The sequence below is a fragment of the Eurosta solidaginis genome, chromosome 4, assembly GCF_040869045.1.
Source record: "Eurosta solidaginis isolate ZX-2024a chromosome 4, ASM4086904v1, whole genome shotgun sequence".
Lineage (NCBI taxonomy): Eukaryota > Metazoa > Arthropoda > Insecta > Diptera > Tephritidae > Eurosta > Eurosta solidaginis.
Genome location: NC_090322.1, coordinates 58,661,504 through 58,733,592, shown reverse-complemented (window position 1 = coordinate 58,733,592; position 72,089 = coordinate 58,661,504). Strand labels below are relative to the sequence as shown.

Sequence of the window (72,089 nt, the reverse complement as noted above, 5' to 3'; positions counted from 1 at the left end):
CCATAACGTCTGTCGACAGCGGCCATCAATGCTTCATAGTTGTTCCGCTCTCCTTCGGGAATCGTCTGTAGGATTTCGGCTGCTGGCCCCTTCAATGCTACGAATAGAGCTGCAACTTTATCTTCAGCATTCCAGTTGTTCACTGCTGCGGTCTTCTCAAATTGGAACAGAACCGTCAAAGGATGGTTTTTTTACCTTTGGATTACTCGCTGAAACTGCTAGGCGATTTAGTTGCAACTCCTGTATACGATCTTTCAAGGCATCCACCTCGGCCTCCATTTTATCTTGTCTTTCACTAAAAGCCTCCAGCTGCGATGAGACTTTTGTTTCCTGCGCCTCCAGCTTCGTTGCGATACGCTCTTCCTGTGCTTCGAGTTGTAATGTTATGCGTGCCTCTTGCTCTTTTAACTGTTCTGCAATTGTGACGCCATGTGTGTTTTCTGTTCATCCAATTGTGCTTCAATCTTCGATGTGATGCGTGCTTCCTGCGATTCCAGTTGGGATGACATTTGTGACGACATTTATGAAATGCGTGTCCCATGTCTGTCCTGATGCCATATATGTCTTCGTTCTGCCAGTTGAGATGTTATGTCTGTCTTTTGCGATACCAGTTGGGATGACACTGTCGATGTTTGAGCAGACATTGCAGCCAAAATCGTGTTCAAGTCTGTGCTGGTAACTGTCTGTGATGTTTCGTTTTTCTCTTCAATTTTTGTTATTGTCTAATCGACATCGAGATGAAAGACATACTCTTCCACGTTAATTCCTTTTGCTTCCATTGCCTCTCGTAGCCTTGCCTGAAGTTCGAGTTTAACGCCGCTTGTATTCACTCCACGACTCTCCAACTCCTTCTTCAGTTGCTACATCTTCAATTAACTTAACTTTGCCATGTCCTTGTTGTATTCGAAATCTTCGGAATTTATTCAACAATTCCTCTTCTGACACCAATTGTATCGAATTTACTGCAAATCCTCTTATTTGCAACCTTCTGCTAAGTTCGAATCACTAAACTGTTGAATAAATAACTCCACTCTTCAATAATGCAAAATGGCCTTTATTAAAGTACTTCACAATAACACTTATATTTCGCTTACTGATAACTTGCTTAACTCAAACTGATTGATAGCTTAAACGAAACTGATTCTCGCCTCAACTGTTGTCGCCTTTTTATACTTTCTGATTTCCTTGTTGGATATTTCTAGGTTTCTAGGCTTTTCTAATTCCAGAACTTACTAGTTGGTTATAAATTTTTCAGCTACAACCAAAGAGGATAAATATAATAAGAGCCGTCACTCGTAATTTTTTAGGCATTTACTCGATGTAAACTGTGAGGTAGTCGCTACTTTTGTTTTATGAGGAACATTTTTGAATTGCCGCCCATTTATCCATGCAGTGTTGTCACGTTATGCAAACGTGTTTTTTGGAAAGAGAATTAAATAACTAATTAAATACATTCGGAAAAATAAACACAAATGCCCCATGAAAATGTATAGAAGACATTTATAAACATCTCGCCCAAAAAAAAAGTAGCGACTACCTCACAGTTTACATCGAGTAAATGCCTAAAAAATAACGAGTGACGGTTCTTATTATATTTATCCTCTTTGCTACAACTACAGATGTATAATTTGTATAGCTTCTCTCATACCCCATGCGCTTGTATGTGTGAGCGACACTTCCACAATTATAATTGCATACCTTTAGGAGCAGGTCAGATAACATATCTGCATGTGTTTGTGCATCTCTCTCCGCTGCGTGTACGTACATAGGTGTAGACAAAATGATTAAATTATTGATGTGCATTCACGTCACTGCTTAGCATCGGCATAGAGATGACAGTACCCCTTAGTGTTGCTAACATTCGTAACAATACATTCACTTTGGTTATCATGTATATACTTAAATGGGGCAACTAGCCGTATGTTCCGCGAAAGCAGTCTCCGCATGGGAAAATTCAGTATCCGTAGTAAAATATTGAGTCACAGTACTTGATATTGACTTCTGAAACGAAATAAGCAAGAAAACAAATACCAGCAGGATAGCCTTGTGGTTAGGGCAACTGCAGTTTCACCGTGTGATTCGCGGTTCAAATCTCGGTGAAATCTTTGATAACATTACGAAATTGCCTGATGATAATTAAGTGGCGGTTTCCTAAATGGTACCATCGCAATATGCTAATAAATGTTTCTTTCTTTTCAGTGTCTCTTAAACAAACATAACAATTGAATATTGAATTAGTATAAGCCGGTGTTAAGCTCATGAATTCTTAGGTTAGGTTAGGTTAAGAGGGCGTGCGTGAGTGTTACCCACACTTACACTCGGAGACATTTTTGTCCATTGTGAGTGCCTTCAGTAATTACAGGGTGGCGGCAAATTCGTTTAGCCCCATTACCTCCTAGAGGTCCTCAACGAACCACTTGCTTTCCCTGATGAACCCAAGAAGAAGCGAGACGTCCACCTTCCCAACCTCTGCCAGGCTGTGGAAGAAGCGTGAGCCCAGAAATTCGAGCCTTCTTCTTTGAAGCGCTTGATATCGGCAGAGAAAGTGGTAGATCGACTCCTCTTCCTCCTCATCCGGACAGCTTCTGCAGAGGGAGCTTGTTGGTATTCGCCACCGTCGCACAGTGTTTCGTGTAGAACAAGCTAGCTGGACAAAAACAAAGTTCTTATTCCAAGAAAAGTGTAATGAAAATGAAAGAAAACAAACAAAATAACGGGATTTTTGCTTTTTTTGATATTTTTGCTCATATATATTGAGTAATTGAAGTAAGAAGGCAGGAGTGGCCGTAAAATGCATTGATTAATTTGCAAAATTCTTGCTGAATATTAAGCTTCATATTTCTTTTAAGTGAACACTTTTATAAAATTTTTTTGATGGATTCTAAGCTCTAAGGTAAGTAAATTTTTCTAATAGTAATTATTTCGCAATTAGAGTATTTTAAATGTATTTAACATTCCGTTATTAAGAAGAAAAGGTATTTTTTCTCTATATTTTTAACTTTAGGGACAAAAAAGTTACATACATCCGCGGACATCCGGGCTAAATTTTACATATGTTATAGCCGCAAGTATTCTCTAATAGTCGAAAGAAAAAACCATCGCGAATTCTTTGCACATCTATTTTTAATTTTTTTTTTTGTAGATTTAGTTATCTCTACATATAAAATAGGATGTATGTACGTACCAGCTCCGACGAGATATTTGAACCTTTAAAGCTGATCTACAAACGGCAAAACCAATTCCCAGGTACAGGGAACAAACACGTAGCCATAAAACACACAATAATAAACGCGCAAGGTCAACAAGGGCACACCAAAAGCAAAAAGGCGAAGATCACTGACTGACCAACCTGCCACAACCTACCGCACCAGTCACCAAGGCATAAAAACAGGTACATACAAAGCAATCCTAATGCAGGTATAACCACACAGGAACGCTACACAAAACAACCCCATTTGGTAGCATCTACGACAATACCTGAATGTAATATAAATACTGAAAAACTTGGATTGATAGTAGATAAACCAAAACCAGGTTTCGGCAATACTAATGACGGCAACACTGCTCGTAGGTTTTTAGAAAATTCTGAGACTGGTGCTGAGATTACGGGACTTGATGTTACGCTCATCAAAAGATTCGACACGCTCCTTCGCGCAGTAGCATCTGAGTACAATATAAATATCCAAAGATTTGAAAAATTTGCGGTCGAGACTAAAAAACTATACATAGATCTCTATCCATGGTTTAATATACCTGTTACAGTTCATAAAATCTTAGTGCATAGTACTGATATTATAAAATCAGCAATTTTACCTATTGGTCAACTTTCTGAGAAAGCACAGGAAGCCCGTAACAAAGATTTGAGACGATTCAGGGATGATAACATACAAAAGCAGTTGCGTGAAGCCACGAATAGAGATCTTATGAATATGTTGCTTATAACATCGGATCCTTTAGTTAACAGTTTGAGGGAGATACCTAAGAAAAAATTTAAAAGTCTGACTTCAGAAGTCCTAAACTTACTGTCCTCCGATAATGTTGAGGAGTCAATAAATACCCCAGTTGTTTCAAGCTTTCACAGTAGTGTTGCTGATGCTCATGACTATCCCACAAGTGACTCATCGAATGAAAGTGATGATAGCGAATAATAACATAATTATAAAAAATAACCTACTCTATAACTTTTTGTTGGATCAGGCTTTATTTAATTTAAATCTATTGTTTTTGTACTTTGTATGATACTTTACTTTCAAGTTTTTGTAATAAGTAATTTTCACATAATTAATTTAATTATTTACATTGTTATTATTATTATTGTAATTCACTTTTACATTCCTGACTGGTACTATAAAATAATTTTATAAAAATTGTAGTGCCAGGATAAATACTCAAATAAATACAAAATATGTATGTACATATGTACAGTCACTCACATAAATAAGTAGACACCCTTTTTGCACAATTCTTACAATTTTCGCTTTCGCAAATTTATTTTAACTAATTCCCATAAGAAAATTTGTCACGATCTATAACAAAAACTAAATTATATTTAAAAAATTCGACGAATTTTCATAAAAAGTTTTAATTTTTTCCGAATTTTTAGAATTTTTTATAGTATTGAGATTTGTAGTCCATTCAATTTAAGTACAATAAAGTAATATTCTTAAGTCCTTTAAATTTTTTTGGATCTATGTCACTTATTCACATGAGTTACCGTATATGAAATAAGCAAATCTATGCATATGAAGTAAAATTTTGGAAAAAAATAAAAAAAAGAACATATGGCTGAAAAAAATGACGTAGTTGTAATAAATGACTTCATATGAAACGGAAAATCTCATAAAATAATTTTGTCCAGCTAGCTTGTTCTACACGAAACACTGTGCGTCGGAGCATTGGTGCGATAGCACAATGACCTGTGATGACACCCGTAATTACGCTCACCGCAGATTTGTTGAGTTTGAGAAGGAAGCTGGTGCCTTTCCTATCCAAGCATGGCCATAAGGACCTTGAGACTTCGCAGTCAACCCTATTGGTCCATAGCAAGTCTGTTGCCCTGTTCTCATATTCGTCGATTCTTCCTAGGAGATAACTCAGCGGCGGTCGGACGGAGCTGTCCACCCCACTTATGTCTAAGTCGTAACCTTTCCTAGCCATCTCATCCGCGAGTTCATTCCCTTCAATGCCGCTGTGCCCAGGGACCCAGCAAAGGGAGAGATTGAGATGACTTATGGAAGGCACAGAGGCTCTACACCTCCGCACGATGTCCGACTTTATTAATTCTTAAATATTAAGTGTAAATTGAAGACACCATTAAACAAACAAACAGAAATATTTTCAAATTTGAAAGAATGTGCAATTTAATAAGGTTAGTTGAGGAGTCCCGTGCAAAAAGGGATCAAGCGTCCAAAGTCCAGCTTTATGCCCACACCAAATATTTTTTTTTATATCTCTGAAAAGTGATTTCGTGACAACGCAAAATTTAAATATCTATGCCGGTTTTTTGTTTTGTTCTTAAACAAATTAAAATTAACCAACACTTCCATATAGTGTGCCTCCCCATATAAGCTACATATGTATATTAATTCCTCCCGATTACGCTGAGATTTTATATTTGCCCTTTTTAACATGAGAAGTAGAACATACATAAATTTCATTAACATACCATGGTTGCTTCTTTGTTATATGCAAAAAGGTAACATCTATCCCCAAGTTATTTCACCATTTTTGTCGAAAATTGTGAAAAATGGATTTTGTCAACATATACTTATGTATGTACGTACATTGGAAAGATTATATATGTAATATATTATATATTAGGAAAATGTTTCAAATGCTACAACAAAAATGATTTTACATCAAATGTTCGAAAAACGAAAATCCCAAAACGTTATTTTCAAAGAAGATCGCTTTTTGGATGCAACTCCGCAATTTAAAAACGCGCATAAACTTTCCAATTTTTTTGTGATATTTTTCTATTCCTTAACAAATTGATTAACAAAGCTCAGCTCACTCAGATGTTACGTTACGATATGTTTTACGTGAATATCTGCATATGGGACCCCACGGTATCAAACACAGATCTAATTGCATGATCTCTGGCCCAGCTATTGGCTCTATGCTGCCTACCTCAACACTTCATTGCCGAATCATTGATACTAAATTAGCTTGTAATCGGATGTTTAAATCACAAGTTCTTAGCTTGGTCTGATATGGAGTCCATCTAAGCTCCAACCATTTTAAGGATAATGGCATCCGGTTGTAAGGCAACTCCACCTTGAATTCCACTACTGTCCTATACAAAGCACAAATATTTCGCTGTAACATGTTCTGGGGGTCAATTCACTAACTGTGAAAAACTGAAAAATTTACACTTACTGAAAACTCATTTGCACTGCCAGTTTTCACTGTAAATTATCATGCGATTCTGTAGGGCGAAGTGAACACTGTTTTGCTGAATGAGTGCTGAATGCGAGTTGACAGATGGAATGCAAAATAAACGTAAACATTGAAAACGAAAAATATTGTAGAAAAGTATAATATTTTAGATAAATATTGAAAAAATGCATAATTCATTTGTGGAAACAAATATAGCACTGTGGCGACGATTGCAGAGAAGAAGAAGGTAATAAAGAGAAGGAAATGCAATAGTGCATGCGGTTTTTGTTTTAATTTCTTTGGTGGTTTCAACAAAGAATATATTTGCGTTAAAATATGTTTATTTATAATAATAAATGTGCTGTGCTGTGGTTTACTACGTCTGGCGCAGCCGAAAGTATTTGAAGGAAACAATGCTAACCGATCCGAATACGTTTGCGCAATCCACGGCAAGTCCGAAAAAACTTTTGGTAGTAGTGCAGTTTGCGGTACCCACCCTAAAGTTGGGCCAAGATTTTCGAGTGAGGTATCAAAAGACGTGTCTTAATCTCGAGAACAATAATCCGAAGGCGGAAAAGAAAAATTTTATCTCTGTCCGGAGATATTTGCAGTTGAAGTTGGCGATTTTAATGTGGTTGTTGTTGTGTTTGTACCCACAAAAAAAATTGTGCATCACCGTGGCGGTAGCCCCGGTTATACCACACACCCGGACTTGGCATGGCGTAGCCCAGGGTTATTTTTTATAAGCGCGGCCGAAGGCCGCCAACGCAGAAAGGTGTTCTGCGCAAAAATACTATGGATCCCACCCCCGATTTCGGAGGGACCCGCGGGTCTTTTTTCGGTTTTTCGTTAATATCTTTTGAACAGGTAAAAAAGTTAACTTCCGCTTTCGGATTCTTGATCTAGACGTGAATGGGCGTCTTTTGATACTTCACTCGAAAATTTTGGCCCAAATTTCGGTGGGTACCGTAAACTGCACTATTACCAAACTTTTGTAGTCGCTTGCTGTTTGTGTCCAAGGAGATCCGCTGGCGCTCGCACCAAACTAAACTGAACCTCCAGCGCAACCGCCGCTTACCACTACTACAACTTCCGTTGCATTTGATAGAACAATGCTACAACAACAAAAAAGCGCACGCAATGTGCAAGCCAAAATAGCGAATGCGTTTATTAGACATTAAAAGGGGTTTTGTGTAACATGTTTGCGGGCGCACTTCCGAATTTGGCAAAGCTTTACACATTTGAGTAATTTATGTTCCTAGCATTCCAACTGAAGTTCTTTATTTCTCTTTACACAGGAATGCAATGATGGTTAATCGGAGAATGTTACGCGATACTCAAGATCCTTTCGAAGTGAGTGACCGGCAGTTTCAGGATCTTTATCGATTTCCAAAGACAGTTTTCACAGATTTGTTTGATAAACTGAAGCCTCATTTTGGACAATCACAACGAAACACAGCGATTCCGTCGCAATTAAAACTACTTGCAGCTTTACGGTTCTTCGCATCAGGAAGTTATCAAAGATGTATTGGGCAAGATTTCCTCGCATGTTCTTCTCAAAGTTCTGTAAGTCGCTGTGTAGATGAGGTAACGAAAATTTTGAATCATCTCCAAAAAGATTATGTGAACTTCCCTACTGGCTCTGAAGAAAGCGTAGTTAAGAGTCAGTTCTACGAAATCTGTGGTTTCCCCGGAATTTTGGGACTGATGGATGGTACTCATATCAAGATTGTTGCTCCAGAAGCCGCCATCGAAAGTGCTTATTATTGTCGCAAAGGTATTTTGTATCATGTATAATGGTCAATATTTAAAATTCCAACATTTTTAGGCGGACACTCTATAAACTTGTTATTAATCTGTGACGCAAAGTACATAATAAGATACGCGAATGCCAAGTTTCCGGGGACGTCTCATGATTCTTACGTATGGCGCTGTTCTCAAATGCAAAGCTACTTGAAAGAAAAGTATTTAAGGGGAGAGGGGAATTTTTGGCTATTGGGCGACAGCGGGTACCCTCTGCAGCCTTGGTTAATGACACCCTTCTCTGAGACCTCGAATGAGGCAGAAGAGCATTATAACATAGCACATAAAAAAACCCGATGTCTCATTGAACGTTGTATAGGAGTGTTTAAAGCGCATTTTCGTTGCCTCTCCTACCAAAGGTGCTTATACTATACGCCAGAAAAGGCTGGGAAAATAATTAACGCTTGTATTGTTTTGCATAATATTTTAATGACAGCGAATGAATACATATTTTAGGCGTTGATATAATTGAAATCTGTCAGTGGATCTTGTTTTTATCACTTCTAATTACCCTGTACAAGTATTTTAGAGTATTTGTCTGCGGTTTTTTTTCTGGATGAGAGACCTAGACTCATACAGGTAACATCAAAATTATCATGCATTCTATGGTCGTTTTAAATTTGGAACAATTTGCCTATTTTGCTAAAGACTGCCTTTTGAACAGCACGAATAAAATAAATGATATTTTAGAGATCGGCAAAAGTTTACAATGTTAATGAAATTTTTTTGAGGACAATTTCCATAAGATTGCTCAAATAATCTTCTAAAACATCTTAACATAGTATCCACCTCTTAAATGGCTATTCTAAAAAAAACTCAACAAAATAAGGCAAATTGAAAATGACCACACCAAATTTGGCCAAAGAATACAAAACGATTTTAGTAAACAGTAACAAATACAAAAATAACAGTGGGCCTATTTAATCAGATTTCGTTAGTTAAAAAATCTTTTTATTTGTTTTCGATAATTTATGACAAAGCTATGAATTTTGAAATTTAAACCATGCAAACCAATCTCAAACACGCTCTCGAAAACTCAAACGATAATTTCGAACTTTTATTAAAATTTTTCTGAATTTGTTTGAGTATGTGTGTTTGTAACCCAAGCAATCCTAGGCTAATTCGGAAAAATCTCAATAAAACTTCGAAATTGACGTAAAATTTTCTGGAAATTTCGAATTTTCTCGTAAAAGTTTTGACAAAAATTATCGAAAATAAAATAGGTAGTTTAATTGAAGACATTTTATAACAAATTTCGACTGCTATTTTCGTGTTGACTGCTGTAAGTGTTTGAGTCTTTCACGCTGAAGTTGAATTATCGAACCATATATGGATATATACACATATATATATTTATATCTTTAATACAACCCTACCTTAATACGTTATTTTATGTGTATACAAAGATATTGTAGAAAGTTCATATCTTATCAGTTTTCTTAAGCAGAGAATATTTCAGAAACTCTAGCCGTGTTTTTTAACACGCGTATATCCGTTTACGCTTAAACTGTCCTACTAAATTTCAATACGCATTATACTCAGATGTAACTGAAATATGTGTCTTTGTTTCACCCTGTACACTAATTCTATGTATTATATGTGTGTCCACAATTCATCGCAACTTATTCAGCTATATGTTATACCCTATGGCCATCAGAGCGTTGCGTCTCCGCTTTTCGGTACACCCTGTTGCTGTAGCTAGTTGTTTTACCACAGCCGCTAGATTGGTCTCCTAAGCATTATCTAAGCGAAGATAGGCGTTTTTTAACACGCGCAAACGAAACGTATACGCGCGTGTTAAAAAACACGGCTTCTATTAAAAAGGTCGTATCTGAGCGAAATAGTCAATAAAATACTGTTAAAGGCTGTAACTGAACAAACATTTTTTACAGACACGATTTGAAATTAATTTATTTTCTTTTATACTGTAAGAGAGAGAGAGAGAGAGAGATTTGACTTTTTTAACGAGTTTGTTGAGATACGACCTTTTTAACAGAATGCCTGAGATGCGCCCTTCACAGTGCTCAAATAGGCAAAATGCTTGTTCAGAGTTCATAAATTTATTACTATTATTAAATTATATTGAATAGTAATTATTACCTTTTTAAATCTTTATGAATTCATGGGGAAATAAGTATGTACTTGTATCTTTTTGTCGCTTTAAATAATAAGAATTTGTTTATTTTTGTAGAACGATATAATACTGGATTATTTATTTATTCATATGTAACAACGTTAGTATTTAATGCAAACAAATTATTTTCGAGACCAAAGCTGTAAACAATAAGTTGTTGAAAGACTGAATTAAACAATTACAGTAATATTTGAATAATACCGTCACACAAAAAAGAAGTGGTCCGTTCATCGAACTAGAAAAATTTTTGAATTATTATTTGTTTAAATACCTTTTTATCGCAAAGTGCACGAAACTCGCGAGTTTTGAAGGTAATTCATTCTCCGGCTTACTTCACAATTATTTTAAGCAAGCTTTTGTCTACTTTTGGATTCTTGATTCGAATTCGTGCTCAATTTATAATAATAAGCAGAAGAATCATCTTCAAAATTTGCAAGTTTCATCCACTTGGCGATAAAAAGGTATGTAAACAAACAATAATTCAAAAATTTTTCTAGTTCGATGAACATACCACTTCTTTTTTGTGTGCCAGTGTTATTAAACTATAACAAAAATAAATATATGACTTACTCATTTGGCTGTGGCTGAGAAGCCCTTAACATTAAAAATATCTAAAAGTCTAACTACCTAATTAATATTTAAGAATCTAAAGGTACGTCCACAATTAAATGCCAAACTTTTCAAACTGCTCACTGCACAGGCAGCATTGTAAACTTTACCAAGTAGCGCAACTAACAGCTGATCGCTCAAAATTTGCACACACACACAAACATCACTAATGGCCATATTACGGAAATCTTAGGGAAATTGAAGTTAAATTTTTAAACAGACATAAAATGTTATAATTTTGGATTATATAGCATCTAGGACACCTTAATTGCAGTAATTGAAAGAAAATGTTTGCTTATACTCAAGTATTTAATTATTTTTTCTAAATTTATCTTTAATATTGATGCAATGATTGATCCAATGCAACACTAGTCTTCCTACTGTTCTTCATTCCACTCCATTCGAGTGCCTATTTTCACGGCCTGCGAGTGCCTTCCACTCTATTCGCAACATAACCTCGAATTAAGCTGCCAAACTATATAGTAAAAAATGACACTCTTACAATTATCAACTGCAATCAACAAAAGATAGGCATCTGCTTATACTTCTTTATAGGACCCTGTTTTTATTCACCATATTTTAACTCCATTCACAATTTTGGGATTTGATCAACCTTTTCTTTGACTTTCCGCAGAAGAGTCTTTGAAATATTTATGCTTAGGTTAGAATAAGTATTGAGGCAGTTTACCCTTGTGGGCTGACCAAGAGTAAACTATATGATAACTTCCCATCGAAAAATACCGTATTACACCGAAGAGAATGCTTTATTATTTGATTCGAAGGCTGAAGCGACCGCATTACTCCGAAGAGAATACTTTATTGCCAGCTCTAGCGAAGAAGCGACTGCATAGCTTCGTTAAGTATGCTTTATTGTCAACTTCCCCAAAAGTAAATTCAGCACATTAAGGAAAAACCAAAGGAATCCCAAATGCGATATGAAACAAAAGCCTGCCCCGCGATTCATCCGAATCCTCAAGGCACGAGTCAAAACCTGAATACAAGCATCATGCGAAACATTTTATCAGGTCAAAACTGGGCTGTCTTGCTCCCAGCGATACAGTTTTTATAACGACAGTGATAGGGTCGCACAGGCGGTGCACGTTTCGAATAAACATCAATCATGGATTGGTTTAGTATGATCGGTATACCTACCGGGGGTAAATCCTGGGCCCCTACATCCTAGGGGGAGGTTAGACAGGTTGAAGAAATTTACTTTTAACTTGATTGCTTCTGTGCAGCTAGTGCATGGAAAATTTGTCGGCGAAAAACTGCTCACGAAACAGACAGCTGATTTACTCCTAAGGTTTTTAGCGAGCTCACAAAAGCAACTGTTACGGTGAGGAATGTCTCGCCGCTTTTCGGTAAAAGGTCAATGCCTACAGGGATAACCTGCGTACGGGCGTGGCAACGCGCGGTGTATTGGAGCGTTATCGTGATGAGGAGGAGAAAGAGAGGCGCCCATTCAGACGGAAAAAACGTTTTAAAACATGGGACTCTAAGATCATAAATGCAACCATATCAACTAATGTAATAGAATAAGCAAAAAATACAACCATGGGAACTAATTAACAAAATAAACAAAAATACATAATTACAAAGGAAACAAATGGAAGAAAAAGGAGATGGTGAACTTCCGGTTCAGCATTCAATATTGTGCACTGAAAAATAAAGTACTGAAATAATTAGCCCGAACATTTCTCGTATTTTAATAACCATCCAAGATATAAGTTACATCTCAGGTGTGTTAACGAACCTCGCGCACTATTATAAACAACTATTTTGTAAAATGGATGCTCGAGAAAACATTCACCCTTATCGCGAAGTTCACGCGGAAAAGTGTTCGCCTTCACTTCTTTTGTTCGGGTGAACTCTTTCCGCCTATCGGCAATTTCGGGCGAACAACAGTTCACTTCGAAACAGCTGATGCTCTATTGTGAATTGGCAGTGAAAAAATAATTTACTTACAATTGTGTAAATTTTGTAACCAAGCATATATTTCCTTAAAATACAACAAAAATAGAAATAAAAAATTTATAAAGGAATGTTTAGTATTGAAATTAGGTTGGTATTGATTGAGCGTTGGGAGAATATAAATGTGAAACCGTATTCGGAGGCAATTAAGGGGCAGTTCTAACCCTTTGGAGCTGAATGATTCACTGTAAGCTAAAAATTACTTTTTTCAGCACTTTTGGATAACAAGTTAATTTTTTTCAATTAGCTTTCTCAAATATTACAGCCTAAACAAGCCGGCATTTTAATATTTGCTAGATATTCTTACCAACTCCTTTCCACCATTGAAAAAAAAAATTTGGAGTTCCACCAATTCTAAAGTTGAGTACATGTCTTCGTTTTTTCGAATAAGGAAAATGCATTGGAAAGGACTATGAAGTGAGTCTTAGCCAATCTTGTTTCAGTGAGGTGCTCAATATTTTGGAACCGTTGCTTTGTCCACTATGGATAACTTGGCCGACTGATACCTTGTCATAAAAAAATAGAATTTACATACTTAGCAATACAGGAATTTCACTTTTTTCCACTCAGCTTCCGATTGTGCATTATTTATTGATTTATTTCCAATAATAAAAGTACATATAATTATAAGAGTATCAAATTTCAAAACAAAAACTTATTTACATTTTGTTTTCCTCTCGTTAACCTGTAAAATATAAGTGAACAAATTTGGGTTTCCCCGCTGTTCATTTCGCCCGACCAAAGAGTTGCCGATAAGGCGAAATCTTTTTCGAACACGAAAAATTGTTTCGCCACCCTCTGCGACAGGGTGAACGAAAACTGTGAATATTTTCGGGTGAAAATAAAGCTCGCGATAAGGGTGATTATCAAAGTCTTAACTGAAAATAAGGTGGATTTCCCTCCTACTGCCAGCATTATACAATTACGCAGATTACTGCAAAATATAGTCAGCGTGGGAGATAATAGCTCCGCAAATACTATAAATACCACTCCCATAGTGTACCTATACAAAGTGTGTCAACTAAGCGATAAACGTCAAAACTACAAACAGCCTCGCTCACCTGATGCAAATCTCAGGTCTAGAGTTGCATTTTTGGTACGTAAGAGTACTTCAAGCTGCGTTGCATTTGATAGTTTAATAAAACCTAGTAGTATTTACAGATGAAATAGTTGCATATATTTCCGCGGAAATAAGAATACTAGAAGATTTGTAGCCTGCAACAATGCGGAAACATATGGAAAGCAAAATTTATTTAAATTGGAGTTAAAATATAAAGCGCCACACGTGTAACATGGAAAAATTTCACTTTTGAGGATGTTTACACAAATGCATAAGGGCAAAATTATATAAACGCTTTGGTCGCTTCAAAGCAAAGATAACGTACGGCGTTTCATTGTTTTTCGTATGGCGTTGTCAAAGCGTAGGCACGCAACCAAAGCATTTATGTAAATTTTTCGATATTTCGCCCGTCTGTGTAAATCCGCCTTAATTTGTGTAGCTGTGAAAGCCTCCTGCAAATAAAATGGTGCTGTAAGTGCAAACAAATCAAACTCCTATATGACACTACTTTATTTTCTATGTATTTCTCTTGTATTTTCTCTTATATTTTTTGTCGACGGAGCCAACAAGGTTTCAGTACTGGTGTAAGTGTGTGAACTATATTTAAAAAAACTAACGAAATTCAAGAAAAATACAACGTAGTTCATTAAAAACAAACAAGCCAGTTTGTATTTCGTTAGGGTTTTTGACATTAGGCCGTTTTTTCTTTCACCCCTATTGTGCATTTCGATTACGCTCCGCTTTAATCGAAGTTGGGTATTCTGCATTACGACGGACCCTGCAAAAATTGTTGGATTACGTGTTCCATTTTCTTCATGTTGGAGTACTCTAACAATACTCCTTTGCTATGCGTTTGCGGACCACCATCAGCCGATCATTGCTCGTTTTTTAACGACCGTGATCACGACACGATGACGATCGAACAGAGTTGCCAAAAGTAAAATATTGCATACAAATTACTGATAATAATAATTTACTATGACAACTCTGATAAAATGCAACCGCGCACTGGTTTTATATATACATACTATAGTATAGAGAAATATTAGTTTCTTTATTCACGCAAATGCTAAATAACATAAGAATATTCGTAGTAAAAAATATGAAAGTTGTATTGCCCCTCTTCATTTACTTTCATTTTAAATTAAATTCACTCCGATAATTCTTTGCGACACAATTCCTCTTTAGTACTTTGGCATATGATCCTCTGTGGGTGCTCCATGGAGTACTACAGTGAAAGTACTTTGGAAAGTACTCTCACGTATGTACTCTATGGAATACTCACAAACAAAGCGAGAGTGGGATCACCTACTCCTCTCCTAGGATATCGCAATGTTAATTGGAGCACATTTTTTGTATGAATACAGATTAGTTTTGGAACACTCTTATACTCCCAAAGGAGTATTCCCTACATTATTTATGGAGTACTCGCGTTTTTTGAAGGGGAATCGTAACGAGAAGGGGAAGAGCAAATTATTTTTCGAAATCAACTGTTTGTACGGAATGTGTGAACATTGGAACAAAATAAATTAAAGAAAATTTGTAAAAAAACACTGAAAAACGTTTATATTTTATTATCCACGCTATTTTGTACAAAAATAAAACAATAGAATATATTGCCGCCGTGTTATATTTTTTTGAGTGAAGTACTTTCATAATTGTAAGTGTGTGTTTTGTCGTTGTTATGGCCAATTCCCTGCCGTGGCCACCAAGTTTTGTTAAAACGGATTCCTGCACGAATATAGTTGACATTTTCTGAATTTTATAGATGCTAATTTCATTGCACTGGCCTAAAATACTTTATGAAGATTTATTTATGCTTTCCGCAAGGATTGTTTACGTTTTCGCTTCATCTTCCTCTACTCCGGCAGCTTACTTTGGCATATAACTGGACCCAACGAACAGACATAAATTATAGCTGTCTATTATAATGGAATCAATAGCCGCGGCATTATTTGTGGAGTTGGAAAGCAACGCATACGAAAATGGCCAGGCGAGAATGTAAAGGCAAATATTACAAGATTTGTGTAATCCATTTGAGATGAGTGATGAATTGTAAGAAATTGAACTTAAAAGTGGTAAAGTTTAATGACTTATTTTCTTATTTAGGTTCAAAAAAACTTTCGACTTAATAAGAATGCCTTCAAGTATGTGTTAGATACTTTTGCGGGGAAAATTCGTCCAAGGACGTCGGCATCGACATCTGCCCTTAATATTGTAGTAGCTGCTTTTAGATTTTTTGCAGAAGGCAGTTACCAGCATTGAATAGGGGCGGATTATAATGTAGGAATGGGAGAGTCAACAGTGTAAAAGTCACTGTCTACGTTTCTGGATGTAATGCAACCAAAATTATGCCCTCAGTGGATAACATTTGAATAAAGTTATGAGGAGAAAATACAAGCGAAGCAAGAATTTTATGCGAAGGCTGACTTCCCCGGAGTCATCATATCCCGCTTTGTTGCCATTAAATTAGCCAATGTCTCATACTGCACTTGTGTTGGAAACATATAAAAAACAATCACCATCAAGCCTTTTACGTTTCTCAACAAGTCTTACTTACATTTTTGTTAAAATTCTGTTAAAAATTAATAAAAAATAAAAAGAAAATATTTTTCCGCCAACAAATTTGCAACTTAGAAAAACGGAACTACGATCGAAATGCAGAATATACAAAATCGAACGATTCGAAGTTGGATCGAAAGAGATTGGAATTCCAATCCAAGTCGAAATGCAGAATAGGGGTGTTTATTTTTTCTGACAACTGAAAATTTTGTTTTTAGTTTCAAAATTTTGTGCATAAAAACACAACTAAATTCAACGTGTAAATTGTGTGTGCCAATGAGTTTTTAAAATAAGTGTACCTTTTTTCAGTTTTTCATAGTTAAGGAATTGACCTCCAGATTATTGTGTTACACAAATATAGTGAACTTGGGTACAGAAATTCAAATTAAAAAGTTTTTTGTTTTTTATTATTATTATATTAAGGGAGTAAACCTCCGTAATAAATTAAACTTTTAATGAAAATCAATAACTCTGAACTGCACACTTTCCGCCATGATATAAAATTAAAATGCTGTGAAACAGGAGCAACACTTTTGTGACTACATAAACCCTGTTTCAATCTTTTACGTCTCTGCACAGAACCCTAATTGACTGTTTTCAACCGAAACAACAATGGCAACCCAGATTTTCCCGTTATGCTCACTTAAAGCTGGAGACATTGGTGCTTTATCGGTAACCTTATAACAGCTGATTCGACCAACCTTATGAGAATCAATGCAATCGATTATTGGTGCCACTAAGGTCGTAACCGTATCGTAGCCAACCAATTGGGTTTTGGTTTACCGTCGTAACGATAAACAGCTGATTACGTTAGGGATACGGATACAGCGATACGACATACGTCACCAATGACTCCGGCTTAAGCGAGTGCCTGTCAGAAAGAAGTCAACACACTTGTACTTGTACACTATGACCACTCCGAACACAAATATATCGGACAACATTTCGGACGAAATGATTAAGAAAAACGCTGCCTTTTCTATTGATTCCTCTGCCGCCACTGCCGTTACCGCCGTTCATACTGCCGTCTATTCTGCCGCCACTGGCGTTCCAACTGTCTCTACTACCGATGTTTTGGTTGAACTAAATTCAACACCTGCCGTTCACGATGTTTTTGCTGCCGCTCAAGCATCTAATTTTAATGTTGCTAACATCGCTGCCGCTCCATCAAACTCTGCCCCAATTGACGTAAGAGCCACGACCATAACTGTGTATGACGAACTGGTGGCACTACGAAAACGTATGGATATGTTAAAATTAATGAAGGAAATCGACGAGCTTAGAGCTCGGGGGGTACAAGAGCAACGTAGACTGGATTTTGCCGATATAGACCATGCTGTTCCCAAGTTCAGTGGCGACGATATATCAGTGACAGTGGGACACTTTCTTCAAGACTTCGAAGAAGTAATGGAGTTGTCAGCAGTAGACGAACGATTTAAATTGCTAGCTCTTCGTCACTGCCTGGTGGGAACAGCCAAAGTTTTACTTACCACCACCAAAGCGTTAAGCTATGCCGAGTTAAAAAATGCCCTTACGATGGAATTTGATGTGCCGATACCGAGGAACGAAGTTTATAAGACATTGGCAAGACGCAAGTGGGACAAAAAGAGCGAGTCATTACATTGCTACGTTCTATTGATGCAGGCAATAGGAAAACGGGCAAACATATGCGAAACAGAAATCATCGATTTCATAATCGATGGCATATGCAAAGTAGTGCCAAATGCACATCTACTGTTACCGGCCAAAACACTTGATGAGTTGAAGGCATTAGTGAGCCGTTTTCAAAGAAAATATTTCACAGTAGAACCAGGAGTGGGAACAAAACATACGACTGCAGCAAACACGACAAAAATACCCGAAACCACCACAAAAATGCTACAATTGTTCCAAGGTTGGGCATATTAAGCCTCAATGCGCGTACCCGCTACGACCGACTGGCTCTTACTTCCGCTGTTGGCGTATCCGCCATGATCATCGCTCGTGCCCAAATCCAGAAAAAATTTTAAAATCACGTAACGAAGTTGCAGCCATAGGTGAAGACGTCAATACTTACTCATCCGATGATGCCGTAAATTCTTTTAATTTTGTAAGTATTAAATTCGAATTAGGTGAGAAGTCAATATCTGAAACAGTTTTTTCTTTGTTTGTTACCGGCAGTCCGGTTAGCTTTACAAGAGAGGCATACGTTCCAAAACAATTGGTGGAGAACCGTATGGCAAGATGCTCCTCAAAATTTAAAGCCATTGAGAAAAAGAGTTGAAAATAATACAAAAAATATTTTGTTATATTAATTTTAATAAAAAAGTGAATAAAATTGAATTGAATATCATACCAGACCATGATATGTTTGTACCAATTATTTGGGGACGTGACTTCCTACGTATATTTAATATCAAGTTGACGAATGTTAAGAAGAAATGAACCGAATTTTTAGATGTAAGACCCAAAATTAAATTAAAAATGTCAAAAATTCCCCAAGCTTTAGCTGATTCCAAAGCAATCTCTATTATAATTCAACAAAGTGCCGCTAAAAATAAATATTTTTCTGAAAGTGTTACGGCCGATAACTGCCGACAAAATTTTGACTCCATTTCCGCTTGTGTGCCTGACATATTTCATATCGACGTTTCCTATAACAAAAATTAAATTGATATAAAGAATATACTTACAAATGAGCAAAGTACTGAGCTGAAGCAAATTATAAATAATACTTATTTCAATCCTAATATTCTGAAAAAACCACTTAACTACGAAATGAAAATACGATTGAAAACTGATGTTCCTTTCCATTGCGCTCCTCGTCGGCTATCTTATCTTGGACGTACCGAAGTACGAAATATTTTAAATGAACTTCTGAAAGAAAACATTAGGGGGACTCATGTAACCGTATAAATGCCTTATAAAGTGTGTAAACGTATAAATTTATCTAGTGCGTAAACGAGCTGTCAAATTTTGTATGAAAAATCATTTACACAATTTGTATAAATTTACGCGCACATTTCATTGTGTAAACGCGGTAAACTCAAAGGAATGTGTGGCAGCACGGCCGCACGCAACCCTGTCGATCATTTGTTACTTGTATTTATTGTGAATCATCTGTTTGTATGTATGCATTGGAATGTAAACCGCGATTGTCTCTTGTCAATATCATTCGCTGAAAGTAAGCCGGACATTTATATTCTAATCCCTGTTCTAGAAATAAACTCTCTCTCTCAAACATTTCAACGTTAAAATTAGTTTGATGTTAAATTTCGAGTCATCGTCCGAGCTGCAGCGATCACATCTTTATTTCGCGATGCAATTTCTATAAAGTTTGCATTGGCAAATAATTTCATCACTGGAAGGGAGCACCGTTACCGGCGTTTTTGTATGCTGTCTAAACAATAAGTACATTTTTTCTTTCGTCATACTAAATGTATATGTATGTTGCTGCAAAGCAGCTTGGTGAAATTTATTATATATATTGTTCCATTTAATTAACATGCCATTGGGGACTTTGCCGCGAACACCGGTACGGAGGAAAAGTCCACGTTTCCAAGAGGATCAGCCAACAGAAAGTGAAGCAAATACACCAGAAAATTCAATAAACGTAGCAATGAGTAGCGACGAAGGCAACAACATCGCTCAAGAAGTACAGCAAAGTAATTTACAAGCAGAAGTGGTAAGCGGTGAAGGAAACAGCCAGCGGCTGCAAGAAGAGGGTGGCGCTACCAACGTCAACAACGTAGAGGCACAAAATAACGTCATATCTGTGCTTCAGAAACAAATCGCAGCATTGGAGAGTGAGTTGAAAAGGGTGCATAACAAGGTTAGGGAGAATGAGGCGCAGAACTGCCAACTAAAATTAGCGGTCCAACATCATACGATGTCAACTCCCGTTACAAATGGAAATATCTACGAATCTTCCAACCAAGTAATGCATCCCGTTAACTTTCCCATGTCCTACGCCACCGTACAAAGCTCTGTTGCACCCTCAGCCGACGCCGCTGCGCCAAACGCTGCTTCCTTCGTCAGCGCTACCCACAACGCAATGCAATCGGGCCATTCTGCCGCGCCTGATCCCACTGCTTCATCTAATGCCTTCTGTATCGCAATGCCAACTTCCTCCGTGCTGGGTGCTATTGTTTCAGCCACAATTGCCAGTGATGTTTACAATGCCATACCAGGTACTACAACCGCCAGTGCCACATTCGCCAATCTTGCCAGTGATTCATACAGTGCCATGTCACGCGCTTCTGTTTCCAGTGCGACTAAACCCGCTTTCGCTAATAATGATGGTGATTCATATTGTGCACTGGCAGGCGCTTCTATTGCCAGCGCCAACTATGCCGGCGTTCCATATAAAGACATGTCAAGCGCACCCGCTGCCAGCGCCAAGCCAGCCAACTGTGCTGCCCTATTTGCCAGCGCCGGCTATTCTGCCAGCGTCAACGTCGACGCAACTACTTTTGCCAACCGCGCCGTAGCATCGTTTTCCACCGCGCCATTCGCTGCCGCCGCAAAAAATATTGCAACGACATATCATAACGCAGCTCCAACTACAACCACCGGAGTCTTTAGCGCTAATTCCGTTGAAGCAATTTACGGGACAATGCCTCACGCCACACGTTCGTTCGCCGCTACAGATATTGGTAGCTCAAATGCCCCTTGCTACAATGCGGTCCCCGCCTTTCAGTCAGCATCAGGATACAGCGCGTCTCTAGATTCAACTCCTGCTATATCGTCTTCATACGGCAACGTAAACAACACATTGCCACCGCCACCCGTCAGCCGTCCCATCAGCATGCCGTCTACCTTAACGTTTCCAAGGAAACTCCAAGATCTCCCAGAGTTCAGTGGACTAGCTGAGGATTGGCCACTCTTCATCAATGCGTTTATAGAATCTACGTCTGCATACGGGTATTCGAAGTTGGAAAAGAACCAACGCCTTCAAAAAAGTTTAAAGGGTGAAGCTAGAGAGACTATGAAATCGCTGCTTATTCACCCCGACAACGTCGACGCCGTTATCGAGCAACTACGTTTTAGGTTCGGCCGACCAGAGCAGCTCATTCAAAGCCAGCTAGCTGCGGTAAAGGAAATTAGCCCTATATCGGAAAACGGAGTTGTCAAGATAATATCACTTGCTACTAAAGTAAAAAATTTGTCTGCCTTTTTACAGACCGCCGGCGGTCATCAACATTTAGCAAATCCAACCTTGATTTCCGAGCTAATCAACAAGTTACCAATGTCAAAGCGCCTTGAATGGGCGCGCTACTCATCCGCGATACAACCGTATCCTACTGTCGTTCACTTAAGCGAATGGCTTAGTGAAATAGCGAGTTTAATTTGCAAAGTCCAAGAGCACGCGCCACGTGAGCCAAAACGTCGGGTGGTACTACACGCCGTAGAAGAGCAACCAACTCATAAGTCCAAATGTGTCATGTGTCAAAATTATCACAAACTTCAGGAATGTGAACGTTTTTTGAACGCGAGTGTAGCAGACAGGTGGAAGTTTGTAAAAAGCCAACGATTGTGCTTCGCATGCCTAGCTAGAGGCCACTCCTCGCGACAGTGTCGCCGACGCAAAACTTGCTTATCCAATGGCTGCAAGAAAACGCATCATAAGCTGCTTCACGATGCTACCCCTGTGCACCGTCCTGCGGAGAAGTCCGCATCAGACATACAAGATCGTCGTACCCCAAACTCAGCATCAGTACTGAGTTGCGTTACTAACGTCAAGTCTAGTAAACTTCTTTTCCGTATTTTGCCCGTGACGTTGTACAATGATGGGAATACTGTTGACACTTACGCTTTATTTGATGAAGGTTCTTCCGTTACCATGATCGACAGTTCACTAGTCGAGGAGTTGGGTCTCAAGGGTGAAGCGCGAAGCTTAAATGTGCAGTGGTTTGGTGGGCACAAGGCACACCAGCCTGCTTCAGTGGTCAGCATGTAACGACAGCCGTTTAACAACCTACGCCCCTGTGCGCCTACACACACGCGCACCACTGTCTCTGCAAATAACAATGCCAATTGTCTGCAGAGCAACTGCGTATTATGTGTGTATGTGTGTGAATATAGAACAAATCGTTGTAGCTAACATGCTGGAAGCCTTCCAGGAACTTTGAGTGACTTTGGGATAAAGTGGGTTGACAGTAAACCGAAAACGGTAGTGGCAACAGGAAAAAGTTGTCTATAAAAGGGCCAACATCCCGTTCTTCTCGATCACAAAGCCTTGAATACGGTGCCCACAACGCGAGTGCAGTGAAAGTGAAGAAAAAAAAAATTTAATTAAAAGTATATAAAGTGATAAAGTTTCAAAGTGCGAAACCGTAAGCTACCGGTTCGGTGAAAAGTGCCGCATCCAAGAGAGAAATAGTATTCCTGCCAACACCAGATCCAGCACCACCAGCAACGGTAAGTACCACCACCATTCCCGTGTATCTAAATCCCCTACAGTAGTACAGTAGTCCCATGCCTATAACCCTCCATTAACGCCCGCATAATTTATCTCATTCCCCTCTTGTCATCCATAGTTTACATTGAAGGAATCCCCAAAGGAAACCAATCACCACCGTCGGTGCTAGGCACCAAAATCCACCAACGGTAAGTAAACACATCTACCTTAGTGACTACCCCAAAAGTGATATTGAATTTAGTGCCATTTTCTCAAGTGAACTTCATAGTTTGTCTGCTCCGTAAAGAAAATGATCTTGAAATAAAATTGATTTATGTTTGGGCAGATAAACATTAAAGTTCGCCGGAGAAATGGCCTATAAATGCTATACATGACATTGTTATGCCCAGCTTCATATTTTTATTGTTTGGTTTTCCTTTTCTTAGCATCACCACAAGGAGACTCGCTTAAAGCAACGGTGCGAGGCACCCGAACCACCAACTACAAACCACACCGAGTCACAAACACCAATAGCTACAACAACCCACACCGAACACGTAAGCCACCAGTACAACATAAAACACTCTCACTCGTCCAAACCACAAAAAAAAAAAGGAAAAAGTAAGAAAAATCGCATCCGCACCAAAAGATTGCATACATCCATATTCACAACCACACGCATTTGCAACCAACCACCGAAACATAGATAAGCTACTACACCGCAGATCCACATTCAAAACCACAACCTCAGAAATACACGCATAACCTTAACCACGAAACATCCAACCAGCAACCACACCTGCCGATCACAAACACACCGGCGACCACCACACAACCACACCAACAATAACCACGCAACACTCAAAAACACCACGACCACATTTGTACATACTTTCTGATACAACACATTCAAACACGGAAATAGTAAAACCAACATCAAGCAATTCCAACTATCCATCAAAATACACGGTAAGCACAAACACAACCAAAGCTATTAGCAGGTGAAAGGCTATTATCCCAAAACACAACTTAAACACACGCAAAGAGAGGGCTGCACATCACATCACACCACACCGAACAAGAGCACGCAACATATCACATCACATCAGATCACATCACTTCACGTTGTATCACATCATATCACAAACTACAATTAGCGGTGAGTTATATATAGCTGGTCGCTGGTGTGGATTGCTACATCAGCAGGGCTGTGGTGAGAAGACATCTCAAAGGTAGAGAGTACACTCAGCACATTATTCGAATTCGCCGCAAATACGACAACACCAAACTACCACGGAGGGGACCGACAATATTGATTTAGGTTTTTTGTTGTTTAAAAATTATGTTTTAGATTGTAAGATTTATGCCCTGAATTTCCCTTAACTCCTAAGCCTGAAATATTGGTGAATTGTAAGTTAGTTTTTTTTGGTATCTTCTCATTCTTATATGCATACACATCTTTCATACATATTTAACTTACCGAAAAACACACACACATATGTATCAACCACTTCACACACATTTCTTTTTTTTTCGCACATACCTACATATAATTTCATTTGCTTATATATATTTCAATATTTTTGGTGCTTACTAAGTATTTGCCTAAATTTGTTTTTTTTTTTTTTGATTTTTTTTCTCACACCCTAATCCGTGGGTACACAGGAATCTTTTCGATTTTTATTACATATTTCTAATTTCTTTCTATTAAATTTTGTTTTCATTATATTTTTCTTTTCACTTCGTTTTCCAGACAAAAAAATATAGAAATCCTTTTCATTTTTTTTTTTTGGCTTGGATTTTTCTTTGTGTGAAAGGAGGACCCTACTCCACGCACTTGGAGAAACTACATGACACACGTGTCACCTCCTTTTTTTTTCTCCACATTTGTAACTTTTTTTATCACTTAATTTTTAACCACTTGGTTTTTTTTTATACTTACTACAATACTTTCACTAAAAGCGTGTTTCGCACTCAGCTCGCGATTCTTTTCACTTTTTTTCATTATTTTATTTTTTTTAAACGTTTTTCTTTTTGTAATTAACACGCTCGCAAAAAAATGTGCATGCGTGTTTTTACTATTACAAACCGGAACTGAAAGTTCCATGAGGTAATAGAATATAATAGTGCAAAAGTACATGGAATAGGGTTTTTTTTGCTCTTTGTTTCTGTTTTCTTTCAGCTCCCGCTGCTACAGCCTTGGTACCTGGACTGCAGATGAGCGTGAGGAGATGAGTACGTGAATGGTTATATATAATGAATGGTAATCTCTATCTAGTTTGTTGTAATCTCTCTTATTTTTTTGTTTCTTTGCCTTCCATATAATCGTATGCACATATTTTATTGATCACCGTAACTATTGCTTAATGCAAGCAAGAGTTAAAGATTGTAGTAAGAGGGTGTTCCTATCTGGGTTATTTTATTTTCTTGTTATCTATTTGACATTTTTTTTACTTTGAATATTATATGCAGTAATTGCAGTATCCTTTTTGTTATTTTGATTGAGTTTAGACCAGGATAAGAAATAATAGAATTTAGAATTGCCAATACAAATCACTAGATATAAGTAAACATAGAATTTGTGAAAATAAACTTGTATAAAGAGGAAATGAGTTATTTCGAATTTATTGGCTGAAACAGTGTTAGGAAAAATGCAGGCCCTCTAAGTTTTCTTTTGTGTTAGTGTGGGTGTTGCCCTTGTGGCACACTAGGAATGAGTTAGGTTTTGCAACCCACTGACGGACGGTGATTTAGACTAGACCATTACAGACGGACGAACGTCAGGACAAGGGAATTCCTCATGAACAAGAGGGGTGGGATGACTCCACCTGACTCGGACGGTCTTCTCCTGCTTGCTCTCTTCTCCTTTTCCTTCTCCTTATCTTCTACAGGTCCCTATGTTTTTCTCCCTAGGCATGACAATTATAATTTTGTTTTTGTGACTGTGGGTTGAGGAAGGTGGCAAGAACCGCGCCTCAACGCCGACGAGCCTCAGCCGGGCTACCACCATGCCTAACCGCCACCCCTCTCGCCCCGGACCAAGCAGTTACATTACAAGCATGTTGGTTAGCGGGTGTGGTATGAATAAAAAGCACACGCTTCGCCATGTCTACAGTGTACGTGATCTGAATTTGCCATGTCAGACTCTGAGCGATACTGATATTTGTCAAAGCATTAGTCATAACCGATTTCTACCACTAGTACCATATAACGGTGCTACACCAAAACTACTCATAGGGCTAGATCACTACCACTTAGGACTTCCGAGTGAGACCATAAGAATCAATGCCAACGGGCCGTATGCCGCCCACACTGAGCTGGGGTGGACAGTATTTGGACCCTCAACAGCCCCTTCACCAGAATCGAACACAAGTCTCTTCGTAGGGCATACGTCTGAGCAAAGGCTTGACGTCATGATTGCTGACTATTTCAGCACCGAAGGGTTTGGAGTAAGGTCATCACCACCCATTGAGGGCAAGGCAGACGTGCGAGCACGTTCATTGCTTGCCTCAACCACGTGCCATGTAGACGGGCACTACGAAACCGGCCTGCTTTGGAAAACAGACGACGTCCATCTCCCTGAAAGCTACTCAGCTGCGTACAAACGTTTGGTCGGTATTGAAAGGCGCATGCAAAAAGATCCAGTTTTCGCCAATGCGTACAAGGACATCATGGACTCTTACGTCACCAAGGGCTACGCGCGTAGACTCACGCCAGATGAAGCAGCACAAAGCTCCCAAAAAACTTGGTACTTGCCACACTTTGGGGTGACCAATCTTAACAAGCCTGGAAAACTTCGCCTAGTGTTTGATGCTGCAGCTGAGTCCCATGGTGTTTCTCTCAACTCCCAGTTGCTTAAGGGTCCACAAGAATACCAGCCTCTGCCGTCCGTGCTATTCCACTTTCGGGAAGGAGCAGTAGCAGTATGTGGCGATATAAAGGAAATGTTCTATCAGGTACGCATACGTAAGGAGGACCGATGTTCACAACGTTTCCTATGGCGTGACGGCAACACATCAAAACAACCAGAGGTATTCGAGATGGTAGTAATGACGTTCGGAGCGGCTTGCTCTCCGTGTGCCGCCCAGTATGTGAAATCCCTGAACGCCCTAGAACACCAAGAGAAGTCTCCTCGAGCCGTGAAGTCGATCCTTGAACGACATTATGTGGATGATTTCGTTGATAGTTTTAACGATGCTAAGGAAGCAATCGACGTAGCGAAGAAAGTGCGTGACATCCATAAGATTGCAGGCTTCGAGTTACGCCGCTTTACATCGAATTCGCAAGAAGTTTTGGAGGCACTCAACGGGACGGAATTTGCCATACCCATTCTTAGCAAGGAAGGGATAGCCGTTGAGAAAATTCTTAGTATGGTCTGGCAGCCGTCTACCGACTGTTTCACCTTTAGACTTCGATTCCACAAAATAGACGACGCCATCAACACTGGCGAACGGAAACCCACCAAACGAGAACTGCTCAGCATTGTAATGTCGATATTCGACCCCCTCGGATTTCTCAACAACCTTACGATTACAGCGAAATTATTAATGCGTGAAATTTGGCGAAGGAAGATTAAATGGGATGAACAATTAGCCGACGATCTCAATGATGCTTGGCGTTCATGGCAACAACGACTTCCACCAACCACATGTTTGCAAATTCCAAGATACTACTTTCGGTGCGAAAAGCCAAACGATATTCAGCTGCACATTTTTGTTGATTCTAGCGAACAGGCGTTCGCAGCAGTGGCATATTGGAGGATCGAAAACTCGGCTGGTGAAATAAGCGTATCCTTCGTCTGTTCAAAATCACGCTGCGCTCCACTGAAGCCACTCACTGTGCCGCGCCTCGAGCTGCAAGCCGCAGTTCTCGGCACAAGATTGATGCAAACAATCCGTGAGGAGCATGAGGTTGTCATATCCGATTGTGTCCTATGGTCCGATTCAACAACCGTACTCAAGTGGATACGCAGCGAACATAGACGATATAAACCATTTGTCGCCCACAGAGTGGCGGAAATCATAGCCGCTACAACATTATGTAGTTGGAGATGGATACCAACAGGTCATAACGTTGCCGACGAAGCCACCCGAGCTAGACGCACTTGCACTGAGTCCGAATCGTGTTGGTTAAGTGGCCCACAGTTTTTGCGAATGAGAAAAGAGTATTGGCCAACAGGCCCCGAAATCCAAGAAACTGACGCTTCCGGCGATGAAGAACTCCGACCGAAACATGCCTTGGCCGTTGTGAGTAATATTTTTGTCGATTACAACCGTTTTACATCTTTTTGCAGACTGATCCCAACAATTGGATGGGTGACTCGTTTCGTGGGGCGATGCCGCAACGGTAAGCAACCTGATGAGGTCTATGGATTAACGCCATGGGAATTGGAAGCGGCAAAGACAGTTATTTATCGCCAGGTTCAAGCTGAAGCGTTCGCCGCAGAACTCCGTTTGCTCGAAAAAGGCACTCCCATCTCTCGGTCAAGTGTGATCTACAAACTCTCGCCTTACATAGATGAGCATCGTATCCTTCGCGTGAAAGGTCGCATCGACGCCGCAGAATGGCTACCAGTTCCCACTCGACGTCCTATTATATTACCCTCAAATCATCCGTTAACAAAGCTTCTAGTGAACCACCATCACGTTGCCATGAAACATCAAAACGCAGAAGCAACAATCTGCGAAATCCGTCAAAAATATTGGATACCCCGATTGCGTAAGTTACTTCGAACCGTTATTAGTAGCTGTCAAGTCTGTCGATTGTCCAGAGCGGCGCCAGTTGTACCCACTATGGGCCCATTGCCCGTTGATCGTTTAACGCCGTACGTAAGACCGTTCTCCTACACCGGCCTCGATTATTTTGGCCCTATCATTGTCACGATCGGGCGACGTCAAGAGAAACGCTGGGTGGCACTGTTCACCTGCCTCACCATTAGGGCGATACACTTGGAACTCGCTCATGACTTCAATCGTCGCGGAGTTCCCGTGAGAATAAGGTCAGACAATGGAAAAAATTTTGTGGGCGCCAATCAAGAAGCTAAACGGTTTAGTGAAGTATTCGACTGCGAGCGCTTGCAGGCAGAAATGTCAAGTAAAGGAGTGGAGTGGTGGTTCAACTGTCCGATCAATCCATCCGAGGGCGGTGCGTGGGAACGGATGGTGCAGTGCGTAAAACGAGTGCTGCGTCAAACACTGAAAGAGAGATGTCCGAAGGAACACACACTGCTTTGCTTCTTGATCGAAGCGGAAAACGTCGTCAACTCTCGTCCTCTCACTCATCTGCCAATATCACCTGACCAGGAGGAACCACTCACGCCAAACCATTTCTTGCTCGGCACGGCCAACACTGCGCACACACCAGCGAGTCATGTACACCCCGAAAGGCTATGTGCTCTGCGAAAGCAGTGGAGGATTGCTCGCCAACTACGAGATCACTTCTGGAAGAGGTGGATTGCAGAGTATTTGCCAACATTAACCCGTCGTGCGAAATGGTGTGAGGCTACAAGATCCTTGAAGATTGGCGATATTGTGTTTATTTGCGACAGTTCCATACCACGTAATCAAAGGTGTCGAGGCGTTATAGAACAAGTCTACCCAGGAGTTGATGGCGTCGTCAGGCAAGCGGACGTGCGTACTTCGAAAGGAACGTGGCGGCGAGCTGCATCCAAATTGGCTTTGTTGGACGTAGAATCTGGTGAATCTTGTTGATTCACGGGGGCGGGGGTGTGGCAGCACGGCCGCACGCAACCCTGTCGATCATTTGTTACTTGTATTTATTGTGAATCATCTGTTTGTATGTATGCATTGGAATGTAAACCGCGATTGTCTCTTGTCAATATCATTCGCTGAAAGTAAGCCGGACGAGACGCAACCGCGGTAAGTTTAATTTGTACAATTCCATTATCTGTTCGATTGTCATCACATTTATATTCTAATCCCTGTTCTAGAAATAAACTCTCTCTCTCAAACATTTCAACGTTAAAATTAGTTTGATATTAAATTTCGAGTCATCGTCCGAGCTGCAGCGATCACAGAATGCAACCTTGCAGACATTACAGCAGGCATTTTCATCAGAAATCTTCAACATCAGCAAGTAAAGGCGTTTTAGTTTTGTTTTTTCACTTAATCTTGGCATTTTTTAATTTTTATCAATCAAGTTTATCAGGAGTATTACTAGGTGCGTTCATATAACCGCGTGTGTAAATGGATGTAATTTTACACCTTATAAGTTTATATGCTTTCATGAGTCCCCCTATTGTGCTGGTCAAGAAAAAGAACGGAAAACTCAAATGTGCGTAGACTATAGGGCACTTAACAAACCAAATCTTAGCGATAATTATCCGCTACCACTGATCGATGACTGTATTAAGTACTTGCAGAATAGACGATATTTTTCGGTATTGGACTTAAAGAGCGGTTTCATCAGGTTCATATGGATCCTGAGTTCATATCATTTACATCTTTCACAACCCCTCATGGACAATTTGGGTTAAAAAATGCTCCAGCGGTATTGACAACATCTTCGGAGACATGATAGACAAAAAAAAATTATTATTTATAGGGACGATATAGTTGTTGCCACCGAGAGATATGACGAGCACATTAAACTTTTAAAATCAGTACTGGAACGAATTTCATTACGAAGGTTGAAACTTGATATGAGTAAATGTAAGTTTGGGTATAAGGAAATTGAGTATTTAGATTACAAAGTCACTCATAAAAGAATAGCACCTAGTAAATCTCACATAAAAAGTATACAAAATTTTCCGGCCCTTCAAACTTGAAGCAGTTACAATCATGTTTAGGGATGTTTTCTTATTTCCGCAGATTTGTACCGTCCTTCTCAGAAATAGCTAAGCCACTGCAGAACTTACTTAAAAGGAATACCCCATTTGATTTTGATGACAAATGCCATGAAGCCTTCCTGGAGCTGAAGTCTAGACTAGTTAAGAGCCCTGTTCTAGCCATTTATAGCCCTACCAAGGAAACTGAGTTACACTGTGACGCCAGTAGTATTGGCTTCGGTGCAGTTCTACTGCAACGCCAGGAAGATAATAAATTCCATACGATCTCCTATTTTTCTAAAACCGCATCGAGTTCGGAATCGAAATACCACAGTTTTGAATTGGAAACTTTGTCCATAATATATCCTTTAAGAAGATTTAGACATTATTTAGATGGTATACCATTCATGCTAGTTACTGATTGCAATTCCCTAACTACGACTCCTGATAGAAAACAGCTGAATCCTAGGACATCCCGGTGGGCTCTTGAACTTGAAAATTATAACTATAAAATACAGCATAGGAAGGGCACATCAATGGGCCATGTATATGCTTTGAGCAGGAGGCAGATAGCTTCAACCATAAATTCAGATGAGGTAGAATTTCGAATTCAAGTAGCACAAGAAAGAGACAAAGATATTCAATCGATGAGAAAACAATTGGAAAATGAGGAACTTCAAGATTATAAACTAATTGATGGGCTAGTATATAGAAGTAAACCGGACGGCAAAGATGCGCTTTACGTACCGTATGAAATGGAAAATAACGTTATACAATTGATTCATGCGAAAATGGGCCATCTATATATAGATTAAACTCTCAGCAGACTAGGTTTATATTACTGGTTTCCGCGAATGATAATGAAAGTGGAAAAGTTCATTAGAAATTGTTTAAAATGGTTGAAATTGTAACAAATGGAAGAAAAAGAAGATGGTGGACTTCCGGTTCAGCATTCAATATTGAGCACTGAAAAATAAAGTACTGAAATAATTAACCCGAACATTTCTCGTGTTTTAATAACCATCCAAGATAGAAGTTACAGTACTGAAGTTATGTTTTTTGGGAAAATCCTTATATTTGTACACATTATAGAGTTATTTTCGACCATAATTCAATCTCTGAATTATCTCGGAATATTCATGGGATCCGGGATTGTCTTTCAAATCCCAGAATTGCAAAAGACCTTCGGAATTCAGTAAAATGTAATTCGGGCTCAGATCGATCACCGGTGCGTTCAGAAAATTATCTCTCACGATCTGATCAACAGCTGTGTTTGCCGAAAGCGCGAAATTTGTTGAATATTTTTGATCAACTGAACGGTTAAGATTTTACGTCAAATTACTGAACATACATTGCAGAGACGTAAAGCTAAGGCCACATTGAGCTGCAGTACACTACGATTCACTATTTTTCCGCTAGGTGTGAAATGCTTCATAAGAATATATGCGAAGAACATTATGCAGAGCAGTGAAGTATGCCCAATGTGGCCTTAGCTTAAAGCTTATGTCAATTGTGAATGAAACTAAGTGTGATATCTTATCTGTCAACTGCCTGACAGGATGTTCAATATGGCTACTTTTTAGCGTTTTGGCAGGGTGTTCAATATGACGGCGCCTATCTTCAGCGGGTGATAGAAAGAGATACAGAATTAGACAGCGATAGTCAATTACAAATCAGGTGATCCAATCACTTTGGAATTTTGACGTCTATGCAGAAGATATCACACTTGGTTTCATTCACAATGCTTATGTCATCTAATACATTGGGCGATTTCAGGAAACACTAGCCATCATCCAGTGAGTTTTCTAGCTCCGTATGACGCTCAACGAACAGAGTTGCCAAAAGTAAAATATTGCATACAAATAACCCTGCAAAAATCGTGTGACCAAAAACGCACACAGCCACACGAATTTTTGACAGGGGTGACGATTTGGAATGAAAAATTGTGCAAATGAAATAGCATGCTGACAAATTTTGCTTTCCCACAATGTATCGTGCTCTCTCGCACCTATTATTTTCAAAGGGATAGCAAAATACGTAATTTTTGCGTGCGAAAAATCCGCCATTTCTAATTCTAAAGAAAAGTGGAAAATTTTTTCAATTTGTGTGATTTACATTTTGCAGAAATTAATATACGCATTCTTTAATATTTTTTGGTCTACTAAAGTGTGTTTTAGCAAAAAAAACTCATATCAATGTGTGCATGTTTATAAAGAAAGAAAGTGAAATATGTAATAGCATAGTATAAATAATCGTGAGCAATTCTAATGCAGAATAGTAAATTTTGATTTCCACATACATACAAGAAAAAAATTCTTGTTACCATTAAGATTTATTATCCAAAATTGAAAAAAAAAGATTAGAAAATTCGGTGTAAAAAAACGGCTATGTGTGCAATAAAATAGCCTCTCTTGTTGCGATACCCCTCCATGGTCTCCATTAATTATTGTGACGGAGGTGTGTTTGCAGCAGCAAAGTGAACCCAAACAGTGTAGGTCGTGGTGGTTGTTGTTCGTGGTCCGCATCAACTGGACCAGGTGGGGCAATGACGCCACATCCAGTTATACCAAGGTATATACCACAACAGCAACCGGGTAATGCAAGGCCACGATAGCAGCAGCAACAACCTCCCAAGGCTGGCTATCATCGTTGATTTATAAAAAAACAGTGTTGTGCATCTTTATTGCTTAAATATTTCCTCTGTTGAAACAGTTTCCACGATTCACTGTTCAACGAAAGCAGCAGCCAGCGTATGCCACCACTGAACAGCTGATAACAAAAACTTGGATGCACAGCAGTTTAAAGCCAAAATGGAAGTTGAGGAAATATCTGAAAATAAGGTAAATATATGTTTCGCGTTATTAACAAAATCGCCCTAAATTTTATGAATTAACAGATCGCTACGAACGACAAAGCACCCGAACGTGTGATCAAAGAAAGCACTACAGAAATTATCGCCGGCGGGGCCGTATTCTACAATCCAGTACACGAATTTAATCGTGATTTAAGTATTTCAGTACTTAATGTATACTCAAAGCGGTTGATAAGAGAGCGGGAAGCGGCGGCGCATAAAAATCCACAAAATACAAAAGAAACAAGCAATGCAAATGACAAGAAACCATACACGGTTGGTGGTGTAAAATACGACGATGGACTGCGAATATTGGAAGCGCTTGCTGCAACAAGTTTACGTAGCATAAGTTATGCAAAAGAAGTAGCAGGCGTGCGTGAAATTGTTGCAAATGATCTATCTAAGGTGGCAGTAGATTCCATTAGCGTAAATATGCGACACAATGGAGTGGAACATTTAATTGTGCCAAGCGAAGGGGATACAATGTAGGTTTGATATACGAATCAATAGCTAGTGATTTAACTGTAATAATCAATAATAAAATTCGCAATAGGACTCTCATGTACCTTTCAACTTCATATGAGAAGCGTTTCGATGTTATAGACCTAGATCCTTATGGTTGTCCGAATCGCTTTCTGGATGGCGCTATACAATCACTGTTGTTGTTGTTGTTGTAGCAATGCTCAGCCCACCTAATAGCCGCGACCGATCACAAATTGTCATCAATATCCTCTAACGGGAGTCCAAGGAAACTTGCCGTTTCAACAGGGGTGGACCATAAGGAAAGGGGTGTTAGAGGCGTTGGTTCCACATTACAATTAAAGAGATGGTTGCTGTCATGTGGGGACAAATTGCAAGCAGGGCATACATTTTGTATGTCGGGGTTGATTCTGGATAGGTAAGAGTTTAACCTGTTACAGTATCCAGAACGAAGTTGAGCAAGAGTGACACGCGTTTCCCTGGGGAGTATGCGTTCCTCTTCTGCGAGTTCTGGATATTTTTCTTCATGTACTGGATTCACCGGGCAATTCCCGACATAAAGGTCCGACGCTTGTCTATGGAGTTCACCAAGGACCTGCTTGTGTTTTTCCGCTTCATACGGCTGGGTTCTCAGGTGCCGTATTTCCTCAAAATGCTTACGGAGATGACCCCTTAGGCCCCTAGGCGGTGCTGGTTCGTCAATCAGATGTCTGTTGGGATGCCCAGGTTTCTGGGTATTCAACAGGAACTGTTTGGTCAGCATCTCATTTCTCTCCCTGATGGGGAGTATTCTCGCCTCATTATGCAGATGGTGTTCTGGGGACATAAGGAGACAGCCCGTGGCGATTCTGAGAGCAGTATTTTGGCAGGCCTGTAGTTTCTTCCAGTGGGTGGTTTTTAGGCTTGGCGACCATATGGGTGACGCGTAGCACGTAATCGGCTGGCTAATTGCTTTGTATGTGGTCAAGAGCGTTTCTTTATCTTTTCCCCAGGTACTGCCAGCAAGGGATTTGAGGATTTTATTACGGCTCTGAATTCTTGGAACAATTGCGGTTGCGTGCGCACCAAAATGTAGATCCTGATCAAACGTCACATTTTGGGGTGTAGGACAGTCGGTAGCGTAGTGCCATCGACGTGGATGTTCAATATGGTCGACATTTGGGGCGTCCATGTTGCAAATAAGGTCGCGGAAGATTTAGTCGGTGACAATGCCAGGTTTCGCGAGGCGAAAAAACTGGAGAGATCAGGGAGATAGCCGTTTATTTTATTGCATAGATCATCGATCTTTGGGCCTGGGCCTGTGGCCATTATTGTGCAGTCATCGGCGTAGGAAACGATTGTGACTCCTTCCGGTGGTGAAGGTAGCTTAGATATGTAGAAATTAAACAAAAGCGGGGATAGGACACCACCCAGTGGCACCCCTTGTTTAATTCTCCTTTGTTTTGATGTTTCGTTTCTGAATTGCACCGATGCCTGCCGACCACCCAGATAATTTGCGGTCCACCTTTTAAGACATGGGGGAAGGGTAGACCCTTCCAGGTCTTGCAGTAACGAGCCATGGTTGACCGTATCAAAAGCTTTTGATAGGTCTAACGCTACGAGTACTATTCTATGGTGGGGATATTGATTCAAACCGCAATTTATCTGGGTGCTAATGACATTTAGCGCGGAGGTAGTGCTATGGAGTTTTCTGAAGCCATGCTGATGAGGGGCTAGCTGCAAATGTGCTTGGAAATAAGGGAGCAAAATGGCTTCAAGCGTCTTTGCCACTGGCGATAGGAGAGATATCGGACGATATGACTCACCTACGTTAGCTGGTTTCCCAGGCTTTAGTAGCGGGACCACCTTGGCCGTTTTCCATTTCTCGGGTATGACAAAGGTGGAAAGAGACAGGTTGAAGACATGCGCTATGCCGTCTGGGCCCACTGCTTTGGATGGTTTAGCGCGACCAATGGCGTCCTCAACCTCTCTAGCGGTGATGGTAATTGGTGACGCGCTGAGTTTGTGTTTATGTGCGTGTCTATTGGCTCCGTCTATCTTTGTCGACCGTAGGATGCATTATATATTGTCGGCAGAAAGCGCTCGCGCATTTTTTCGCATCCGACAGCACCTTATCGCCAAAGGCGATGGAAGCTTTGTCTTTGTGCTTAGTCGGATTCGATAGGGACTTTACGGTGGACCAAAGTTTACCTACACCGGTAGAGAGGTTACAACCTCTTAGGTGCTCTTCCCATTTCGCCCGCTTGTGTTCGTCCACAAGCAATCTGATGCATTGGTTTATATCCCTTATTTGGGGGTCGCCTGGATCAAGCTGTCTTATAAGGTCGCGTTCCCTCGCTAAGCTCGCGGCCTCCGCCGGGAAGTGGGGCCGGATTTCGGGAATTCTCCCGGCGGGAATGAAATGTGCCGAGGCGGATTCAATGACCTTACGGAAGGCACGCTCCCCTTGGCGGGCATCAGTCGGGATAGGGAGGGCAGCAAAGCTGCTTTCTGTTGCAGATTTATATTCTTCCCACTTTCCTTTTTTGAAGTTTATGAAAGTGCGTTTTTCGGTGACGATGAAGTCGGCGGTACGCTCGAACGAAATAAGTATGGGCAGGTGGTCGGATGCCAATGTTACCATCGGCTGCCAGTTGACGCAGTTTACGAGTTCTGCGCTCACGATTGAGATATCTGGCGAGCTATGACAGCTTCCTACCATACGTGTGGGGGCGTCTCCGTTTATTGTGCAGAACGTCGTTTCGTCTATTTGATCCGCCAACATCTCACCCCTACTGTCCGCCCGCAAGTTTGAATGCCATAGGTCGTGATGGGCATTGAAATCGCCTAAGATAATGCGATTGTTGCCAGTGAGTAAGGCCTCGATATTAGGGCGGTATCCACTGGGGCAACAGGTGACAGGAGGGATGTAGATGTTGATGATTTCTAGATTTGCATCGCCTGACCGGACAGATAGGCCTTGACGTTCTAAGACATTGTCACTGCGGTCGATGCCAGGATCAAATATATGATATTGCACAGAGTGGTGTATAATAAACGCAAGGCCGCCTCCATTTCCGCTCTCGCGGTCTTTCCTGTGGACATTATAACCAGAGCAGGTCTGCAATGCAGATCTTGCTGTGAGTTTAGTCTCTTGAATCGCAGCAATGCGGATGTTATGCCGCTTCATGAAATCGACTATCTCCGTAATCTTCCCAGTTAGTCCATTACAGTTGAACTGCAGAATTCTGAAGTGCATGAGGGGTGACGCCGCCACTCTAGGGGTAAGTGAGGGGTGACTACGCCTAGGTTGTGGAAGGCCAGGACGCAATTGCTGTTGTGGCCTTGGGACTGGGCGCCCTTGGGCAAGCATTGGGGTACCCGGATGATTTGGGTTTGCGACCTGGCAACATGGCGCGATGAAACCCGTCGAGGGGTTGCCGTCGCGGAGACCAGAACATCTAGGAAAGTGGCACCACCCAAGGCAGGAGCTGCATTGAGCGGATGTCGCAAACCTATATATTCTGTGCTGGCAGACGGTGCAAACGGAGGCAGGGACTAAGAGTCTGTTTCCCTGACCTGCACGATTGCTGCCGAAAAGAGGGGGGGGGGGGGGGGGAGAAGAAGACGGGGGCAGGGGCTGATGCTCAGCATTGCTACCAGCTCTACTACGAAGGTAGTAGTTATGAGTGGTATCAGCTGTTTGAGTTGTTGGCGCCGTGGGGCGCGAGCAGCAGCGGGTACTTGTTGTGGCTTGCTGAGCAGCGAAGCTGCTGGAAGGTAGTGGGGATACGCTTAGGCGTAGACTACGGGACGCCCTTGGGCGTGAGCAGCAAGGAGCCACAAAAGATTTATAAAAGTTACGTGGACGTCGGGTTTTGGGATCAAGCCCAGAACAACCTGTCCGATGCAACCATCCCTTGCACGAGACACACTGAACAGAGTATGACCGTCCTAAAAATATTCTTTTCTGGCAAATGCAGCAAAACCATTTCTCAGGACCGGGGTCAGGAGACGGACCCGGATTGGGTTCGATACCTTCCCGGAGTAAGAGAATATGTAGCAGTCCTGCTGCAAGGAGCTGCTGGGAGGATGACAATTTGTGGGAGGGACGAAACAAATTAAATGGGGTCACACTGAAATGACAGTCCTTGGTCGGGAAAAATACCGAGTCGCTCCGGTACATAGAACCGACTGCCTTGGGAAGCGCTATACAATCACTGACGAGTGGGGGTTCATTACTTGTAACTGCGAATGATATGGCTGTGCTGGCAGGCAATACGCCTGAAGCCTGCAATGCCAAATATAGTTCTGTGCCTTTGCGTATGAAATGCTGCCATGAGATGGGATTGCGTATACTATTGCATTGCATTGAAACGCACTCTAATCGTTATGGAAAATATATTGAGCCACTTTTGAGCATTTCTGCCAATTTTTATATACGCGTATTTGTGCGTATGCATAGTAGTCAAGCGAAGTGTAAATATAGCATGAGGTTGGTATACAGCATTTTGGCCTTTTACCACAATCCAATTACTTACCATATCTTTATATTATGAACACAGCAAACAATGAATGGTATTTCAATGCACTGGTTGTGATACCTATACGCTACAGCCTATAGGTATTGTAAAAAGCAAGATCTCAGATAAAGGCAATGCGGAAGAAAAATTCGGTATACCAACTGGACCAAATGTTAATACAAATTGTGCGCATTGCGGTGATAAACATCATGTAAGTTTCAGCTATCCCACTTAAGTATTTAAACTCGAATAAATCAAATTTTTTCCTTCTTACTTAATTGGTTCTTAACCGTTTAAACGGTTATGTCCGTTCAAAAAGGCGCGTCAGTCGCTTTTTCAGAGGGTTAACTGGCACCAATTGTTCACACCAAATTGTTTCTTATATTCCCAAATATAGATGGGCGGTCCACTTTGGTCGCATCCCATACATGATCCAACGTTTGTTGAAGAATTGCTACAAATCATAGAAGAAAAACCGCTAAGTGATTTGGACACAACGTCGTTTAAAAGGTGTGTTATCGGCGGTATGCCTGAACTTGTATTGGGTACATGAGTTTTTATGTAAAAAATATTCATCATATCCAACATCAATACCTCGCATTCAATTGTGGACGCTGTACGCACTACATTGGGTTCACGTAATATGGACAAGCATATTTTTGATTCCAGTGGTAAGGCCACAATTTCAAATGATGGGGCAACCATTAAGAAACTATTGGATAAAATAATAACACAACGTAGCGTGCTCAAGTGGTATAAGCTTATCTGGAAAAGATTTTCGTAACGAAAACCCTGGAAGATTACCGCGCCTTGTCTGCTGTGGTTCAACAAAATATAACTTGGATATTTGTTGCTCCTTTCAATTTTCCTGAATACAAATGTCTGGATTGGAAAAATTTCAAGCAAATAAAGATTGGCGTGCAAAAGTCAAGAAATTACTTGTCATGCAATGGTAAATGCTTATAAATATATCATTAAAATTGCATGCTTGTTTATGATGAGCCATTCGAGTGAGCATGGAGATGGATGTTTTAAATACTGTAGAGTAAATTGGCTTAATATATAAGAATTTGAAATTTTTCCAAATCTTTGACTAAAAAGTAGCTACTAGCTTGTAGAACTTTATTACTTTACTTTTAAAAAGATAAATCACTTTAGCATGGTAATATATACCTATTATTAAAAATTAATACAAACAATATGTTCAACATTTTTTTGTCGATTCACGAACACATTTAGAAAGGCTACAACGCCTGCTAAAGAGCCGGTATCTTGCCAACACTTTAGCTTGGATTTAGAGGAGGATCTACAAACTTTGCTAGAAGCACGCGCAGCTCCTCATGTAGCGAATGTGGATCAACACGAAAGTAACGTTGCTGTTAGCGGAAATGCAATGGACAAACTATTTGAAATGGAGGATGAAAATAAATCCAACAATGCAAACACTATAAAGAGGATTCCTTATAATTTTTCAACTAAGGCATCTTGTGACGAAACTATATTTGAATGCCAACAGCAACGTACGTCTGATGAAAGTTTTATGGCTTTGGAAAAAATGTGTGATAAAACAGCATCCGATCCTAACAGCACACTAAGTACATACATAGCGAGAACAAGGATATGGTTAAAGAAGATGCTAAAAAGCGCAGCGCCGATGGAAACTATTTTAAAATCCCTTGTAAACAAGGTAAGTGAATATACAACATATTGAAAGTTGATAAGATTGCGTGGTATAAATTTAATAATATAATCTTAGAACTACAAGAAATAGATGAAGAAGCACAATCACTGCAACGTCTATTGCATGAATTATGCGTACAGGAGCAGCATCAATTGGATAATGAAACTCCTTTAAAAAGTATTGATGTAACACTACTAGAAGATATTGAAGCGCCATCTAAAATGTGGGACTCCACAATAGTGGGCGATACCACTTTACAAACTTCACCTTCCTAGAGGAAAATTGTGAAGATCAGTCTAATAGTTCTTTGGGTGGTGATGATGCATCATCACACATAAGCTTTCAAAGCGCTCAAAAAGGCAGTGAAACTTCAGCGACAACAAGCTTTTAAAAAAAAAGCCTTACCTACGCTCTAAATCTACGCCGTCATACACGTACTCATACCGGTGGAAAACCATACAAATGCGAATACTGCGAATGCACCTTTGCTGTAAGCGACCCAGTGCTGTCGCATTTACGTACACATCTGGGCAAAAATATTCATAGATGTGAGTTTTGCCCATCAACTTTTCCTCACTTTACGGAGTTACGTACGCATTTAACTACGCACAAAGACGAAGATCCAGAAACGCGGGAGCGAAATATGACAGCCTTAAAGGAGGAGGAGGCTAAATTAAAGCAAAATTTGGCCACTAAAATTCAGCAGCCGCCAAAACCCAAAGGAAAATATACGTGCAATTTCTGCAACAAGGGTAAAAGTTTATAAGACTGTGATTGTAAATGATATTCATTTTACTGATCGTTAATTCACAGATTTTACAACTTCATCGAAGCTAAAGCGCCATATACGTATGCATACCGGCGAGCGACCATACTCGTGCTCAGAGTGTGGGAAATCATTCTCATTGAAATCGTAAGAATATACAATAGGGTTCAGAGTTTGAACGGCCGGCAGTTAAAAATGGATTTATTTTAAAAGTTAATAAAAAAACTTATATCTAAACATATCCGTAAAACGAAAGGCACAAAAACAAAAGCTCAGTAAAAATGGGACAACTAAATGAAACCTTATATCCATATGGCCTGCTGATTGGAATATCACCCGGTTGTTGTTGTAGCAGTTAGGTGGGGCGAAGCACTGCTCAACAATATCACCCGGTCTCGAGTGCCGTTTCGAAAAGCACCTTTCTCAGAAAATATTTGAATAACCCCGTATATTAGAAAAGCCCTATCACAGAATTCGGTTGAAGAATGCCCTAACTCAGATTTGGCTTCAAAAATTACCGATCTGAGCTCAAATACAACACATTTTGACAATAGCTGGAGTGTTTATGAAACAAATTCTAAGATAGGGCGTTCTTCAAACGAATTCTGAGAAAGGAAGTTTTTGGAACGGCAGCCGAGATTTGGTGATATTCCACTCAGCAGCCGATATGAATATATGGTAAGTCTCATTTTTACCGACCTTTCCTTTCCATTTTAAAAATGTGCTTAACAAAACTTTTTTCTTTTAATGCACTCTTAAAATGAATCCATAAGCAATGTAACGTTAACAACTTTTTCATACTTGTTTTTTGATTTGTATTGAGAGTGGCGATTTTAATATTAGAACGGCTAATTTAGACAACTAAAATAACAAAAATTACTACAAAGTCAAATTTTAGTGAGGACCTCTAGTTTACCATAAAAATATTAAAATTAAAAGTCCCCATCTATCCTATTCGAGCTAAAAAAAAATTACTCGAGGTCAAAGGTCATTGCCTTAATAGTACCGCAGAAAAATTCCTCCAATTCTTTTCTCCTAGAGAGAACAATAATTGGGGAATAGGAATTTCGAATCTTCGAAGTCAGCTGATTTGCCAATTGAAATTTTGTTGCGCATTTCTATTTTTGTTAACAAATTAAAAGTTTAGTTATTGTTGCGAATTTGATTAAAATTGAGAAAAAAAATATAAGCAAAGCAACAGGGGCAACAAACGAATGATGCAACCATCTTTCACACGTTGTTATTGTAGCAGTGCTTCGCCCCATCCAATAGGTGCGACCGATCAGAAATTATCATCAATATCCTCTAACGGGAGTCCAAGGAAACTTGCTGTTTCGACAGGGGGGACCATAATGAAAGGGGTGTTAGAGGCGTTGGTTCCACATTACAATTAAAGAGATGGTTGGTGCCATGTGGGGACACATTGCAAGCGGGGCATACATTTTGTATGTCGGGGTTGATTCTGGATAGGTAAGAGTTTAACCTGTTACAGTATCCAGAACGAAGTTGAGCTAGAGTGACTCGCTTTTCTCTGGGGAGTATGCGTTCCTCTTCCGCGAGGTTTGGATACTTTTCTTTGAGTACTGGATTCACCGGGCAATTCCTAGCATAAAGGTCCGACGCTTGTTTATGGAGTTCACCAAGGACCTGCTTGTGTTTTTTCGCTTCATACGGCTGGGTTCTCAGGAGCCGTATTTCCTCAAAATGCTTACGGAGATAACTCCTTAGGCCCCTAGGCGGTGCTGGTTGACCAATCAGATGTCTGTTGGGATGCTCAGGTTTCTGGGTATTCAACAGGAACTGTTTGGTCAGCATCTCATTTCTCAACAATGGCAACCCAGATTTTCCCGTTATGCTCACTTAAAGCTGGAGACATTGGTGCTTTATCGGTAACCTTATAACAGCTGATTCGACCAACCTTATGAGAATCAATGCAATCGATTATTGGTGCCACTAAGGTCGTAACCGTATCGTAGCCAACCAATTGGGTTTTGGTTTACCGTCGTAACGATAAACAGCTGATTACGTTAGGGATACGGATACAGCGATACGACATACGTCACCAATGACTCCGGCTTAAGCGAGTGCCTGTCAGAAAGAAGTCAACACACTTGTACTTGTACACTATGACCACTCCGAACACAAATATATCGGACAACATTTCGGACGAAATGATTAAGAAAAACGCTGCCTTTTCTATTGATTCCTCTGCCGCCACTGCCGTTACCGCCGTTCATACTGCCGTCTATTCTGCCGCCACTGGCGTTCCAACTGTCTCTACTACCGATGTTTTGGTTGAACTAAATTCAACACCTGCCGTTCACGATGTTTTTGCTGCCGCTCAAGCATCTAATTTTAATGTTGCTAACATCGCTGCCGCTCCATCAAACTCTGCCCCAATTGACGTAAGAGCCACGACCATAACTGTGTATGACGAACTGGTGGCACTACGAAAACGTATGGATATGTTAAAATTAATGAAGGAAATCGACGAGCTTAGAGCTCGGGGGGTACAAGAGCAACGTAGACTGGATTTTGCCGATATAGACCATGCTGTTCCCAAGTTCAGTGGCGACGATATATCAGTGACAGTGGGACACTTTCTTCAAGACTTCGAAGAAGTAATGGAGTTGTCAGCAGTAGACGAACGATTTAAATTGCTAGCTCTTCGTCACTGCCTGGTGGGAACAGCCAAAGTTTTACTTACCACCACCAAAGCGTTAAGCTATGCCGAGTTAAAAAATGCCCTTACGATGGAATTTGATGTGCCGATACCGAGGAACGAAGTTTATAAGACATTGGCAAGACGCAAGTGGGACAAAAAGAGCGAGTCATTACATTGCTACGTTCTATTGATGCAGGCAATAGGAAAACGGGCAAACATATGCGAAACAGAAATCATCGATTTCATAATCGATGGCATATGCAAAGTAGTGCCAAATGCACATCTACTGTTACCGGCCAAAACACTTGATGAGTTGAAGGCATTAGTGAGCCGTTTTCAAAGAAAATATTTCACAGTAGAACCAGGAGTGGGAACAAAACATACGACTGCAGCAAACACGACAAAAATACCCGAAACCACCACAAAAATGCTACAATTGTTCCAAGGTTGGGCATATTAAGCCTCAATGCGCGTACCCGCTACGACCGACTGGCTCTTACTTCCGCTGTTGGCGTATCCGCCATGATCATCGCTCGTGCCCAAATCCAGAAAAAATTTTAAAATCACGTAACGAAGTTGCAGCCATAGGTGAAGACGTCAATACTTACTCATCCGATGATGCCGTAAATTCTTTTAATTTTGTAAGTATTAAATTCGAATTAGGTGAGAAGTCAATATCTGAAACAGTTTTTTCTTTGTTTGTTACCGGCAGTCCGGTTAGCTTTACAAGAGAGGCATACGTTCCAAAACAATTGGTGGAGAACCGTATGGCAAGATGCTCCTCAAAATTTAAAGCCATTGAGAAAAAGAGTTGAAAATAATACAAAAAATATTTTGTTATATTAATTTTAATAAAAAAGTGAATAAAATTGAATTGAATATCATACCAGACCATGATATGTTTGTACCAATTATTTGGGGACGTGACTTCCTACGTATATTTAATATCAAGTTGACGAATGTTAAGAAGAAATGAACCGAATTTTTAGATGTAAGACCCAAAATTAAATTAAAAATGTCAAAAATTCCCCAAGCTTTAGCTGATTCCAAAGCAATCTCTATTATAATTCAACAAAGTGCCGCTAAAAATAAATATTTTTCTGAAAGTGTTACGGCCGATAACTGCCGACAAAATTTTGACTCCATTTCCGCTTGTGTGCCTGACATATTTCATATCGACGTTTCCTATAACAAAAATTAAATTGATATAAAGAATATACTTACAAATGAGCAAAGTACTGAGCTGAAGCAAATTATAAATAATACTTATTTCAATCCTAATATTCTGAAAAAACCACTTAACTACGAAATGAAAATACGATTGAAAACTGATGTTCCTTTCCATTGCGCTCCTCGTCGGCTATCTTATCTTGGACGTACCGAAGTACGAAATATTTTAAATGAACTTCTGAAAGAAAACATTAGGGGGACTCATGTAACCGTATAAATGCCTTATAAAGTGTGTAAACGTATAAATTTATCTAGTGCGTAAACGAGCTGTCAAATTTTGTATGAAAAATCATTTACACAATTTGTATAAATTTACGCGCACATTTCATTGTGTAAACGCGGTAAACTCAAAGGAATGTGTGGCAGCACGGCCGCACGCAACCCTGTCGATCATTTGTTACTTGTATTTATTGTGAATCATCTGTTTGTATGTATGCATTGGAATGTAAACCGCGATTGTCTCTTGTCAATATCATTCGCTGAAAGTAAGCCGGACATTTATATTCTAATCCCTGTTCTAGAAATAAACTCTCTCTCTCAAACATTTCAACGTTAAAATTAGTTTGATGTTAAATTTCGAGTCATCGTCCGAGCTGCAGCGATCACATCTTTATTTCGCGATGCAATTTCTATAAAGTTTGCATTGGCAAATAATTTCATCACTGGAAGGGAGCACCGTTACCGGCGTTTTTGTATGCTGTCTAAACAATAAGTACATTTTTTCTTTCGTCATACTAAATGTATATGTATGTTGCTGCAAAGCAGCTTGGTGAAATTTATTATATATATTGTTCCATTTAATTAACATGCCATTGGGGACTTTGCCGCGAACACCGGTACGGAGGAAAAGTCCACGTTTCCAAGAGGATCAGCCAACAGAAAGTGAAGCAAATACACCAGAAAATTCAATAAACGTAGCAATGAGTAGCGACGAAGGCAACAACATCGCTCAAGAAGTACAGCAAAGTAATTTACAAGCAGAAGTGGTAAGCGGTGAAGGAAACAGCCAGCGGCTGCAAGAAGAGGGTGGCGCTACCAACGTCAACAACGTAGAGGCACAAAATAACGTCATATCTGTGCTTCAGAAACAAATCGCAGCATTGGAGAGTGAGTTGAAAAGGGTGCATAACAAGGTTAGGGAGAATGAGGCGCAGAACTGCCAACTAAAATTAGCGGTCCAACATCATACGATGTCAACTCCCGTTACAAATGGAAATATCTACGAATCTTCCAACCAAGTAATGCATCCCGTTAACTTTCCCATGTCCTACGCCACCGTACAAAGCTCTGTTGCACCCTCAGCCGACGCCGCTGCGCCAAACGCTGCTTCCTTCGTCAGCGCTACCCACAACGCAATGCAATCGGGCCATTCTGCCGCGCCTGATCCCACTGCTTCATCTAATGCCTTCTGTATCGCAATGCCAACTTCCTCCGTGCTGGGTGCTATTGTTTCAGCCACAATTGCCAGTGATGTTTACAATGCCATACCAGGTACTACAACCGCCAGTGCCACATTCGCCAATCTTGCCAGTGATTCATACAGTGCCATGTCACGCGCTTCTGTTGCCAGTGCGACTAAACCCGCTTTCGCTAATAATGATGGTGATTCATATTGTGCACTGGCAGGCGCTTCTATTGCCAGCGCCAACTATGCCGGCGTTCCATATAAAGACATGTCAAGCGCACCCGCTGCCAGCGCCAAGCCAGCCAACTGTGCTGCCCTATTTGCCAGCGCCGGCTATTCTGCCAGCGTCAACGTCGACGCAACTACTTTTGCCAACCGCGCCGTAGCATCGTTTTCCACCGCGCCATTCGCTGCCGCCGCAAAAAATATTGCAACGACATATCATAACGCAGCTCCAACTACAACCACCGGAGTCTTTAGCGCTAATTCCGTTGAAGCAATTTACGGGACAATGCCTCACGCCACACGTTCGTTCGCCGCTACAGATATTGGTAGCTCAAATGCCCCTTGCTACAATGCGGTCCCCGCCTTTCAGTCAGCATCAGGATACAGCGCGTCTCTAGATTCAACTCCTGCTATATCGTCTTCATACGGCAACGTAAACAACACATTGCCACCGCCACCCGTCAGCCGTCCCATCAGCATGCCGTCTACCTTAACGTTTCCAAGGAAACTCCAAGATCTCCCAGAGTTCAGTGGACTAGCTGAGGATTGGCCACTCTTCATCAATGCGTTTATAGAATCTACGTCTGCATACGGGTATTCGAAGTTGGAAAAGAACCAACGCCTTCAAAAAAGTTTAAAGGGTGAAGCTAGAGAGACTATGAAATCGCTGCTTATTCACCCCGACAACGTCGACGCCGTTATCGAGCAACTACGTTTTAGGTTCGGCCGACCAGAGCAGCTCATTCAAAGCCAGCTAGCTGCGGTAAAGGAAATTAGCCCTATATCGGAAAACGGAGTTGTCAAGATAATATCACTTGCTACTAAAGTAAAAAATTTGTCTGCCTTTTTACAGACCGCCGGCGGTCATCAACATTTAGCAAATCCAACCTTGATTTCCGAGCTAATCAACAAGTTACCAATGTCAAAGCGCCTTGAATGGGCGCGCTACTCATCCGCGATACAACCGTATCCTACTGTCGTTCACTTAAGCGAATGGCTTAGTGAAATAGCGAGTTTAATTTGCAAAGTCCAAGAGCACGCGCCACGTGAGCCAAAACGTCGGGTGGTACTACACGCCGTAGAAGAGCAACCAACTCATAAGTCCAAATGTGTCATGTGTCAAAATTATCACAAACTTCAGGAATGTGAACGTTTTTTGAACGCGAGTGTAGCAGACAGGTGGAAGTTTGTAAAAAGCCAACGATTGTGCTTCGCATGCCTAGCTAGAGGCCACTCCTCGCGACAGTGTCGCCGACGCAAAACTTGCTTATCCAATGGCTGCAAGAAAACGCATCATAAGCTGCTTCACGATGCTACCCCTGTGCACCGTCCTGCGGAGAAGTCCGCATCAGACATACAAGATCGTCGTACCCCAAACTCAGCATCAGTACTGAGTTGCGTTACTAACGTCAAGTCTAGTAAACTTCTTTTCCGTATTTTGCCCGTGACGTTGTACAATGATGGGAATACTGTTGACACTTACGCTTTATTTGATGAAGGTTCTTCCGTTACCATGATCGACAGTTCACTAGTCGAGGAGTTGGGTCTCAAGGGTGAAGCGCGAAGCTTAAATGTGCAGTGGTTTGGTGGGCACAAGGCACACCAGCCTGCTTCAGTGGTCAGCATGTAACGACAGCCGTTTAACAACCTACGCCCCTGTGCGCCTACACACACGCGCACCACTGTCTCTGCAAATAACAATGCCAATTGTCTGCAGAGCAACTGCGTATTATGTGTGTATGTGTGTGAATATAGAACAAATCGTTGTAGCTAACATGCTGGAAGCCTTCTAGGAACTTTGAGTGACTTTGGGATAAAGTGGGTTGACAGTAAACCGAAAACGGTAGTGGCAACAGGAAAAAGTTGTCTATAAAAGGGCCAACATCCCGTTCTTCTCGATCACAAAGCCTTGAATACGGTGCCCACAACGCGAGTGCAGTGAAAGTGAAGAAAAAAAAAATTTAATTAAAAGTATATAAAGTGATAAAGTTTCAAAGTGCGAAACCGTAAGCTACCGGTTCGGTGAAAAGTGCCGCATCCAAGAGAGAAATAGTATTCCTGCCAACACCAGATCCAGCACCACCAGCAACGGTAAGTACCACCACCATTCCCGTGTATCTAAATCCCCTACAGTAGTACAGTAGTCCCATGCCTATAACCCTCCATTAACGCCCGCATAATTTATCTCATTCCCCTCTTGTCATCCATAGTTTACATTGAAGGAATCCCCAAAGGAAACCAATCACCACCGTCGGTGCTAGGCACCAAAATCCACCAACGGTAAGTAAACACATCTACCTTAGTGACTACCCCAAAAGTGATATTGAATTTAGTGCCATTTTCTCAAGTGAACTTCATAGTTTGTCTGCTCCGTAAAGAAAATGATCTTGAAATAAAATTGATTTATGTTTGGGCAGATAAACATTAAAGTTCGCCGGAGAAATGGCCTATAAATGCTATACATGACATTGTTATGCCCAGCTTCATATTTTTATTGTTTGGTTTTCCTTTTCTTAGCATCACCACAAGGAGACTCGCTTAAAGCAACGGTGCGAGGCACCCGAACCACCAACTACAAACCACACCGAGTCACAAACACCAATAGCTACAACAACCCACACCGAACACGTAAGCCACCAGTACAACATAAAACACTCTCACTCGTCCAAACCACAAAAAAAAAAAGGAAAAAGTAAGAAAAATCGCATCCGCACCAAAAGATTGCATACATCCATATTCACAACCACACGCATTTGCAACCAACCACCGAAACATAGATAAGCTACTACACCGCAGATCCACATTCAAAACCACAACCTCAGAAATACACGCATAACCTTAACCACGAAACATCCAACCAGCAACCACACCTGCCGATCACAAACACACCGGCGACCACCACACAACCACACCAACAATAACCACGCAACACTCAAAAACACCACGACCACATTTGTACATACTTTCTGATACAACACATTCAAACACGGAAATAGTAAAACCAACATCAAGCAATTCCAACTATCCATCAAAATACACGGTAAGCACAAACACAACCAAAGCTATTAGCAGGTGAAAGGCTATTATCCCAAAACACAACTTAAACACACGCAAAGAGAGGGCTGCACATCACATCACACCACACCGAACAAGAGCACGCAACATATCACATCACATCAGATCACATCACTTCACGTTGTATCACATCATATCACAAACTACAATTAGCGGTGAGTTATATATAGCTGGTCGCTGGTGTGGATTGCTACATCAGCAGGGCTGTGGTGAGAAGACATCTCAAAGGTAGAGAGTACACTCAGCACATTATTCGAATTCGCCGCAAATACGACAACACCAAACTACCACGGAGGGGACCGACAATATTGATTTAGGTTTTTTGTTGTTTAAAAATTATGTTTTAGATTGTAAGATTTATGCCCTGAATTTCCCTTAACTCCTAAGCCTGAAATATTGGTGAATTGTAAGTTAGTTTTTTTTGGTATCTTCTCATTCTTATATGCATACACATCTTTCATACATATTTAACTTACCGAAAAACACACACACATATGTATCAACCACTTCACACACATTTCTTTTTTTTTCGCACATACCTACATATAATTTCATTTGCTTATATATATTTCAATATTTTTGGTGCTTACTAAGTATTTGCCTAAATTTGTTTTTTTTTTTTTTGATTTTTTTTCTCACACCCTAATCCGTGGGTACACAGGAATCTTTTCGATTTTTATTACATATTTCTAATTTCTTTCTATTAAATTTTGTTTTCATTATATTTTTCTTTTCACTTCGTTTTCCAGACAAAAAAATATAGAAATCCTTTTCATTTTTTTTTTTTGGCTTGGATTTTTCTTTGTGTGAAAGGAGGACCCTACTCCACGCACTTGGAGAAACTACATGACACACGTGTCACCTCCTTTTTTTTTCTCCACATTTGTAACTTTTTTTATCACTTAATTTTTAACCACTTGGTTTTTTTTTATACTTACTACAATACTTTCACTAAAAGCGTGTTTCGCACTCAGCTCGCGATTCTTTTCACTTTTTTTCATTATTTTATTTTTTTTAAACGTTTTTCTTTTTGTAATTAACACGCTCGCAAAAAAATGTGCATGCGTGTTTTTACTATTACAAACCGGAACTGAAAGTTCCATGAGGTAATAGAATATAATAGTGCAAAAGTACATGGAATAGGGTTTTTTTTGCTCTTTGTTTCTGTTTTCTTTCAGCTCCCGCTGCTACAGCCTTGGTACCTGGACTGCAGATGAGCGTGAGGAGATGAGTACGTGAATGGTTATATATAATGAATGGTAATCTCTATCTAGTTTGTTGTAATCTCTCTTATTTTTTTGTTTCTTTGCCTTCCATATAATCGTATGCACATATTTTATTGATCACCGTAACTATTGCTTAATGCAAGCAAGAGTTAAAGATTGTAGTAAGAGGGTGTTCCTATCTGGGTTATTTTATTTTCTTGTTATCTATTTGACATTTTTTTTACTTTGAATATTATATGCAGTAATTGCAGTATCCTTTTTGTTATTTTGATTGAGTTTAGACCAGGATAAGAAATAATAGAATTTAGAATTGCCAATACAAATCACTAGATATAAGTAAACATAGAATTTGTGAAAATAAACTTGTATAAAGAGGAAATGAGTTATTTCGAATTTATTGGCTGAAACAGTGTTAGGAAAAATGCAGGCCCTCTAAGTTTTCTTTTGTGTTAGTGTGGGTGTTGCCCTTGTGGCACACTAGGAATGAGTTAGGTTTTGCAACCCACTGACGGACGGTGATTTAGACTAGACCATTACAGACGGACGAACGTCAGGACAAGGGAATTCCTCATGAACAAGAGGGGTGGGATGACTCCACCTGACTCGGACGGTCTTCTCCTGCTTGCTCTCTTCTCCTTTTCCTTCTCCTTATCTTCTACAGGTCCCCATGTTTTTCTCCCTAGGCATGACAATTATAATTTTGTTTTTGTGACTGTGGGTTGAGGAAGGTGGCAAGAACCGCGCCTCAACGCCGACGAGCCTCAGCCGGGCTACCACCATGCCTAACCGCCACCCCTCTCGCCCCGGACCAAGCAGTTACATTACAAGCATGTTGGTTAGCGGGTGTGGTATGAATAAAAAGCACACGCTTCGCCATGTCTACAGTGTACGTGATCTGAATTTGCCATGTCAGACTCTGAGCGATACTGATATTTGTCAAAGCATTAGTCATAACCGATTTCTACCACTAGTACCATATAACGGTGCTACACCAAAACTACTCATAGGGCTAGATCACTACCACTTAGGACTTCCGAGTGAGACCATAAGAATCAATGCCAACGGGCCGTATGCCGCCCACACTGAGCTGGGGTGGACAGTATTTGGACCCTCAACAGCCCCTTCACCAGAATCGAACACAAGTCTCTTCGTAGGGCATACGTCTGAGCAAAGGCTTGACGTCATGATTGCTGACTATTTCAGCACCGAAGGGTTTGGAGTAAGGTCATCACCACCCATTGAGGGCAAGGCAGACGTGCGAGCACGTTCATTGCTTGCCTCAACCACGTGCCATGTAGACGGGCACTACGAAACCGGCCTGCTTTGGAAAACAGACGACGTCCATCTCCCTGAAAGCTACTCAGCTGCGTACAAACGTTTGGTCGGTATTGAAAGGCGCATGCAAAAAGATCCAGTTTTCGCCAATGCGTACAAGGACATCATGGACTCTTACGTCACCAAGGGCTACGCGCGTAGACTCACGCCAGATGAAGCAGCACAAAGCTCCCAAAAAACTTGGTACTTGCCACACTTTGGGGTGACCAATCTTAACAAGCCTGGAAAACTTCGCCTAGTGTTTGATGCTGCAGCTGAGTCCCATGGTGTTTCTCTCAACTCCCAGTTGCTTAAGGGTCCACAAGAATACCAGCCTCTGCCGTCCGTGCTATTCCACTTTCGGGAAGGAGCAGTAGCAGTATGTGGCGATATAAAGGAAATGTTCTATCAGGTACGCATACGTAAGGAGGACCGATGTTCACAACGTTTCCTATGGCGTGACGGCAACACATCAAAACAACCAGAGGTATTCGAGATGGTAGTAATGACGTTCGGAGCGGCTTGCTCTCCGTGTGCCGCCCAGTATGTGAAATCCCTGAACGCCCTAGAACACCAAGAGAAGTCTCCTCGAGCCGTGAAGTCGATCCTTGAACGACATTATGTGGATGATTTCGTTGATAGTTTTAACGATGCTAAGGAAGCAATCGACGTAGCGAAGAAAGTGCGTGACATCCATAAGATTGCAGGCTTCGAGTTACGCCGCTTTACATCGAATTCGCAAGAAGTTTTGGAGGCACTCAACGGGACGGAATTTGCCATACCCATTCTTAGCAAGGAAGGGATAGCCGTTGAGAAAATTCTTAGTATGGTCTGGCAGCCGTCTACCGACTGTTTCACCTTTAGACTTCGATTCCACAAAATAGACGACGCCATCAACACTGGCGAACGGAAACCCACCAAACGAGAACTGCTCAGCATTGTAATGTCGATATTCGACCCCCTCGGATTTCTCAACAACCTTACGATTACAGCGAAATTATTAATGCGTGAAATTTGGCGAAGGAAGATTAAATGGGATGAACAATTAGCCGACGATCTCAATGATGCTTGGCGTTCATGGCAACAACGACTTCCACCAACCACATGTTTGCAAATTCCAAGATACTACTTTCGGTGCGAAAAGCCAAACGATATTCAGCTGCACATTTTTGTTGATTCTAGCGAACAGGCGTTCGCAGCAGTGGCATATTGGAGGATCGAAAACTCGGCTGGTGAAATAAGCGTATCCTTCGTCTGTTCAAAATCACGCTGCGCTCCACTGAAGCCACTCACTGTGCCGCGCCTCGAGCTGCAAGCCGCAGTTCTCGGCACAAGATTGATGCAAACAATCCGTGAGGAGCATGAGGTTGTCATATCCGATTGTGTCCTATGGTCCGATTCAACAACCGTACTCAAGTGGATACGCAGCGAACATAGACGATATAAACCATTTGTCGCCCACAGAGTGGCGGAAATCATAGCCGCTACAACATTATGTAGTTGGAGATGGATACCAACAGGTCATAACGTTGCCGACGAAGCCACCCGAGCTAGACGCACTTGCACTGAGTCCGAATCGTGTTGGTTAAGTGGCCCACAGTTTTTGCGAATGAGAAAAGAGTATTGGCCAACAGGCCCCGAAATCCAAGAAACTGACGCTTCCGGCGATGAAGAACTCCGACCGAAACATGCCTTGGCCGTTGTGAGTAATATTTTTGTCGATTACAACCGTTTTACATCTTTTTGCAGACTGATCCCAACAATTGGATGGGTGACTCGTTTCGTGGGGCGATGCCGCAACGGTAAGCAACCTGATGAGGTCTATGGATTAACGCCATGGGAATTGGAAGCGGCAAAGACAGTTATTTATCGCCAGGTTCAAGCTGAAGCGTTCGCCGCAGAACTCCGTTTGCTCGAAAAAGGCACTCCCATCTCTCGGTCAAGTGTGATCTACAAACTCTCGCCTTACATAGATGAGCATCGTATCCTTCGCGTGAAAGGTCGCATCGACGCCGCAGAATGGCTACCAGTTCCCACTCGACGTCCTATTATATTACCCTCAAATCATCCGTTAACAAAGCTTCTAGTGAACCACCATCACGTTGCCATGAAACATCAAAACGCAGAAGCAACAATCTGCGAAATCCGTCAAAAATATTGGATACCCCGATTGCGTAAGTTACTTCGAACCGTTATTAGTAGCTGTCAAGTCTGTCGATTGTCCAGAGCGGCGCCAGTTGTACCCACTATGGGCCCATTGCCCGTTGATCGTTTAACGCCGTACGTAAGACCGTTCTCCTACACCGGCCTCGATTATTTTGGCCCTATCATTGTCACGATCGGGCGACGTCAAGAGAAACGCTGGGTGGCACTGTTCACCTGCCTCACCATTAGGGCGATACACTTGGAACTCGCTCATGACTTCAATCGTCGCGGAGTTCCCGTGAGAATAAGGTCAGACAATGGAAAAAATTTTGTGGGCGCCAATCAAGAAGCTAAACGGTTTAGTGAAGTATTCGACTGCGAGCGCTTGCAGGCAGAAATGTCAAGTAAAGGAGTGGAGTGGTGGTTCAACTGTCCGATCAATCCATCCGAGGGCGGTGCGTGGGAACGGATGGTGCAGTGCGTAAAACGAGTGCTGCGTCAAACACTGAAAGAGAGATGTCCGAAGGAACACACACTGCTTTGCTTCTTGATCGAAGCGGAAAACGTCGTCAACTCTCGTCCTCTCACTCATCTGCCAATATCACCTGACCAGGAGGAACCACTCACGCCAAACCATTTCTTGCTCGGCACGGCCAACACTGCGCACACACCAGCGAGTCATGTACACCCCGAAAGGCTATGTGCTCTGCGAAAGCAGTGGAGGATTGCTCGCCAACTACGAGATCACTTCTGGAAGAGGTGGATTGCAGAGTATTTGCCAACATTAACCCGTCGTGCGAAATGGTGTGAGGCTACAAGATCCTTGAAGATTGGCGATATTGTGTTTATTTGCGACAGTTCCATACCACGTAATCAAAGGTGTCGAGGCGTTATAGAACAAGTCTACCCAGGAGTTGATGGCGTCGTCAGGCAAGCGGACGTGCGTACTTCGAAAGGAACGTGGCGGCGAGCTGCATCCAAATTGGCTTTGTTGGACGTAGAATCTGGTGAATCTTGTTGATTCACGGGGGCGGGGGTGTGGCAGCACGGCCGCACGCAACCCTGTCGATCATTTGTTACTTGTATTTATTGTGAATCATCTGTTTGTATGTATGCATTGGAATGTAAACCGCGATTGTCTCTTGTCAATATCATTCGCTGAAAGTAAGCCGGACGAGACGCAACCGCGGTAAGTTTAATTTGTACAATTCCATTATCTGTTCGATTGTCATCACATTTATATTCTAATCCCTGTTCTAGAAATAAACTCTCTCTCTCAAACATTTCAACGTTAAAATTAGTTTGATATTAAATTTCGAGTCATCGTCCGAGCTGCAGCGATCACAGAATGCAACCTTGCAGACATTACAGCAGGCATTTTCATCAGAAATCTTCAACATCAGCAAGTAAAGGCGTTTTAGTTTTGTTTTTTCACTTAATCTTGGCATTTTTTAATTTTTATCAATCAAGTTTATCAGGAGTATTACTAGGTGCGTTCATATAACCGCGTGTGTAAATGGATGTAATTTTACACCTTATAAGTTTATATGCTTTCATGAGTCCCCCTATTGTGCTGGTCAAGAAAAAGAACGGAAAACTCAAATGTGCGTAGACTATAGGGCACTTAACAAACCAAATCTTAGCGATAATTATCCGCTACCACTGATCGATGACTGTATTAAGTACTTGCAGAATAGACGATATTTTTCGGTATTGGACTTAAAGAGCGGTTTCATCAGGTTCATATGGATCCTGAGTTCATATCATTTACATCTTTCACAACCCCTCATGGACAATTTGGGTTAAAAAATGCTCCAGCGGTATTGACAACATCTTCGGAGACATGATAGACAAAAAAAAATTATTATTTATAGGGACGATATAGTTGTTGCCACCGAGAGATATGACGAGCACATTAAACTTTTAAAATCAGTACTGGAACGAATTTCATTACGAAGGTTGAAACTTGATATGAGTAAATGTAAGTTTGGGTATAAGGAAATTGAGTATTTAGATTACAAAGTCACTCATAAAAGAATAGCACCTAGTAAATCTCACATAAAAAGTATACAAAATTTTCCGGCCCTTCAAACTTGAAGCAGTTACAATCATGTTTAGGGATGTTTTCTTATTTCCGCAGATTTGTACCGTCCTTCTCAGAAATAGCTAAGCCACTGCAGAACTTACTTAAAAGGAATACCCCATTTGATTTTGATGACAAATGCCATGAAGCCTTCCTGGAGCTGAAGTCTAGACTAGTTAAGAGCCCTGTTCTAGCCATTTATAGCCCTACCAAGGAAACTGAGTTACACTGTGACGCCAGTAGTATTGGCTTCGGTGCAGTTCTACTGCAACGCCAGGAAGATAATAAATTCCATACGATCTCCTATTTTTCTAAAACCGCATCGAGTTCGGAATCGAAATACCACAGTTTTGAATTGGAAACTTTGTCCATAATATATCCTTTAAGAAGATTTAGACATTATTTAGATGGTATACCATTCATGCTAGTTACTGATTGCAATTCCCTAACTACGACTCCTGATAGAAAACAGCTGAATCCTAGGACATCCCGGTGGGCTCTTGAACTTGAAAATTATAACTATAAAATACAGCATAGGAAGGGCGCATCAATGGGCCATGTATATGCTTTGAGCAGGAGGCAGATAGCTTCAACCATAAATTCAGATGAGGTAGAATTTCGAATTCAAGTAGCACAAGAAAGAGACAAAGATATTCAATCGATGAGAAAACAATTGGAAAATGAGGAACTTCAAGATTATAAACTAATTGATGGGCTAGTATATAGAAGTAAACCGGACGGCAAAGATGCGCTTTACGTACCGTATGAAATGGAAAATAACGTTATACAATTGATTCATGCGAAAATGGGCCATCTATATATAGATTAAACTCTCAGCAGACTAGGTTTATATTACTGGTTTCCGCGAATGATAATGAAAGTGGAAAAGTTCATTAGAAATTGTTTAAAATGGTTGAAATTGTAACAAATGGAAGAAAAAGAAGATGGTGGACTTCCGGTTCAGCATTCAATATTGAGCACTGAAAAATAAAGTACTGAAATAATTAACCCGAACATTTCTCGTGTTTTAATAACCATCCAAGATAGAAGTTACAGTACTGAAGTTATGTTTTTTGGGAAAATCCTTATATTTGTACACATTATAGAGTTATTTTCGACCATAATTCAATCTCTGAATTATCTCGGAATATTCATGGGATCCGGGATTGTCTTTCAAATCCCAGAATTGCAAAAGACCTTCGGAATTCAGTAAAATGTAATTCGGGCTCAGATCGATCACCGGTGCGTTCAGAAAATTATCTCTCACGATCTGATCAACAGCTGTGTTTGCCGAAAGCGCGAAATTTGTTGAATATTTTTGATCAACTGAACGGTTAAGATTTTACGTCAAATTACTGAACATACATTGCAGAGACGTAAAGCTAAGGCCACATTGAGCTGCAGTACACTACGATTCACTATTTTTCCGCTAGGTGTGAAATGCTTCATAAGAATATATGCGAAGAACATTATGCAGAGCAGTGAAGTATGCCCAATGTGGCCTTAGCTTAAAGCTTATGTCAATTGTGAATGAAACTAAGTGTGATATCTTATCTGTCAACTGCCTGACAGGATGTTCAATATGGCTACTTTTTAGCGTTTTGGCAGGGTGTTCAATATGACGGCGCCTATCTTCAGCGGGTGATAGAAAGAGATACAGAATTAGACAGCGATAGTCAATTACAAATCAGGTGATCCAATCACTTTGGAATTTTGACGTCTATGCAGAAGATATCACACTTGGTTTCATTCACAATGCTTATGTCATCTAATACATTGGGCGATTTCAGGAAACACTAGCCATCATCCAGTGAGTTTTCTAGCTCCGTATGACGCTCAACGAACAGAGTTGCCAAAAGTAAAATATTGCATACAAATAACCCTGCAAAAATCGTGTGACCAAAAACGCACACAGCCACACGAATTTTTGACAGGGGTGACGATTTGGAATGAAAAATTGTGCAAATGAAATAGCATGCTGACAAATTTTGCTTTCCCACAATGTATCGTGCTCTCTCGCACCTATTATTTTCAAAGGGATAGCAAAATACGTAATTTTTGCGTGCGAAAAATCCGCCATTTCTAATTCTAAAGAAAAGTGGAAAATTTTTTCAATTTGTGTGATTTACATTTTGCAGAAATTAATATACGCATTCTTTAATATTTTTTGGTCTACTAAAGTGTGTTTTAGCAAAAAAAACTCATATCAATGTGTGCATGTTTATAAAGAAAGAAAGTGAAATATGTAATAGCATAGTATAAATAATCGTGAGCAATTCTAATGCAGAATAGTAAATTTTGATTTCCACATACATACAAGAAAAAAATTCTTGTTACCATTAAGATTGGACTGCGAATATTGGAAGCGCTTGCTGCAACAAGTTTACGTAGCATAAGTTATGCAAAAGAAGTAGCAGGCGTGCGTGAAATTGTTGCAAATGATCTATCTAAGGTGGCAGTAGATTCCATTAGCGTAAATATGCGACACAATGGAGTGGAACATTTAATTGTGCCAAGCGAAGGGGATACAATGTAGGTTTGATATACGAATCAATAGCTAGTGATTTAACTGTAATAATCAATAATAAAATTCGCAATAGGACTCTCATGTACCTTTCAACTTCATATGAGAAGCGTTTCGATGTTATAGACCTAGATCCTTATGGTTGTCCGAATCGCTTTCTGGATGGCGCTATACAATCACTGTTGTTGTTGTTGTTGTAGCAATGCTCAGCCCACCTAATAGCCGCGACCGATCACAAATTGTCATCAATATCCTCTAACGGGAGTCCAAGGAAACTTGCCGTTTCAACAGGGGTGGACCATAAGGAAAGGGGTGTTAGAGGCGTTGGTTCCACATTACAATTAAAGAGATGGTTGCTGTCATGTGGGGACAAATTGCAAGCAGGGCATACATTTTGTATGTCGGGGTTGATTCTGGATAGGTAAGAGTTTAACCTGTTACAGTATCCAGAACGAAGTTGAGCAAGAGTGACACGCGTTTCCCTGGGGAGTATGCGTTCCTCTTCTGCGAGTTCTGGATATTTTTCTTCATGTACTGGATTCACCGGGCAATTCCCGACATAAAGGTCCGACGCTTGTCTATGGAGTTCACCAAGGACCTGCTTGTGTTTTTCCGCTTCATACGGCTGGGTTCTCAGGTGCCGTATTTCCTCAAAATGCTTACGGAGATGACCCCTTAGGCCCCTAGGCGGTGCTGGTTCGTCAATCAGATGTCTGTTGGGATGCCCAGGTTTCTGGGTATTCAACAGGAACTGTTTGGTCAGCATCTCATTTCTCTCCCTGATGGGGAGTATTCTCGCCTCATTATGCAGATGGTGTTCTGGGGACATAAGGAGACAGCCCGTGGCGATTCTGAGAGCAGTATTTTGGCAGGCCTGTAGTTTCTTCCAGTGGGTGGTTTTTAGGCTTGGCGACCATATGGGTGACGCGTAGCACGTAATCGGCTGGCTAATTGCTTTGTATGTGGTCAAGAGCGTTTCTTTATCTTTTCCCCAGGTACTGCCAGCAAGGGATTTGAGGATTTTATTACGGCTCTGAATTCTTGGAACAATTGCGGTTGCGTGCGCACCAAAATGTAGATCCTGATCAAACGTCACATTTTGGGGTGTAGGACAGTCGGTAGCGTAGTGCCATCGACGTGGATGTTCAATATGGTCGACATTTGGGGCGTCCATGTTGCAAATAAGGTCGCGGAAGATTTAGTCGGTGACAATGCCAGGTTTCGCGAGGCGAAAAAACTGGAGAGATCAGGGAGATAGCCGTTTATTTTATTGCATAGATCATCGATCTTTGGGCCTGGGCCTGTGGCCATTATTGTGCAGTCATCGGCGTAGGAAACGATTGTGACTCCTTCCGGTGGTGAAGGTAGCTTAGATATGTAGAAATTAAACAAAAGCGGGGATAGGACACCACCCAGTGGCACCCCTTGTTTAATTCTCCTTTGTTTTGATGTTTCGTTTCTGAATTGCACCGATGCCTGCCGACCACCCAGATAATTTGCGGTCCACCTTTTAAGACATGGGGGAAGGGTAGACCCTTCCAGGTCTTGCAGTAACGAGCCATGGTTGACCGTATCAAAAGCTTTTGATAGGTCTAACGCTACGAGTACTATTCTATGGTGGGGATATTGATTCAAACCGCAATTTATCTGGGTGCTAATGACATTTAGCGCGGAGGTAGTGCTATGGAGTTTTCTGAAGCCATGCTGATGAGGGGCTAGCTGCAAATGTGCTTGGAAATAAGGGAGCAAAATGGCTTCAAGCGTCTTTGCCACTGGCGATAGGAGAGATATCGGACGATATGACTCACCTACGTTAGCTGGTTTCCCAGGCTTTAGTAGCGGGACCACCTTGGCCGTTTTCCATTTCTCGGGTATGACAAAGGTGGAAAGAGACAGGTTGAAGACATGCGCTATGCCGTCTGGGCCCACTGCTTTGGATGGTTTAGCGCGACCAATGGCGTCCTCAACCTCTCTAGCGGTGATGGTAATTGGTGACGCGCTGAGTTTGTGTTTATGTGCGTGTCTATTGGCTCCGTCTATCTTTGTCGACCGTAGGATGCATTATATATTGTCGGCAGAAAGCGCTCGCGCATTTTTTCGCATCCGACAGCACCTTATCGCCAAAGGCGATGGAAGCTTTGTCTTTGTGCTTAGTCGGATTCGATAGGGACTTTACGGTGGACCAAAGTTTACCTACACCGGTAGAGAGGTTACAACCTCTTAGGTGCTCTTCCCATTTCGCCCGCTTGTGTTCGTCCACAAGCAATCTGATGCATTGGTTTATATCCCTTATTTGGGGGTCGCCTGGATCAAGCTGTCTTATAAGGTCGCGTTCCCTCGCTAAGCTCGCGGCCTCCGCCGGGAAGTGGGGCCGGATTTCGGGAATTCTCCCGGCGGGAATGAAATGTGCCGAGGCGGATTCAATGACCTTACGGAAGGCACGCTCCCCTTGGCGGGCATCAGTCGGGATAGGGAGGGCAGCAAAGCTGCTTTCTGTTGCAGATTTATATTCTTCCCACTTTCCTTTTTTGAAGTTTATGAAAGTGCGTTTTTCGGTGACGATGAAGTCGGCGGTACGCTCGAACGAAATAAGTATGGGCAGGTGGTCGGATGCCAATGTTACCATCGGCTGCCAGTTGACGCAGTTTACGAGTTCTGCGCTCACGATTGAGATATCTGGCGAGCTATGACAGCTTCCTACCATACGTGTGGGGGCGTCTCCGTTTATTGTGCAGAACGTCGTTTCGTCTATTTGATCCGCCAACATCTCACCCCTACTGTCCGCCCGCAAGTTTGAATGCCATAGGTCGTGATGGGCATTGAAATCGCCTAAGATAATGCGATTGTTGCCAGTGAGTAAGGCCTCGATATTAGGGCGGTATCCACTGGGGCAACAGGTGACAGGAGGGATGTAGATGTTGATGATTTCTAGATTTGCATCGCCTGACCGGACAGATAGGCCTTGACGTTCTAAGACATTGTCACTGCGGTCGATGCCAGGATCAAATATATGATATTGCACAGAGTGGTGTATAATAAACGCAAGGCCGCCTCCATTTCCGCTCTCGCGGTCTTTCCTGTGGACATTATAACCAGAGCAGGTCTGCAATGCAGATCTTGCTGTGAGTTTAGTCTCTTGAATCGCAGCAATGCGGATGTTATGCCGCTTCATGAAATCGACTATCTCCGTAATCTTCCCAGTTAGTCCATTACAGTTGAACTGCAGAATTCTGAAGTGCATGAGGGGTGACGCCGCCACTCTAGGGGTAAGTGAGGGGTGACTACGCCTAGGTTGTGGAAGGCCAGGACGCAATTGCTGTTGTGGCCTTGGGACTGGGCGCCCTTGGGCAAGCATTGGGGTACCCGGATGATTTGGGTTTGCGACCTGGCAACATGGCGCGATGAAACCCGTCGAGGGGTTGCCGTCGCGGAGACCAGAACATCTAGGAAAGTGGCACCACCCAAGGCAGGAGCTGCATTGAGCGGATGTCGCAAACCTATATATTCTGTGCTGGCAGACGGTGCAAACGGAGGCAGGGACTAAGAGTCTGTTTCCCTGACCTGCACGATTGCTGCCGAAAAGAGGGGGGGGGGGGGGGAGAAGAAGACGGGGGCAGGGGCTGATGCTCAGCATTGCTACCAGCTCTACTACGAAGGTAGTAGTTATGAGTGGTATCAGCTGTTTGAGTTGTTGGCGCCGTGGGGCGCGAGCAGCAGCGGGTACTTGTTGTGGCTTGCTGAGCAGCGAAGCTGCTGGAAGGTAGTGGGGATACGCTTAGGCGTAGACTACGGGACGCCCTTGGGCGTGAGCAGCAAGGAGCCACAAAAGATTTATAAAAGTTACGTGGACGTCGGGTTTTGGGATCAAGCCCAGAACAACCTGTCCGATGCAACCATCCCTTGCACGAGACACACTGAACAGAGTATGACCGTCCTAAAAATATTCTTTTCTGGCAAATGCAGCAAAACCATTTCTCAGGACCGGGGTCAGGAGACGGACCCGGATTGGGTTCGATACCTTCCCGGAGTAAGAGAATATGTAGCAGTCCTGCTGCAAGGAGCTGCTGGGAGGATGACAATTTGTGGGAGGGACGAAACAAATTAAATGGGGTCACACTGAAATGACAGTCCTTGGTCGGGAAAAATACCGAGTCGCTCCGGTACATAGAACCGACTGCCTTGGGAAGCGCTATACAATCACTGACGAGTGGGGGTTCATTACTTGTAACTGCGAATGATATGGCTGTGCTGGCAGGCAATACGCCTGAAGCCTGCAATGCCAAATATAGTTCTGTGCCTTTGCGTATGAAATGCTGCCATGAGATGGGATTGCGTATACTATTGCATTGCATTGAAACGCACTCTAATCGTTATGGAAAATATATTGAGCCACTTTTGAGCATTTCTGCCAATTTTTATATACGCGTATTTGTGCGTATGCATAGTAGTCAAGCGAAGTGTAAATATAGCATGAGGTTGGTATACAGCATTTTGGCCTTTTACCACAATCCAATTACTTACCATATCTTTATATTATGAACACAGCAAACAATGAATGGTATTTCAATGCACTGGTTGTGATACCTATACGCTACAGCCTATAGGTATTGTAAAAAGCAAGATCTCAGATAAAGGCAATGCGGAAGAAAAATTCGGTATACCAACTGGACCAAATGTTAATACAAATTGTGCGCATTGCGGTGATAAACATCATGTAAGTTTCAGCTATCCCACTTAAGTATTTAAACTCGAATAAATCAAATTTTTTCCTTCTTACTTAATTGGTTCTTAACCGTTTAAACGGTTATGTCCGTTCAAAAAGGCGCGTCAGTCGCTTTTTCAGAGGGTTAACTGGCACCAATTGTTCACACCAAATTGTTTCTTATATTCCCAAATATAGATGGGCGGTCCACTTTGGTCGCATCCCATACATGATCCAACGTTTGTTGAAGAATTGCTACAAATCATAGAAGAAAAACCGCTAAGTGATTTGGACACAACGTCGTTTAAAAGGTGTGTTATCGGCGGTATGCCTGAACTTGTATTGGGTACATGAGTTTTTATGTAAAAAATATTCATCATATCCAACATCAATACCTCGCATTCAATTGTGGACGCTGTACGCACTACATTGGGTTCACGTAATATGGACAAGCATATTTTTGATTCCAGTGGTAAGGCCACAATTTCAAATGATGGGGCAACCATTAAGAAACTATTGGATAAAATAATAACACAACGTAGCGTGCTCAAGTGGTATAAGCTTATCTGGAAAAGATTTTCGTAACGAAAACCCTGGAAGATTACCGCGCCTTGTCTGCTGTGGTTCAACAAAATATAACTTGGATATTTGTTGCTCCTTTCAATTTTCCTGAATACAAATGTCTGGATTGGAAAAATTTCAAGCAAATAAAGATTGGCGTGCAAAAGTCAAGAAATTACTTGTCATGCAATGGTAAATGCTTATAAATATATCATTAAAATTGCATGCTTGTTTATGATGAGCCATTCGAGTGAGCATGGAGATGGATGTTTTAAATACTGTAGAGTAAATTGGCTTAATATATAAGAATTTGAAATTTTTCCAAATCTTTGACTAAAAAGTAGCTACTAGCTTGTAGAACTTTATTACTTTACTTTTAAAAAGATAAATCACTTTAGCATGGTAATATATACCTATTATTAAAAATTAATACAAACAATATGTTCAACATTTTTTTGTCGATTCACGAACACATTTAGAAAGGCTACAACGCCTGCTAAAGAGCCGGTATCTTGCCAACACTTTAGCTTGGATTTAGAGGAGGATCTACAAACTTTGCTAGAAGCACGCGCAGCTCCTCATGTAGCGAATGTGGATCAACACGAAAGTAACGTTGCTGTTAGCGGAAATGCAATGGACAAACTATTTGAAATGGAGGATGAAAATAAATCCAACAATGCAAACACTATAAAGAGGATTCCTTATAATTTTTCAACTAAGGCATCTTGTGACGAAACTATATTTGAATGCCAACAGCAACGTACGTCTGATGAAAGTTTTATGGCTTTGGAAAAAATGTGTGATAAAACAGCATCCGATCCTAACAGCACACTAAGTACATACATAGCGAGAACAAGGATATGGTTAAAGAAGATGCTAAAAAGCGCAGCGCCGATGGAAACTATTTTAAAATCCCTTGTAAACAAGGTAAGTGAATATACAACATATTGAAAGTTGATAAGATTGCGTGGTATAAATTTAATAATATAATCTTAGAACTACAAGAAATAGATGAAGAAGCACAATCACTGCAACGTCTATTGCATGAATTATGCGTACAGGAGCAGCATCAATTGGATAATGAAACTCCTTTAAAAAGTATTGATGTAACACTACTAGAAGATATTGAAGCGCCATCTAAAATGTGGGACTCCACAATAGTGGGCGATACCACTTTACAAACTTCACCTTCCTAGAGGAAAATTGTGAAGATCAGTCTAATAGTTCTTTGGGTGGTGATGATGCATCATCACACATAAGCTTTCAAAGCGCTCAAAAAGGCAGTGAAACTTCAGCGACAACAAGCTTTTAAAAAAAAAGCCTTACCTACGCTCTAAATCTACGCCGTCATACACGTACTCATACCGGTGGAAAACCATACAAATGCGAATACTGCGAATGCACCTTTGCTGTAAGCGACCCAGTGCTGTCGCATTTACGTACACATCTGGGCAAAAATATTCATAGATGTGAGTTTTGCCCATCAACTTTTCCTCACTTTACGGAGTTACGTACGCATTTAACTACGCACAAAGACGAAGATCCAGAAACGCGGGAGCGAAATATGACAGCCTTAAAGGAGGAGGAGGCTAAATTAAAGCAAAATTTGGCCACTAAAATTCAGCAGCCGCCAAAACCCAAAGGAAAATATACGTGCAATTTCTGCAACAAGGGTAAAAGTTTATAAGACTGTGATTGTAAATGATATTCATTTTACTGATCGTTAATTCACAGATTTTACAACTTCATCGAAGCTAAAGCGCCATATACGTATGCATACCGGCGAGCGACCATACTCGTGCTCAGAGTGTGGGAAATCATTCTCATTGAAATCGTAAGAATATACAATAGGGTTCAGAGTTTGAACGGCCGGCAGTTAAAAATGGATTTATTTTAAAAGTTAATAAAAAAACTTATATCTAAACATATCCGTAAAACGAAAGGCACAAAAACAAAAGCTCAGTAAAAATGGGACAACTAAATGAAACCTTATATCCATATGGCCTGCTGATTGGAATATCACCCGGTTGTTGTTGTAGCAGTTAGGTGGGGCGAAGCACTGCTCAACAATATCACCCGGTCTCGAGTGCCGTTTCGAAAAGCACCTTTCTCAGAAAATATTTGAATAACCCCGTATATTAGAAAAGCCCTATCACAGAATTCGGTTGAAGAATGCCCTAACTCAGATTTGGCTTCAAAAATTACCGATCTGAGCTCAAATACAACACATTTTGACAATAGCTGGAGTGTTTATGAAACAAATTCTAAGATAGGGCGTTCTTCAAACGAATTCTGAGAAAGGAAGTTTTTGGAACGGCAGCCGAGATTTGGTGATATTCCACTCAGCAGCCGATATGAATATATGGTAAGTCTCATTTTTACCGACCTTTCCTTTCCATTTTAAAAATGTGCTTAACAAAACTTTTTTCTTTTAATGCACTCTTAAAATGAATCCATAAGCAATGTAACGTTAACAACTTTTTCATACTTGTTTTTTGATTTGTATTGAGAGTGGCGATTTTAATATTAGAACGGCTAATTTAGACAACTAAAATAACAAAAATTACTACAAAGTCAAATTTTAGTGAGGACCTCTAGTTTACCATAAAAATATTAAAATTAAAAGTCCCCATCTATCCTATTCGAGCTAAAAAAAAATTACTCGAGGTCAAAGGTCATTGCCTTAATAGTACCGCAGAAAAATTCCTCCAATTCTTTTCTCCTAGAGAGAACAATAATTGGGGAATAGGAATTTCGAATCTTCGAAGTCAGCTGATTTGCCAATTGAAATTTTGTTGCGCATTTCTATTTTTGTTAACAAATTAAAAGTTTAGTTATTGTTGCGAATTTGATTAAAATTGAGAAAAAAAATATAAGCAAAGCAACAGGGGCAACAAACGAATGATGCAACCATCTTTCACACGTTGTTATTGTAGCAGTGCTTCGCCCCATCCAATAGGTGCGACCGATCAGAAATTATCATCAATATCCTCTAACGGGAGTCCAAGGAAACTTGCTGTTTCGACAGGGGGGACCATAATGAAAGGGGTGTTAGAGGCGTTGGTTCCACATTACAATTAAAGAGATGGTTGGTGCCATGTGGGGACACATTGCAAGCGGGGCATACATTTTGTATGTCGGGGTTGATTCTGGATAGGTAAGAGTTTAACCTGTTACAGTATCCAGAACGAAGTTGAGCTAGAGTGACTCGCTTTTCTCTGGGGAGTATGCGTTCCTCTTCCGCGAGGTTTGGATACTTTTCTTTGAGTACTGGATTCACCGGGCAATTCCTAGCATAAAGGTCCGACGCTTGTTTATGGAGTTCACCAAGGACCTGCTTGTGTTTTTTCGCTTCATACGGCTGGGTTCTCAGGAGCCGTATTTCCTCAAAATGCTTACGGAGATAACTCCTTAGGCCCCTAGGCGGTGCTGGTTGACCAATCAGATGTCTGTTGGGATGCTCAGGTTTCTGGGTATTCAACAGGAACTGTTTGGTCAGCATCTCATTTCTCTCCCTGATGGGGAGTATTCGCGCCTCATTATGCAGATGGTGTTCTGGGGACATAAGAAGACAGCCCGTGGCAATTCTGATAGCAGTATTTTGGCAGGCCTGTAGCTTCTTCCAGTGGGTAATTTTTAGGCTTGGCGACCATATGGGTGACGCATAGCACTTAATCGGCTGGCTAATTGCTTTGTGTGTAGTCATGAGCGTTTCTTTATCCTTTCCCCAGGTACTGCCAGCGAGGGATTTGAGGATTTTGGTACGGCTCTGAATTCTCGGAACAATTGCGGCTGCGTGCTCACCAAAATGTAGATCCTGATGAAAGTCACACCCAAAATTTTAAGGTGTAAGACAGTCGGTAGGGTAATGTCATATGGTCGACATTTGGCGCGGCCATGTTTTAAATAAGATCACCGATGATTTGGTTGGTTATAATATCAGGTTTCGCAAGGCGACAAAACTGGAGAGATTGGGGAGATAGCTGTTTATTTTATTACAAAGCTCATCGGTGTAGGAAACAATAGCATAGGTGTAGAAGCAATAGTGACTCCTTCTGGTGGTAAAGGTAGCTATTGATATGTAGAAGTAAAACAGAAATTTGATGAATATGAGTTTTTTTTAAGTTATTGCAAAAAAGCGTTGAAGATTTTTAATATCTTACGAGGTACCTTCGTACATGTTTCTAAGAATGAAGAATGAGACCTATTCAAACTTCGCTATACTTTAACATACGATACTTTACCCCATTTTAACACAACTATCATTTATTGATTTTATTAAATTTTATAAAATATTTCTTCCTCCACAGTTCCATTTCCGTATTGGATGGTAAATATGGCTTTCGCATTTTCTCCATCAATAACTGACAAGGTGGAAAAAATCTATGCGTGTATATCGCAACATATCTTGGTCGAGCGTTTCTTCAATAGCTCTCTAGTGGTGATGGGACAGCAGAGAAACCCAACTGTTTACAAATGTTACAATATATCAATTGCGTCTACGGCTCAAATACCCACAGTATATGAATGAATCGAACGCACCTAATTGTCTGCCTAACGGATAGTATACATATTCATCAAATCGAAAATATTGCATCAAACGAACTGGGTCTGAATACTGAAACAGTACACATATTCAAAATCGATGAGGAGGCTGTGATGATGGTATAGGGTGAGTTGTTGAATAACATACGAAAACCACTTTAACCCATCTATATATTTGCATTACAGCTAAAGCTTTACAAACAGCAAAAATTGCTGGCGCCAAGCAATTGGAAAAGGCAGTGAAGCATTCATTACACTGTACGGATGGTGTAAAGTTAGAAACTGCTGTTGTAACAGCTGCCACCGACACAACGGTCATATCTACTTCGCCGAGTAACGGCTCGTCCGACTATCTATCGAAGACAGTATAATCATATCTTTTGCCAACACAGGTTAGCGATGTGCTTGCACAGGAAAAGATTTCAATTGGAAAACAAAAACCAATTAAGAGAGTTTATTTATTATTAAAGTATTTACTTTTCTTTATATCAACAGTATTAATTTAAGTTGCAATATCACGTACATATATAATAAGGGATGTGATACGATTGCTGTCGGAATTAGATTTGAAACCAATCAATACTCCTGCTAAGGGTTGTAGAATTATTGCTTGAATAATTAGATTTAGAACAATAATAAGTCTGATTTAATTACAAGTCGCACATTTTTAAATTCATCAATTACGACAGCAATCGGATTCTACGACACCTTTGAATATTCTTGATCTGAAAAAAGAGTAAACCTAATCTGAATTTCTACTGAGCTTTTAGTTGTAGATTATTCAAATAATTGGAGTTTTTTCTAAAGCTTAAAATTATTTTCTGCTCGCTTAGAAAAGATTTCAATTGGAAAACAAAAACCAATTAAGAGAGTTTATGTTATTATTAAAGTACTTACTTTTCTTTATATGAACTGTATTAATTTAAGTTACAATTTCATGTGCATATATAATAAAGTATGTCGTGGTACGATTGCTGTTGGAATTAGATTTGAAACCAATCAATACTCCTGCTATGGGTTGCAGAATTATTGCTTGAATGATTAGATTTAGAACAATAATAAGTCTGACTCAATTACTAGTCGTACATTTTTAAGTTCATCAATTACGACAGCAATCGGATCCACGACACCTTTGAATATTCTTGATCTGAATTTCTACTAAGCTTTAAGTTGTAGATTATTCAAATAATTGGAGTTTTGTCTAAAGCTTAATATTTTTTTTTGCTCGCTTAGAAGAGATTGGAAAACAAAAACCAATTAAGCGAGTTTATTTATTATTAAAGTTCTTCTGTTTTATATGAATTGGATTAATATAAGTTCCAATTTCATGTACATATATAATAATATTGAAAATAATAAATATTGAAAATTCAATTTTTTTGGTTCATATTTTATTCATATCGCTGCTCCAGGTAAAGTAAATCTGCAGGTAAAATTCACGTTATATGGCGGTTATATAAATGGTAAAACCGCAGTAAAATTGATTGTCAAATGGCTTGAAAATGTAGAGTGAAATGACGGAAAAATTACCGCCAATTGACGAGCATTGTGACGTGTGTGTGAGCAGCACAGTGCTATGCTCACATCCTATAAGTGGGAGCGGAATGCACGATCACATTAATAGGAACGAAACGGAAAATTGTGTCACAAAATTTCATCACGCCCATGCAAACGTGACTATGAATATAACCGCTGTAGAAAGTCACAATGACCGTAAAATGACTAGTAAAATGACGTGGAGCGTTTTTGCAGGGAACTGATAATGAAACTTTACTATGGCAACTCTGGTAAAACTCAACCGCGCACTGGCACAAATCACAGACAGAAGATTGTGCATTCACGAGTTCAAAATTGCTTCGTTCTGCGCAAGTACGTCACACTTGACTGCTTCAGCGAATGAAAGAAATAGAGAAAAAAACAAGAGCTAAAGGAAATAAAAAATAGCTGAACTAATGTTTACATGCGCAATGCGCCACCTTCTATAATTCCATCATGGCGCATTGGTTTTATGTATACAATATTCGTAGTATAAAATATAAAAGTTGTATTGCCCCTCTTCATTTAATTCATATAACCATAAATAAATAAATAAAAACCATAAAGCCATGACCAGATAAAAGAGCTGATCACACCTACCTTATGGAAATCAATGTAGTCGAGTTAGCGTTATGGTATGGCACCATTAATCGTTTACATTTATTTCCATAAGGTAGGTTCGATCAGCTCTTTTATCTGGTTATGGCTTTATGGTTATAAGTCACCATTAATTCGCCCTTTAATTGGAGCACATTTTTTGTATGAATACAGATTAGTTTTGGAACACTCCTATACTCCTAAAGGAGTATTCCTTACACTATTTATGGAGTACTCGCGTTTTTTGAAGGGTAACTCATACGTCGAAAGGTTACGCAGCGACATCTATTTTTGAAAAAGTAGGTTTATTAAAGGCAGCGTTGCCAAACTAAAGACAAGTATTTAACAAATTTGCCGTCTTCCAGTGAGTTTTACAGCTCCGGCTCACGCTCAATTCTCACGGGAATGCTCTGGATCATTGAAAGACTTGAGAAGCAGATGTCGCGAAATTTTCGCGCACGTGAAATGTGATAGGCAGATGTCGCCGCGGTTTTTCATTTAACTCATACGGCGAAAGGCTAAGCAGCAACATCTAGTTTTGAAATATTCGGTTTATTAAAGGCAGCGTTGCCAAACTAAAAAGAAGTACTTAACAAATTATCTGGCTCACAAATTGAACCAGACTTCTATCTGGATTTATCTGGCTCAAATCGTTGTTTTTGCATTTACATGCAAAATTATTTATCTGGCTCGGGATTTTGCCACCGGATGATGGCTACTGACTGTCATCTGATTGTCAGCAATGTCAACCTAACGATCAGCGCATCGTACAAACTTCCCTGCAAAAATCGTGTGACCAAAAACGCACAGAGCCACACGAATTTTTGACAGGGGTGACGATTTGGAATGAAAAATTATCCAAATGAAATAGCATGTTGACAAATTTAGCTTTGCCACAATGTATCGTGCTCTCTCGCACCTACTATATTCATAGGTATTGTGAAATATGTCATTTTTGTGTGGAAAAAAATTTTCAGCGAGTCCGCCATTTTCCGCGAATTGAGCTGCAGGCCTGTGCTAATTTTGGAGCATTAAATTAAATTAAATTAAATTAAATTAAAACAACAACCGAACAATAACTTTATAGCTGGTCAATATGGTGAAACAGCTAAGCCGCCGCCTCAAGCCAATGCGACAACTTCCATGGATTCGCCATCGCCTCCAGCAACGTCCGCCAGGGAAAGCTGTACCTGGTGGTCCCAATCACATGACTATAAATAGGCCAAATATACCTGGCTTGCCTCATACTTTGTGTTTAATAAATTTTGTTATTTTTCTAGACTGGTCAATCACC

General features: G+C 40.7%; 3 protein-coding genes across 6 annotated transcripts; all 3 read left to right on the top strand.

The window, feature by feature from the left end:
- The first annotated feature begins 32,767 nt into the window (after positions 1 to 32,767).
- LOC137247934 (tRNA (guanine(26)-N(2))-dimethyltransferase-like) lies at positions 32,768 to 34,220 on the top strand. The gene is made up of 3 exons (XM_067778860.1): positions 32,768 to 33,522; positions 33,579 to 34,018; positions 34,087 to 34,220. Exons 1-3 carry the CDS (start codon positions 33,493 to 33,495, stop codon positions 34,208 to 34,210), a joined length of 594 nt encoding a protein of 197 aa, XP_067634961.1. The 5' UTR covers positions 32,768 to 33,492; the 3' UTR covers positions 34,211 to 34,220.
- Positions 34,221 to 37,900: 3,680 nt separating this feature from the next.
- On the top strand, positions 37,901 to 42,683 carry LOC137247933 (uncharacterized). 2 transcript variants are annotated; one of them, XM_067778857.1, is made up of 6 exons: positions 37,901 to 38,487; positions 38,558 to 38,726; positions 38,913 to 39,025; positions 39,755 to 40,202; positions 40,272 to 40,948; positions 41,010 to 42,683. In XM_067778857.1, exons 2-5 carry the CDS (start codon positions 38,568 to 38,570, stop codon positions 40,284 to 40,286), a joined length of 735 nt encoding a protein of 244 aa, XP_067634958.1. In that variant the 5' UTR covers positions 37,901 to 38,487; positions 38,558 to 38,567; the 3' UTR covers positions 40,287 to 40,948; positions 41,010 to 42,683. The 2 variants fall into 2 exon arrangements, 1 of the variants encoding a protein (XP_067634958.1); XR_010951939.1 differs by lacking the exons at positions 37,901 to 38,487; positions 39,755 to 40,202; positions 40,272 to 40,948; positions 41,010 to 42,683 and having other exon boundaries at positions 38,613 to 38,726; positions 38,835 to 39,746.
- Positions 42,684 to 62,742: 20,059 nt separating this feature from the next.
- Positions 62,743 to 69,630, top strand: LOC137249841 (uncharacterized). Of its 3 annotated transcripts, none has more exons than XM_067781819.1 (8): positions 62,743 to 63,329; positions 63,400 to 63,568; positions 63,755 to 63,867; positions 64,597 to 65,044; positions 65,114 to 65,790; positions 65,852 to 65,951; positions 68,428 to 68,789; positions 68,849 to 69,630. In XM_067781819.1, the coding sequence occupies exons 2-5, from the start codon at positions 63,410 to 63,412 to the stop codon at positions 65,126 to 65,128; spliced, it is 735 nt and encodes a 244-aa protein (XP_067637920.1). In that variant the 5' UTR covers positions 62,743 to 63,329; positions 63,400 to 63,409; the 3' UTR covers positions 65,129 to 65,790; positions 65,852 to 65,951; positions 68,428 to 68,789; positions 68,849 to 69,630. The 3 variants fall into 3 exon arrangements, with proteins under 3 accessions (XP_067637920.1, XP_067637922.1, XP_067637921.1); XM_067781821.1 differs by having other exon boundaries at positions 65,852 to 66,016; XM_067781820.1 differs by having other exon boundaries at positions 65,852 to 68,184.
- Positions 69,631 to 72,089: the final 2,459 nt, after the last annotated feature.

Excerpts from the sequence above, each read along its gene's own strand:
- LOC137249841 (XM_067781819.1), top strand. The coding sequence starts at position 63,410 with ATGGTATTTCAATGCACTGGTTGTGATACCTATACGCTACAGCCTATA. Across the intron at positions 63,569-63,754 it reads ATTGCGGTGATAAACATCAT|ATGGGCGGTCCACTTTGGTC; the intron begins GTAAGTTTCAGC and ends TCCCAAATATAG. Across the intron at positions 63,868-64,596 it reads GACACAACGTCGTTTAAAAG|AAAGGCTACAACGCCTGCTA; the intron begins GTGTGTTATCGG and ends GAACACATTTAG.
- LOC137247934 (XM_067778860.1), top strand. The coding sequence starts at position 33,493 with ATGGAAGTTGAGGAAATATCTGAAAATAAG. Across the intron at positions 33,523-33,578 it reads AGGAAATATCTGAAAATAAG|ATCGCTACGAACGACAAAGC; the intron begins GTAAATATATGT and ends ATGAATTAACAG. Across the intron at positions 34,019-34,086 it reads CCAAGCGAAGGGGATACAAT|GACTCTCATGTACCTTTCAA; the intron begins GTAGGTTTGATA and ends AATTCGCAATAG.
- LOC137247933 (XM_067778857.1), top strand. The coding sequence starts at position 38,568 with ATGGTATTTCAATGCACTGGTTGTGATACCTATACGCTACAGCCTATA. Across the intron at positions 38,727-38,912 it reads ATTGCGGTGATAAACATCAT|ATGGGCGGTCCACTTTGGTC; the intron begins GTAAGTTTCAGC and ends TCCCAAATATAG. Across the intron at positions 39,026-39,754 it reads GACACAACGTCGTTTAAAAG|AAAGGCTACAACGCCTGCTA; the intron begins GTGTGTTATCGG and ends GAACACATTTAG.